Below are 72,089 nucleotides of genomic sequence, written 5' to 3' on the forward strand. Positions count from 1 at the left end.
ACAGTAAGTTAGCCGTCGCTAGCGTATATATATATTAGGGTGCCAATGAAAATGGGCATCTCGAATTTAAAAAGTTGCTCCATAAAAATGTTCACCACCTCGAAGAAACACCCTATGCAAAATATCAGCTAATAGACTTAAGGGAGATTGGCACAAAGCGGTCAAAGTTTGAGTTTTTTGAAAATCTAAAAAACACTCAAGGGGGGAGTATAGGAAATCGGGGGTTTCGAAAAAAAAATTTGATGCCAAATGTCTTAAAATGGCCTGAAACGTCGAGATCTAGTGTCATCCCGAAATTTTTTTTTTATCAAATAAAGGGGAATATGAATCTGTTCAATTCGGTAACGAAAAGGACTAAAATCAAATAAGAACAGTCCGGTAATGATCTAATGCACTGTCTATATATATATATATATATATATATATATATATATATATATATATATATATATATATATATATATATATATATATATATAAATGGATTTCTGTTTGTCTGTCTGATTTTCATGGAAACTACTGAACCGATCGACATGAAAATTGATATGTAGGGGTTCTTGGGGTCGATGAAAGTTCTTCTGATAGTTCGAGACCCTTCCCCCTCTCCAAAGGGAGGCTGCCATACAAATGAAACACAAGTTTCTACTTTACTCGAGAATTAATCAAGCAAACAAAACGAAATTTGGCATGTGGAGGTTTTAGGGCGCAATAAATGATTCTATGGTGGTTAGACACTCCACCCCCCTCGTTAAGGAGGGGCTACCATACAAATGAAACACAAAGTTCTGCATAACTCGAGAATTAATCATGCTAATCAAACCAAGTTTGGCATGTGGAGGTTTTAGGGAGCAATAAATGTTTTAATGTTTTTACGGTGGTTAGACACTCCTCTCCCCTCTCTATGGGAGGCTTCCATACAAATGAAGCATAAATGTCTGCATAATTCAAGAACTTATCAAGGAAACAGAACCGAATTTGGCATGTGGAGGTTCTAGGAGACAAGAAACGTTTCTTAAGTATACGACGCAAGACTGACGTGTCAATGCGAAAGCCTTGGTGGACTGCTGATTTTCATCATATTAGGAATGTGTTGCGAAAAGCAAAAAAACCACCGCTTTTTCTCAAACATTGTGTCTCTTTATTTGCTTTGTCCGTCTCTTTTCTTTTTAACACTTTCGACGCCCCGCCACCCAGATATGGGTGACACTTTCCTCGTCCAAATTGAATAGAATTTTTAGAAGGAATTTTATAGAATAGGCACCTAAATGTAACTATAGGATATGAAGAAAAATAATAAAATCATATCCATAATATTATACTGTTTATACTATACTTTTTATTAATTTATAGTACAGATGGTTTGTACTGCAGTTTTTTTGCAAAATCCCTATAATATGACTTTGGCATGTGTTATTAGCATTAGCATTAGCATTGAGCAAGTTGCACAATATCGTAGGTGGTACGAATTCAGAACTGTTAAGTCAAAAACTAGCCCACATCCGTTGCTGATGATTGGTAATATCTCTTAGATGAAGGCTTTCTCCAACAGTTAAGAATTGTCCTGGCCACGTCCTTGCAAATGCTGAGGAAAGGGGAGGAATGTTAGTTCGACATTTACTTAAGAGAGATGCAGAGAACTCTACTACCTCTCATAAATGCCTCGGGAATTTAGGAATGTGTTAGAAGGGAAGGTGAGCCATAGGATACACTCAGCCGGTGTTACTGGCGCAAGTTATTATTACTATTACTATTACTATTACTATTACTATAACTATTACTATAACTATTACTATTACTATAACTATTACTATTACTATTACTATTACCATTACTAAAACTATAACTATAACTATAACTATAACTATAACTATAACTATAACTATAACTATAACTATAACTATAACTATAACTATAACTATAACTATAACTATAACTATAACTATAACTATAACTATAACTATAACTATAACTATAACTATAACTATAACTATAACTATAACTATAACTATAACTATAACTATAACTATAACTATAACTATAACTATAACTATAACTATAACTATAACTATAACTATAACTATAACTATAACTATAACTATAACTATAACTATAACTATAACTATAACTATAACTATAACTATAACTATAACTATAACTATAACTATAACTATAACTATAACTATAACTATAACTTTCATTGCTTCGACAACTCGCAAGCAGATCGGTCGAACCTATATTTGATCCGATACAGGTGTTTTTTTTACATCCGTTTCTAGTGTGTATTTTTTCATCTGGTGCGCTGCGAGCGAAGTAAAGCTCATAAAAAGTGGTGCGCTATCGAGACAATCCGGCAGCAAGACACATCATCACACACGCTACACAGCGGCGGCAAGTAGAAGTTTATTTTCCTGCACGATTTACACCATTATTTAAACTTTGTGTTTACCAAATCGGCAAGCGTTGGCATTAGGGGTGTCCATTTTGATACATCACCGTTGAACTATTATTGGAACTTTTTTCATTTTCAAATTACACATAATAACAAAAATTGAAATAAATTAAATTTTCAACAATAACTAATATAGTAATATAATTTCTTTTACTAATTTATATTTTCCAAATTATTATATTCTGTTCATATCGAACAGTTGTCTACTTCTTCGTTTTTATTAATATGGCAGAGGGCGGGGAGGATCCCCCATCCACGCCAAAGAATATATCAGATAATGAACCTCCTCCTGAAGAGCAGGAGGATGAAACAGAAGATGAGGAGGAAAATTCTGTTTACGAGATAGAAAGCTCTGAAGATGAGGAAAAAGACGAGAAGCAGGATTTTCGTCTAAAAGAATACCCTGATGGCGCCAAAGGCCCATTTATCGTATACTTTAGACGAAAATCCAATCCTCTTAACGTCATTCGCATCTCAAAAGAGTTGACACAGAAATTTTCCGAAGTCACCGAGATTACTCGGATGGGGCCAGACAAATTACGAGTTGTCGTCTCCAGCAGAACCCAAGCGAATGAAATAACGCGCTCTGATCTCTTTGCGATCGAGTATCGCGTATACGTACCCTGTTGCAACGTTGAAATAGACGGTGTAATAAACGAAAACGGTTTGACTCGAAAAGAGATACTCGATGGTGTCGGTCGCTTCAAGAACTCTTCACTTAAAAGTGTGAAGATTCTTGCATGCGATCGACTGAAATCTGTGTCACTTAAAAATGACAAAAGAGTCCTCAATCGGACAAACTCCTTTCGTGTGACATTTGAGGGTTCCGCCCTTCCTAACTACGTTGCAATAGGTGCACTTCGTTTACCTGTTCGGTTGTTTGTACCCCGGGTAATGAAATGCAACAAATGTATGCAACTCGGTCACACGGCCGCCTATTGTTGCAACAAAAAACGTTGCGCAGATTGTGGAGAGAACCATGATGAGAATCCTTGCCCGAAAGAGCGCAAGTGTCTTCATTGCGGCGGGACTCCTCATGATCTTACTCAATGCCCGGTGTACATACAACGAGGGGAAAAAATCAAGCGTTCCTTAAAAGAACGTTCCAAGCGGACTTATGCAGAAATGCTTAAGAGTCCCGTTCCAACGACTCAGGACAATCCCTACTCCATTCTGCAGAACGACGAGCCTGTTGCTGACGCTCCCAATGCAGGAAGTTCCGGTACATCGCAGGGTGCCATCAGGAAAAGAAAAATTACTTCTTTTCCTTCACTCCCCAGAAAAAAAACCGAAACTTCCCAAGTTGGAATGAAAACTCGAATCGAACGTGCTGAGAATAGACCGAAGCAAGTACCTCCTGGTTTAAGCGGTTCTTCTACGCACCAGGGGTCCTCAGCACTTCCCAACACGTCTGCTCCTTTTTCGCGGTCGAGGCAACAGCCACAATCTGGCTTGCTTGCGCTCTCTGACCTGGTGGACAACATTTTAAATGCTTTAAATATAAACGACCCTCTTAAAAGCATAGTTTTATGTTTGCTTCCGATTGTGAGAACATTTTTGAAAGAAAAATGTGGTTTTTTGGCAGCGTTCATTTCCCTCGATGTCTGATTCAGTGCAAGAGGTCAAGGATTTGACCACTGTAATACAGTGGAATTGCAGAAGCATTATTCCTAAACTAGATCAGTTTAAATTTTTAGTTCACAGCTCTAACTGTGATGTATTTTCTCTCTGTGAAACATGACTTTCTTCAGCCGATGAGCTGAATTTCCACGATTTCAACATTATTCGCCTCGATCGAAATGACTCGTTTGGTGGCGTACTATTGGGGATTAAAAATTGTCACTCCTTCTATAGAGTCACTCTCCCATCGATGACAGGCATTGAAGTTGTTGCTTGCCAGACACAAATCAATGGCAAAGACCTCTGCATTGCTTCGATATATATCCCTCCCAGAACTACGGTAGGCCGCCATCAGTTCTTTGATACTATCGAGGCAATGCCGGAGCCGCGGGTAATCTTAGGTGATTTTAACTCCCATGGAACAGCATGGGGATCACTCTACGATGACAACCGTGCCACTTTGATTTATGATCTGTGCGACAACTTCAAATTGACAGTTTTGAATACTGGGGAAGCAACCAGAATAGCCAACCCTCCTGCACGGGCAAGCATGCTAGACATATCTCTATGCTCTTCTTCGTTATCCCTGGATTGCATGTGGAAGGTAATCCAAGATCCCCACGGTAGTGATCACCTACCAATAATTTTATCGATCGCTAATGAATCAAGCTCTCGTGAGTCAGTCAATATTTCGTATGACCTCACGAAGAATATTGACTGGAGAACATTTGCGGAAATAATATCTGAAGCAATTGTTTCAATGCATGAACTTCCTCCACTCGAAGAGTATAACTTTATATCGAGTTTGATTTACGAAAGCGCACTTTAAGCTCAAAAGAAACGTGTGCCGGCTACCACTTTCCGACGTCGTCCTCCATCACTTTGGTGGGACAAGGAGTGTTCAAAGGTCTACCTTGAAAAATCATCCGCTTTCAAAAAATTCAGGAAAACTGGATTAGTGGAATGGTTTCTAAAGTACCAAGCTCTAGAAGCCAAACTAAAAGGTTTGATTAAAGCAAAAAAGCGTGGATATTGGCGGAAGTTCGTCAATGGTTTGTCAAGGGAGACCGCTATGAGCACTCTTTGGAATACGGCTAGGAAAATGCGTGGCTGGAACCATACAAACGAAAGTGAGGAATACTCTGACCGTTGGATTTTTAACTTTGCAAGGAAGGTTTGCCCCGACACCGTTCCTGCACAAAACGTCGTACGCGACATTCCACTTCAAAGCGATTATGAGAATTTTTCGATGATGGAATTCTCAATTGCCCTTCTCTCATGTAACAATTCAGCTCCGGGGTCGGACAAGATTAAATTCAACTTGTTGAAGAATCTTCCCGACTTGGCAAAACAGCGTTTGCTGAACTTGTTCAACAAGTTTCTGGAGCTGAATATTGTCCCGCATGACTGGAGACAAGTGAGAGTGATAGCCATACGAAAACCCAACAAGCCGGCTTGCGATCACAACTCGTATAGGCCGATTGCAATGTTATCCTGTATTCGTAAATTGTTAGAGAAAATGATTCTACTTCGTTTGGACAAGTGGGTCGAAACAAACAATTTGCTGTCAAATACGCAGTTTGGCTTCCGCCGAGGTAGAGGGACAAATGATTGTCTCGCGCTGCTATCTTCTGAAATCCAAATCGCATTTGCTCGCAAAGAACAAATGGCTTCCGTTTTTCTCGATATCAAAGGGGCATTTGATTCAGTTTCCATGGAAATTCTCTCAGAGAAGCTTCATAATCGTGGACTTTCACCAATTCTGAATAATTTCCTGTACAATTTACTCTCAGAAAAGCACATGTTTTTCAATCATGGCAGCTTGAAATCTTCTCGATACAGTTTTATGGGCCTACCACAAGGCTCCTGCCTAAGCCCCCTCTTGTACAGTTTTTACGTCAATGATATAGATAATTGTCTAACTAGAGACTGCACGCTGAGACAACTTGCAGACGATGGAGTTATTTCCATCACGGGTACTAATCCCGCCGTTCTGCAAAAATCCTTGCAAGATACCCTGAACAATCTGTTCACGTGGGCTCTCAAGCTGGGTATCGAATTCTCTACGGAGAAAACTGAAATGGTCGTTTTTTCTAGGAAGCACGAACCCGCCCAATTCCAGCTTCACCTATCCGGCAAAACGATCCAACACTCTATGTTTTTCAAATACCTGGTTGTATATTTTGATTCTAAGTGTACCTGGGGGAGACACATTGCGTATTTGAAACAGAAATGCCAGCAAAGAATCAATTTTCTCCAAACAATAACCGGAACATGGTGGGGTGCCCATCCAGGAGACCTCATTCAGTTGTACAAAACAACGATATTGTCAGTGTTAGAATATGGCAGTTTTTGCTTCCGATCAGCTGCCAGGATTCATATTCTCAAGCTGGAGAGAATACAATATCGTTGCTTGCGTATAGCCATGGGGTGTTTGCATTCGACACATACGATGAGTCTCGAAGTTTTGGTAGGAGTACCCCCGCTTACTCTTCGGTTCACAGAATTATCCTACAGATTTCTCATCCGTTGCAAGATCATGAATCCATTGGTGATTGATAACTTCGAAAATCTACTCCAACTGACTCCTCAGTCAAGTTTTATGTCTATATACTATGAGTACCTTACCCACGACGTGCACCCTTCACCAGGCATCTCCAACCAAGTTTGCTTCCCATACTTCTGCAATTCCTCTGTCATTTTTGATCTGTCCATGCGACAAAAAATCCATGGAATCCCAGATCACCTACGCTCCGATTCTATTCCGCCGATATTTTCGGCAGAATATGGGAAAGTTGGATCTGATAAAATGTTCTTTACTGACGGTTCATTCATAAACGAGTCCACTGGCTTCGGCATCTTCAATGAAAATTCCAGTGCCTCTTTCAAACTCAAAGATCCTTGTTCCGTGTATGTCGCTGAACTGGGTGCGATATATTACGCATTAGGGATCATTGAAACATTGCCCATCGACAACTATTTTATTTTTTCAGACAATCTCAGCTCAATAGAGGCAATCTGCTCAATGAAGGTTGATAAACGCTCATCTTATTTCCTAACTAGAATAAGACAACTATTGAGTGTTTTGGTCGAAAAATTATTCAAGATTACCTTAGTATGGGTTCCCTCTCATTGCTCGATTCCGGGGAATGAGAAAGCGGACTCGCTAGCTAAGGTGGGCGCTTTAGAAGGCACACTTTTTGAAAGGCAAATTGCTTATAATGAATTTTTCCACATTCCTCGTCAGTATACGCTCGTAAGTTGGCAGCGCATGTGGAGTGAAGATGAGTTCGGTCGTTGGTTACACACAATTATCCCTAAGGTCTTGACGAGTGCATGGTTCAAGGGATTGAATGTAGGTCGTGATTTCATTCGCGTGATATCTCGGCTTATGTGCAATCACTACAACCTAAACGCGCATCTCTATCGCATTGGGCTCGCAGCAAACAATCTTTGTGATTGTGGCGATGGCTACCACGACATCGAGCATGTTGTCTGGTCGTGTATCCGGTTCCATGCTGCTCGCTCTCAGCTCTCTAGAGCACTGAGAGCACAAGGCAGACAATCGGATATCCCCGTCCGGGATATCTTAGGTAGCCGGGATCCTGATCTTCTGCTTCATCTATACCTGTTCCTCAGAAACGCCGATGTCAACGTTTAATGATGTTTCCTTCGTTGTGTCCCCGTTTCATATCCCTCCTATCCGATCGATAAACTTTTACTTAGTCGCGGCAATACATACACACACTCTTTACAGATGCACGGGCCGAAGGTTGTGCAGTCCACTGATTATTCAACAAGAGCCAAAGGTTGTACCGCTCATGACAACTCTACACGAGCTGATGATTGCGCCACCATTCTATCCTGGATTCCTCGAGTCGAGAAAGACGCACCACGCTAGATATGGGGTACAGACTAGGGGGGCGTTGCTAATTAATGGTCAGCTGCATCCCAATAGGAAGTATCCCGTGTCGGGCACACGTACAGAGCATCGAAGACTGCGACATACCAATTATGAGAACACTTGTAATACTAACCTCGAGTCAACCGCGAGTAATCGGTTACAGATTACTAATATAGTCTAAGCAAACATTGTCAAAATATTGAACTCCCGGCCCCGTTAGGCTGACGCCATATGAGCCTTAATAAAATATATATTTTGGATAAAAAAAAAAAAAAAAATAACTATAACTATAACTATAACTATAACTATAACTATAACTATAACTATAACTATAACTATAACTATAACTATAACTATAACTATAACTATAACTATAACTATAACTATAACTATAACTATAACTATAACTATAACTATAACTATAACTATAACTATAACTATAACTATAACTATAACTATAACTATAACTATAACTATAACTATAACTATAACTATAACTATAACTATAACTATAACTATAACTATAACTATAACTATAACTATAACTATAACTATAACTATAACTATAACTATAACTATAACTATAACTATAACTATAACTATAACTATAACTATAACTATAACTATAACTATAACTATAACTATAACTATAACTATAACTATAACTATAACTATAACTATAACTATAACTATAACTATAACTATAACTATAACTATAACTATAACTATAACTATAACTATAACTATAACTATAACTATAACTATAACTATAACTATAACTATAACTATAACTATAACTATAACTATAACTATAACTATAACTATAACTATAACTATAACTATAACTATAACTATAACTATTACTATCACTATTACTGTTACTATTACTATTACTATTACTATTACTATTACTATTACTATTACTATTGCTTTCCGGGATCGTTCTAACAATCGTTTCCGGCATAGCACCGACACCGAGATTGCTACATCGGTGAGTGGAAAAACACCATCACTATCTCGCATCATCAGCGAGCAAGGAGAAGTTAACTTCTGTAGCATCCGATCTGTTTATGAGTTCATGAGAGAGAGCAGCGTCAATAGATTGTCAAATTATAAACATGCAAGTTCAAGGAATGTTTACTATGATGTGAGAAGTGTACTTAAACAAATCGACATTCCAACTCTTTAGAAATGTATACAATTTAGTATGAAAAAAGCTGTATGTGTATATGGTAAAAGAAAACTTAGCTGGCATTGCTGCATGTTCAGCCCATCCGTGTCGGTGATTCCTTCAATTGTGATACACTCACTACGACATAATAATTCCGCACTCGATGTATTAGACGAAGGCAGACAAACCGTTCGTCATGATAAAATATGTCCGTGTCTGAGAGAGAGCACTATAATACAGAACCGAACATGCGACGAATTGAAAGTGCAACAAAAACGATCTCTTTACTACCACAAACGCGATATAAAAATGGCTTCCCAGAAAACTTCACTTCACCAAACCATCTCAAAAACATCTTCGAAGAATTGAAAAATCTAATGGTTTCGAAATCACATGCATCTTCCAAAATGGAAGGAAAAGTGACGAACCAGCCAGAAGCGTTGAAAGTCACTATAATACAGAAAAAAAAAAAGAAATCACATGCACTACTTTTGCCCATTCAAAATAAAATAATCAACACAGCACTAACGCGCACATATTTTTCAGTATGCTGCCTCCTGCTCAACACAATGAAAACACAAGAACTCGCAAACGAAATACGCCCGCACCCAATGGCCGCTCGATTAAAACCAATATGACTTTGGCATGTGTTATTGTCATTAATTCGTCTTCAATTGAAAACAAACATTGCTAGATCATGCAAAAGTTATCTACAAACTAAGTTTGATCTTCATTGATCAATTTATTCGCAAGTTGGGCCCTGCAAGAAACTCAAGAACGTCGCGTTGGGCGTCGAACGTGTTAATCGGTCGCTTGTTGAGAAGATATTCCCGAAGATTTGGAAAGCAGCTCAAATTTTTCCGATTCACAAATCGAGCAGCACTCGTCGCGTCGAAAACTACCGTGATATATCGATCTTTTGTTCACTTGAAAAAGTTTTCGAAACCATGGTTCAGGCTAACTGCATAGAGCAACACATTCGCTTATGTCAGAGCAACAACACGGATTTGTACAGAACAGGTCAACGACAACAAATCTAATGTGTTACACCCGCGTTCTTTTCGATGTAGTCGAGAACAGAAATCAGGTTGATCCCATTTACGTCGTCTATTCCAAGACATTCGATACTATTCCGCATGGCTACCTAATTGAAAAAATGAAGCACATGGGTTTTCCAGAATACATAACTGGATGACTACATTCATACCTCACCAACCGTGAAGCTGCAGTGTGTGTCAACTCAGTTTGTTCCGGAAATCCTAGCATCACGTTAGATCCATTCATTTTCATTCTTTTCGTGAATGATCTATGCTTTAGACTGAAGTCGCCGAAGAAAATGGTTGGCGACGACCTCGAATTATATTGAGTGATTTCATTACTTTGATTGTCTGGCTCTGCAAAGGGACATCGACGAACTCATGCTGTGGTACCGTGAAAATGGAATGGCGATGAATATCTCAATAAAAAATATAAAAAAATATAATAAAATATAAAATAAAAATGAAAATTTCATTACATTGATTGTCTGGCTCTGCAAAGGGACATCGACGAACTCATGCTGTGGTACCGTGAAAATGGAATGGCGATGAATATCTCAAAATACAAGGTGATCTCATTCTCATAACAGCTCGACACAATCATCCATTCGTACAGCATCGGCAACAATGTTTGGAGCGGGTCAGCTCTAATCGTGATCTGGGCATCACAATAGACTCGAAACTGCAATTTCAAGATCATAACTCAGTCACCGCAGCTAAAGCATTTGTGGTACCTGGATTCATTCGAAGGCAGACGTATCAACTCACGGGTCGTACACCCTCAAGACACTGTTCTGCACACTGGTTCACAGCATCCTTGAGTATACAGCTCCAATATGGGCACCGAACCAGACAGTACAAGCTGCCCAGCCAGAGCGAGTACAGAAGCAATTCCTTCAGTATGCCTTACGACAGCTTCCGTCGAGGGACCCTGTTATCTTGCCAGACTACGCTTCACGCTGCATGCTCATCGGCTTGGAGACCTTGTCAGCTCGTCGACTCCAACTCCAGCAAACTTTTGTATTCGACATTATTCAAGGAAATACTGACTGTTCTGAACTGCTTAAACAGATAAACTTCAATGTCCCTACGCGAACCCTACGAAGCTTTCCCGCCATCAATCTGCTATTCCACAGAACTGGTTACGGACAAAATGGCCCATACAACTCATGTCTGAGAGCATTCAACTCAATTCGTTATGTCCACGATTTTGGTATGTCTTAATATACTTTTAAGGCTTGAACTAGAGACATAGTTTAATATTCAGTCTGTACGATTTTAAATCGAGGACGAGAACAAATAAAAAAAAATCCAATCGGAAGAATCAAGTTTTAAGCTGTTCGATAAGATACGGAAACTAAAGCGGCCCTTACACGATCAGTAGCATCGACATTATCAGTAATGGCAATACTAGCAAGACACACTCCATTCGGCATCATCATTATTCTTCAACCCTACACGATCATTTTTATTGCTTCGAGGAATGCAGTAACTCTAGCCTTCATAGTCGTAAGAGAAACATACACATTTTCGAAATGAAAACTATCATTGAAAATCAATTTTATTGTATCAAATAAACATCCACATCAATAATTTGAAAGGTTTTCTGCAAACAATGAAAAAATCTAGAACGAAAATTGTTCCTAATAATGGTTTCTAATTATGATTTCAACAATTTGATCTGTTAATATAATGTCGAAAACCATTTTGAATTTTTTTCATTGATCTATTCACAATTTAAAACTGTATTTTTCAATAGAAATCTCAATAGCTTATGCTTGATTCATTTGTAGTAGCGAGAAGAACAACTCAGCACCTATGATGATGTCGACATTTTGACTGATGTTGAACTTGGGATCTGCTAGCGGTAGGTTGCGCAGAATCGTCCAACACGTAACGTCGATGTGATGACTGGGTAACGACATGGTCAACTTGGGTAGTACGAGGCAATCCAGGCTGAAGTGGTGATCTCCGAAGCGAGAGGCGAACGACAATGTAACTCCATAGTGGACGTTCACGATAGACTGGCCGATCCCACTGATCGGTGCGTTGATCCTGGTACGCTTCAAGCGGATCTTCTGGCAGAGTGATTCTTTTATGAAGCTGGATTGGGAGCCACTATCCAGCAGGGCTCTGGCGAAATGGTATTTGTCGAGTCTTTCACTATGATCGCTGCCGTCGACAGTAAAACGGTTTAACGACGACAACTTTCACTCACTTCAGCACTTTGATAGGAGTTCGAGGGAGGTGAATGTTCACTTTCAACGGAATCAACCGACGGAGTGTAAGGGATGTTACCGACCGAAAACAGTTGCGAGTTGTTTGGAAACGACTTCGCGAGTGGGGAGGCCACGAATTTAACTGACGACGGAGAAACGACAGCACTTGAGCTACTTTGCGATTGAAGACCGATTGCTTCAGCGGATTGTACAACCAACGCAGGCGTGGATGGGTTGGTTGCTTCAGCACATGGTGCCGACGACGGCGAAATTGGTGGTAAATACAGCAACGAATGATGCTTCCTGGATCAATACTTGCAAGATCCGCTGGAGCAATCTTTAGCGAGGTGTGTGCCTTTCAGGCAGTTGATGCAAAGCCCGAACTTCTTCACAAACTCGAATCTTTGGTGTGGTACTAGGTTTCGAAAAGACTCACACTGAAACAAGAGATACGCTTGTTTGCATTTGGGACATTTCCTGACATTTTCAGAAGTAACATGGGCTGCGGCGAGGCGCGACTTCGACTTCGGATCAAATTGTGATTGGGTGTTGACAGAGTAAGAGAGCGCAATTGTTTTTATTATATGCGATCTTTTGTGGATAAACTCGAGAAGGTCTTTATAAGTGGGACGCTCGCCATCATCTATGAGCGTTTCCCACTCCCTGCGTGAGCTAGGGTCCAAATAACTGCTCAGTCGCTCAACGAGAAACGAATTCCAATGGTCTTCCGCTCTTTCGAGTCTATCCAACAACTGAACATGGCGATCAAAACTGTCTGCTAGCACAGACAAACATACAGCAGATTCCTTTTTCAAGGAAGCAGTTGCCAGCAAGGCCGACATATGGTTCTTGATGAGCAAGCTCGGATTTTCAAAACGCTCCTTCAACAGGTTCCATGCAACGTCATATTCATGCGCCGAAATCTCAAGCGACGAGATTATGTGAGATGCTTCACCCGACAATGATGCTCGCAAATAGTGCATTTTCTGTACTGCAGTCAGTTGTTGATTAGAATGAATCAACGACACAAAAAGATCGCGAAAAGGAACCCAATCATCAAGTTCGCCGCCAAAATGCGGGATTTTAATTTCCGGAAGTCTAACGTGAGACACAGGTTGTATGCAAGCGGGTGGCCCTGCTTGAGGTGGTGGGCGAGGCACGGGGGGTTGAACCGAAAGTTTACTCTGCAGTGATGACTTGAGCCCAAGGTACATCACCTGAAATTCTCGCCTTTGCTCCGAAAAATGCTCCTCTGCATCCTCCATAACCTCAATTTCCTCCTGCGTAGTGAGAAATTCATGCCACAACTCATCCAAACACTGAAGTTGTGCTGTTAATTGGCCCTTGTGAGCGGGTTCATACATTTGGTCGAACTCCTTTACCAGGTTTGCCGATCCCATAATATTTGCTCGACGACGATGCAGTCGGTTTAATTTTGAACCCGAACTGCTCGCCTTCGTTTCTGGCATCTTGAGCACTTTCTAATTATACCAACACCAAAATAACGAAAACGATTACCTGTGTTCACGGCGCTTTTTCTAACCTCACCGACTTATCTCTCGCTTTGCTCGATGTCCAATGTATAAATACCGTCTCCGCAACAGTTCACGATGAAGCTGTTTTCCTCCTGTGCCGGGGCACGAACCGATGTAAGCGATGATGATCCCACAGCGGCTGCTGGAACTGCCGTAGAACTGCTGATGATGACGATCGAAGCTGCTTCCACGTGCTGGACGTGATGGTTAACTGGAACCGCGATGGCGTCGATCGAACCATGACATTCAACTGCAACTCATAAATCCCGGATTTCGGCACCACAATGTTTGTCACAAAACTAAACGTTGTAGCAATTCGCTCACGACGACTTGGAGGACACTTTCTCTTTCTATTTCCGCGGTACAATTATGTGGAATTTGAACCTTTCTTCTGGAAAATTACTTTTCGGGCAGAACGTAAAACCGATGCCTGCTAGTTTTATTCTTCTGATGATTACAATAGATTCAATGTCTTACAGGTTCTGTTGTTTTGTGCAAGGCGCTTATATCAATGTATAAGAGGTGAAGCAACATCATCACTTCAATAAGAAGGGGATTACGGTTTGTGGAGCGGGGGTTGTTTGTTTTGTTATTGCTAGGATACGCCATTTTTGCATTTTCCACAGCATTCAAGTAACAGAAAATAATAACTTTCATTCAAATTTAAGGAATTTTAAATTGCTTTAGGCCCACTAATCTGATAGAGAGTAAATTGGCTCACAAACATAGATTTTGACACAAGATGTCGCACAGTATCCTAGACACCTCGAATGATAGTGTCCCTGCTCTATTACAGTAATGATGGAACGAGATCAGAAAATCCGGATTTGCATCATTATTGCCCTTCATATCAATTTTGTCAACCTTACACGATCATTGTTATTGTCATTCTGATGAAATAATGTCAGTCCTACAGCTAACCAAAGGACTGTTAGTCACTGTTTCCCCTCCTAACAAAACATATGGCGAAAACAACACAAGAATCCTTCCGATCGACCCGGACGAAACCCTCGGTCACTCTGAGTGGCAATTCCATGCCATTCCATGGGAAATACGCAGGTCTTCAAAACATTGCCAATATTGTCCAATCTACGTGCCGTTTGAGAAGATTACGAAATTTTTTAACAGTTGCTACCTTCCTCCTGTCTGCTTCTGAGACAGACCTAGCCTAGCCATCAGTTTCAGATTGATCAGAATTTCGAATAATCCGCGTCATTTTTATTAGTATTTGTTTGAGATTTCCATGTCAATTAACCCTTTGCTGCCAGTGTTTCCGTAGATGGAACATTTCGAAATCATCGTAGAAGTCGGTATGCGCGCCCCGACTGTATTTTGAGTGACAAATTAGAGAATACGCGTTCAAACTTCAAAAGCCACTTATTGGATATTGGTTAACACTCCTATACTCGCGCATTGGTCTGTCAGATCGAGAAATCAATAATTCATTCATTTCTCAGAAAATATCAACACAACGACTTTGCGATTCTCTCTAGCTTCGTTATTCGTCGTTCGTCATCGTTTAGCGTATCGTATGTGTTGGTACAATAGGGACGTGTACCACTTTTTTAACATTTTCGGTCTGACACACCGACGCGAACTTTATATTCCATAACCTTTATAATCTGGTAATTATCTAGAAGGTCGTTATACATTCTTTTCTTTGATAAAAGACCCGAAAAATACGCAACAACTGCATGAAATGTGAAAAATATGTTTGTTTCGAGAATGCAGTTATGCTATGTTCTGATTCTTACTCCAATGAAACCACAATCGATTAATACGTTTTTATGTTGTTTCATAGCTCTTCATACTTCCATGAATTATATTACTTACTTTTAATTAATGTGAAAAATTCGAATTTCGTTATTTGTGTTAGAGTATTAAAAATAACTCTTTTTTAAGGATGCTGAATTAGATGACTATTTAAACATAACAAAGATGAAGGAAACAAATTTTTGGAGTTTTTTCCATTCAATCATATCCTCTTCTCCAAATAAATGCCTTTAAAGCCTGAAAAATACACAATGGCAACATTACAGAGAAGTGTGGAGGCGATCTGGCGTAGTGGTAACATCCATGCCTCTCACGCTAAAGGTCACGAGTTCAATTCTCACTCCCGACATTCTTCCAAAAATGGAAGTAAAAGTGACGAACCAGCCAAAATGAGTTGAAAATCACTATAATACAGATATAAAAAAAAAAAAAAATTACAGAGAAGTTCAATTTTAGGTCTGTGACACCGTGCGCGAGTATACGTGTTATGATTTTACACGCGAGTACAGGAGGGTTAAGCAGTATACTAAAAATAAAAAAGAAACTTCCGTTTGTTACCATTGATAAAATTGCACTTTTATTGTTTGTCGTTTGAGTATTTATTATTCATGTAGATCTGATTTCATTTCAACACAATATCGATTTCTATCGGACTACTTTAGCTGGCAGAGATCTGTTTCACAGTGTTCCATTTCTCACTCATGTCATCATACGTTTTTTGTATACAGGTAAACGTAGCAATTCATCTCCATTAAATCACTGCTCACTGCTCAATTGCTGTTTCGGGGACACCTGTACATCGTGAACTGCTGCAACCAATTGCTCTCCCGTTAGAACTGCCTTCAGAGATACTCGATTGTCCCCAAGCGCCGGCTCCGGAGCTGCCTCTGGTAGTACTGGACTCTTGACCGCAGGTACGGGCACTGCAACGGGTACTCCCTTCAGATTGAGCTCACTCGCGACTTTTAGTTCTTCTTGCGGGTTGGATCGCTTAACTTTCTGACTCTGGCTGCGAGCCAGACCAGACTCGGTTTCCTTGATGTTAAACACTGGATATTCGAAACTGTAGAAAAATCCTTTCGGATCATACTGGGGCTCTTCCTCATTGCTATTCGATTCTACATTTTCGCGTTTCTTGACGTTATGGTCGGCTTCAACAACCACTGCGTCATCCGACGAGGCCGATGCATCTTCCGGCGAGATGTGGCTGGTGTATGGCAGGCTTGGGTAACGCACAAGACTCTGGTGCTGGTTCGACAAAGCAGCTACAATTTCCTCCTCCTCTTCCTCGACACCATTGTGAACGGGCCTGTTGATGTCGCTGATCGGTTTTCCCGAACGAGCAAGGTTTGCAGCCTCCTTCCAGGCTTTTTCGTGGGCAAGTCGTGCCTCACGAACCTCAGGAGTATCGGTCACTGGTTCCAACTTAACCTCTGGTCGGTTGTCGATCTGGTGAAATCCCAAGCTGTCGGACCAGTATTGCACAATGACTTCCTGGCCGGTTGGATCGATGTACTGGTACGAGCCACGAATCTCTCCGTTGGTATTGCGAGCTTCCAAACGAGCCTGGTTGTAATCAGAATAACCGAACATAGCCCTTCCAAGACCATCCTAGAAAATAGAGTCGTTTCGTGAGTGTTATGTTCACAATTAGCAGCCGAAATTGAGAATCACCAACCTGTCCGTGGAACTGAGAAGCCTCGTACCCTTCCTCCACATAATCCTCCGGATGTTCAATCAGTCGTCCTTTGTGGAATAGTTTAGCACTCGAGGGGTCCTGAATGTTTCGGAAGTAGCCGAGCGGGAACTCACCCAGCTTCTTCGCATAGCGCAGGTCCAAGCTTTGCTCTGTGATGTATTTCTGGGCCTCTTCCGGGGACAGGTTTACCAGCTGGATCCGACCGGCTAACAGTAAAGTTGGCGCGGTGACCTATATGTGACGAAAGATAAAAGGCAAGGACAGCGCGTGAGATATTTTGCTAATACAATGAACAGGTTTTTTGAAATTGAAACTTGAAGTGGATGTTTTGTAATCAGAACGAATTTGTCACGCTCCGCTTTGGGAAGACGTCAATCAATCAAGAGAACATGGTTGGGGATCGAGTTTCGATAAACGAGTTGACCAAAATTCTAGCCAGCTGGAGATCGATTCATCAATCCACTCTGCTCTCTGTTTTGTTCCACAACTTCTCTGGATGCTTACCCGTTGCGAGCTGTGTTGTGTTGTGATCGAAATGACAAAGAAACTAATTTAAGTAGGATTATTCTGGTGAGAATGTTTAATTGACAAAAATGTTACGTCCACAGATGGTTTTTGAAATGGTTGAAGAAATCATGTTGATTGATTTCCAGTTTTGTTCGAGCTTAGACATTTGCGGAGTGTATAAGATACCCTTATTAAGTCAAAGTTGGTTTAAACTCTGATTCAGAAGGATGACACATTTTAATGATGCTAATGAATATCAATTCTGTTATTTATCACAGCGAATAATTCATCTTGTGTCTACATCTAAATCATTTATTATATGTTTCTTCATCATACAATGATTTAATGATGTCTCGCGAATCGAAAGCTCAGACGAATCTACTTTTTTGCAACTCTTTTCACTTCTACTTTGCGACGGTCTGTGCAAAATCTCTTAAGTGACAATTATCAGCTAACAAGCACGTTGTCAACCGTTATCAGCAGGATTTTTTTTACAGAAGGACAGCAGAGATTGCAGAAGATACAACAAGCTGCTTATATTTTCCTGCTTGTGTGAGCCTTATCGAAAGAAAAGTTCTGTCAATGGGTATTAGTTGTATCACATTAAATTACATTGCAATTATTATTCCAATACAGGACCTGATAATAGAGGAATTCATTGTGGAATCTCTTTTCTGTCTATTTCAGGCTGTAGTTTGGATCATTTTTTCATCTACCGAGGATGGAAATTATGGAACGAATGTCAGAATAGATTACACAGAAAAATAGAAATAAATTAAGAGTCATGTTTGATGGATTGAAAGATTGATTTCTTCTGTTCTCTATCATAGAATAAACCGGTTGTCGACATGTGTAAGTCTATGTAAAATTTCGTCTGCAAAAAATAAGGTTGTTATTGTTTACAAAAATGTTTTGGGTATTTTTCGATACGTCAGTGTTTTACCATTAAATTCCTTCCATTTTATCGAATCAGCGGTAAATTTTCTCATTTTGACTCCAAAAATATTGATGTTAAAAATTCTTATCACCGAACGGAAAGACGAACATTTTGTTTCTGTCAAAAGAAAAAACAATGTTTGAAAGCTGTTAAAAGAGTGTCTCCCGTGAACACAACAGCGTTGAATTCCAACATTACAAGAACAACACTCATACCGAACCTCAAAAATTATAATTTTTCATCACAGCTAGGACCACTTTCTATAGTTTTCAGTCAGCAGTAAAAATAAAAACTAATGCGACATCTCCTCGACCGAGAGAGGAGATTAATGGGAAGTCCATAACGGAAATCAGAAAATTGGCTTTCGAACTGGCGCAAAAAAAACGGACTGAAGCTTTCGTTCAATAAACCAACTCAGATGGCTTAGCGGTTTTTAAAACGTATTTCGAATCTGTTATTCCGAAAGCCAAAAGTTATTTCAGACATGAAAAAAAAGAAAAAAAAAATACAAGGCTCTTCTAGGTGATCTAGTCAATCCTTTTTGTTCAATCTTTTCAAGGCCTGTTTAAATACTTTTTTTTTCAAAAAGTCTTCAAAAAATTTAGAAGAAAATCGCTCGGTGAACGTAAAATAACCATGATTTGTACTGATTTATTTGTATATTGCAGTGTCGTAGCCAGAAATCGACTAGCGCCCCCTGGGAGAGGGGTAATGTTTTGAAAATTGAAAAAAAATAAACATCGCCTTTTTACAGTTCATTTACCAAAATATTATTCAAATGGTCAAGTCCAACTACAAGCAAAAGCTTATGCGTGAGCTTTTTTGATGCCACGGAAAGTTCGATGATATTGTTAAGCGAATCAACATTAGGCATGCTATGTTTTGGGTAGCCGAGGCTCGGATCGAGGTACCGGCTGATTCCATTGTCAAGTCATAGAAAATGCTATTATCTCGTAGTCGGTTGCCAAAGAACACATACTTTCGAATCTGAAGAAATTGATTGACCAGGAGAAAACTGTGCACGATGAGGATGTGGAGCTTGAGGCCCTGATCGACGATGGCATAGTCAACATTGTTTTGCATCCAAATACATATGAGCTTGAGCTTGAGCTTGGGTAGACTGTACAATTCGTAGTTGCTCTCCGTGATTGACCTGAACCAACCAAATTGCACAAAGAACACACAGAATGACGCTTGGGACTAGCAAATCATTCTCGTTGTGCAATTCTCGGTGATTCGAGCTCTAAATGGTCAATAACGACGCCGACCACATCCTTACAGTCACCAGGGGAAGGGAAGGAATGTTAGTATGATATTCGCCGCCCGGAAGCCAGAAGGGCAAAATCCTAGTGCGACTATCACTTATTCCCTGAGTGATGGAACGAACTGACAGAGCACTATATAGTAAACTGAAGTGCATCACAATAGATCAAACTAATGGTTGCAGTGGTTCAAGGTTCCTACAGAAGCAGTAAAAGACTAGGAGATCTTTTCCACTTTTGATCAATCGTCAATGTTATAGAGTGATTCAAATATTATAGAATAATGTGTATGAAGAGTTATCATCAACATAAATATGAAATTCAAAATGTAACTATTCAGATCAATCGTATGCCCTTCTTATCCCACTGTACGTCTTACCCACACTTTCCTTACACCAACGTCTGCTGATGCACAACGAAATTAACAGTTTTGTTCCTGCACAACAGTTTGGATTTAGGGACAGTCTCTGGATTGCACATCGGGTGCTACGGACGCAAAAACAAAACTATCAAAAGTCAAGCCATATCAAGCTCCGCTGTCATCTTAAATATCGAAAGGGCATTTGACAACGCATGGCATGATGAACTTCAGGATCTCCTACACTACAATGGTAGTGTATCATTTTCCAAAGAATACTTGAGCACACGTACAGGGTGCTTAAGAAAACAGTTGGCTATTTATTGGATGTGCAACTTGATTCGTTTCGTTACCACAAGGTGGCTCAAAGTGCTATAAATAGTGGACAGCGAGAGTAGATTTTTGCTGAATCGTGAAGTATCGGCATCTGTCAATCAAATGTTGTTCACAAGTATTTGAGTTTGGCACAAAAAGTTCAATTTTTACTGCATTGAAAATGTCGAGTTTAGTTGAAAATAAGCACCATTTGCGGGATGTTTTGATTTTCTGTTACCATTGGAAGAAAAAGTACAGCTGAAGCGCATCGAATGATTTTATAGGGAATGGTTTGGACGATTCACAAGTGATGATTTCAGTGATAAAGGCAAAAATCGTCCGGGTCAACCGAAAAAGTTTTGATGACGAAGGATTAGAGACATCACCAAGCAAACCATTTGTCATGACAATTGTCATGCGAAAATGCGAAAACAGAATAGAAACTGAGAGAGGTTGGCGTCGACATCATGCCTCATACCGTATGTTTCTATTCTGTTTCCGCATTTACGCATGACAATTGTCATGACAAATGGTTTGCTTGGACATTACTCGATCATGATTTGTGTCAAACACAAACAGAGCTTGCATAATCAGTGGGAATAATTTGATAAATTTTTTTTCAACGACTGTAAGCCGCAGGGTATATCCAAAAGTAAGGAAATTATACCCCATACAACCCCCATGTTGGAATCAAGATCTATTGAACGGCGATTTTGCATGTCCGAAATGTTACAAGGCACAAAAGAAAGTTACGAATCGTTACAGGGAACGAAAAATGGATGCAATAAGACAATCAAAAACGCAAACCATCGTTTTTAAACCCGTTCAATGAGGAACATTAGCTCCGAAGACAGATATCCCCGGTGCCGAAGTAACGCTCTTTATTTGGTGGGATCAAAAGAGTGTTGCTAAAATCTGGTCAAATGATCAATGGAGACTTCTTCAGGCAACAATAGATCCGTTTGAAGCGAGCTAATGCGTTCAGATTCTGCACGCAGACACGAGTCGGTAATATTTCATCTTGTTGCTGTTGGAATCAAAAACTATTTGGAATATAGTGGATAGGAAATTCTCGTTTACACGCTCTATCGATGCAGAACGCTTTGAGAGGAAAACACTTTACTTCATAACAGGGTGTCCAAAATTGGTCGGATTCATTTTTAGCTTAAAAAGATGAACAGTTCTTTCGCGACGGAATCCGTTAAATTCCAGAAACCAAAAATATGAAAATAAGTAGTAGCTATCGATGAAAAATCATTTGAAAATAAATTAATTATTATTATTTTTAATGCAGAAAAAACGAGAGTATTAAGTTGCACACCCAATTCGTTAGAAATCACTTTGTATATGGTAAAATTAGTCATTTGTAATTTCGCATTAGATTTTCAACGTGATTCCAAGATTTTTGCGTCTTACAACATCGTCATATCTCGCCTTTCGCTCCTTTTTACAGTGCGTGAGGAGCAGAGTCCGGTGTTTCAGTTTAAAATGCTGTTAAAAATTCTGTCGTCACAAACTGGAATTTGTTAAAGTTTTATTCAATCAAATTCAAAATTTTTTTAGATGGCACGTTCAATAATCATCTGTATGTTCTTTTCGCCAATGGTTCTCATCGAAACGCTTATTAAGTTGCTTCAAATCTTTTTTTTTTTAATTGCAAATTATCTTTTCCTGAACAGCATGGTAGAACAGCAGCGCATGGTATGAAACATATTTTCAACAAATGAGTACGATATTAATAGACATTAGACATATCAATTCACTCCAAGCTGATTCTTTACATGTAGAAACATTAATCGAATAGTCACAATTACTATTAAAACAGGTGAGAGGAATTAATTTTACGAAAAAGCATCATGTATGGCAACTATTTTTCTTAACCAGACAACCAGAGTTGCGGCTCAGTTTTCTCGGGCTTAATTAGTTCTCGAGTTATGCAGAAATTTGTGTTTCATTTGTATGGCAGCTCCCCTTAGAGAGGGGGTGGAGTGTCTAACCAGCATAAAAACATTTATTGCACTCTGAAACCTCCACATGGCAAATTTGGTTTCATTTGCTTGATTAGTTCTCGAATTATGCAGAAATGTATGCTTCATTTGTATGGCGGCCTCCCTCCTCCCCTCAGAGAGAGGGGAGTAGTGTCTATTCACAATAGAAACGTTTCGTGTCCCCTAAAACCTTCGCATGTCAAGTTTGGCTCCATTTGCCTGTTTTTATTTTCGAGTTATGCAGAAATTTGTCTCTCATTTGTATCACAGCTTCCCTTAGAGAGGATAGTGGAGTGTCTAACCACCATAAAAACATTTATTGCACTCTAAAACCTCCACATGGAAAATTTTGTTTCATTTGTTTAATTAATTCTCGAGTTATGCAGAAATTAGTGTTTTATTTGTATGGCAGCCCCCTTTAGAGAGGGAGGAGGAGTGTCGAACTACCATAGAAACGTTTATTGGTCCCTAAAACCTCTATATGCTAAATTTGATTCCATTTGTTTTAGTAGCTCTCGAGTTGTTCAGCAACCTCCCCCCCCCTCTTTAGAGAAGGGAAAGGAGGGTCAAACCACCATAAAACATTTATTGCTCCCTTAAAACCTCCATATGCCAAATTTGGTTTCATTTGCTTGATTAATTCTCGAGTAATGCAGAAATTTGTGTTTCATTTGTATGACAGCCCCTCTTAGAAAGGAGGAGAGGTCTCGAACTATCATAAGAACCTTCCGCGACCTCAAAAATCCCTACATACCAATTTTCATGTCGATCGGTTCAGTAGTCTCCAAGTCCATAAGAATCAGACAGACAGACAGACAGACAGAAATCCATTCATATATGTATATATATATATATATATATATATATACTAGCTAACCCGGCAAACTTCGTCCCGCCCATCTACTTGATTAATTCTCGAGTAATGCAGAAATTTGTGTTTTATTTGTATGGCAGCCATCCCTAAGAGAGGGGGGAGGGGTATCTAACTACCATAGAAACATTCATTGCACCCTAAAGTTTCCATATGCCTAATTTGGTTTAATTTGCTTGATTAATTCTCGGGTAATGCAAAAATTTGTGTTTCATTTGTACGGCAGCCCCCTCTAAGAGAGGGGGAAGGAGTATCTTAACACCATAGAAACATTTATTGCATCCTGAAACCTCCACATGCCAAATTTGGTTTCATTTGCTTGATTAATTCTCGAGTAATGCAGAAATTTGTGTTTCATTTGTATGGCATCCCCCCCTTTGAGTGGGGGAAGGACTGTCTAACCATCATAGAAACATTTATTGCACCCTAAAACTTTCACATGCTAACTTTGGTTTCGTTTGATTGATTAATTTCCGAGTAATGCAAAAAATTGTGTTTCATTTGTATGGCAGCCCCCTCTAAGAGAGGGAGAAGGAGTATCTTATCACCATAGAAATATTTATTGCATCCTAAAACCTCCACATGCCAAATTTGGTTTCATTTGCTTGATTAATTCTCGAGTAATGCAGAAATTTGTGTTTCATTTGTATGGCAGCTCCCCCTTTGAGTGGGGGAAGGACTGTCTAACCATCATAGAAACATTTATTGCACCCTAAAACCTTCACATGCCAACGTTGGTTTCGTTTGCTTGGTTAATTTCCGAGTAATGCAGAAATTTGTGTTTCATTTGTATGGCAGCCCCCCCTTAGAGAGGGGGGGAGGGGTCTCAAAATATCACGAAAACGTTCCCAGGTCCCAAAAACCCCTACATACCAATTTTCATGTCGATCGGTTCAGTAGTTTCCGTGTCTATAAGAATCAGACAGACAGACAGACATCACTCCATTTTTATATATATTTTATATATATATATATATATATATATATATATATATATATATATATATATATATATATATATATATATATATATATATATATATATATATATCTTGCGCTTAGTATCATATATATACTAAGCGCAAGTTCATGAGTCCAATCGCAGAACTGTTCATTGATTGATCTTCTAATCCACCCCGTTGAATTTACCTTTTACTATGAAACTCCTAGTACCAAAACTCATCATTATAATATCAGATTATTTTCAGACACAATTCTCGTTCAAGATTTTTCAACCACTTGCAAATATAATTTTTCTCCGTTATATGGAATAAATGTTTGATACAGAGAGTCAGAGAGACGGGAGGAGTGTCTATTCACCAGAGAAACGTATTGTGTCCCCTAAAACCTTCGCATGCCAAATTTGGCATTTTCTTGATTAGTTTTCGAGTTATGCAGAAATTTGTGTTTCATTTGTATGGCAGCCCCCCTAAGAGAGGGGAGGAGTATCTAACCACCATAGAATCATTTCTTGCACTTAAAACCTCCACATGCCAAATTTCGTTTCATTTACTTGATTAGTTCTAGAGTAATACAAAAATTTGTGTTCCATTTGCATGGCAGCCCAAATTAATGCAGTTTGTCAAAAAGTGTGCAATGCGATGCAATCCTTGGTCCCTCTAAAACAATTCACTTCGCGGCATATCAAATTAAAACTTGTTCATTCTCTAATTATCCCACTATTTGAGTGTGGAGATGTGTTTCGTAATAAATAAATAAACGAAATTCTAATTTTGATTTTCTTAATTCTGTTTCCAGGTTTGTGTAAAGACGAATTTGACCATATTTCAGAATTTTCTGAAAAATACCTAATAGTAAGAATAATAGTAGAATTCTTGAATTTAATAACTTGAACCATGTACCTTCAAATTCCGAAGAATAACCCAAAACACTTGGGAAGAATTTTTATTGCGTCCTTCGTCCTTCGAAGAACATCGAGCAGTAAGGCTATGGAAGAACGTGCAACGAGCTACTGAAAGAGCAACTGCGTTCCCTAGATTCAGAAGAGAGTGTAGAGTGTAATTGTGTAACTAACTTTATTATAAGTAAAAGTAGGTCAGGTCGGACTCGATTATATACAGACTCGGTTATGTGATTCGATTATATACAATTTTGAAATCGATTATATACAGTTTGGATTTTTTTTTATATTTCGAATAATGTAGCCTTTCAACGTTAAGGTGAAATTTAAGTGGCTATTACATGCACAGTGGGGTGAAAATTGTTATTTTTGAAGATTTTGCTTGAATTTTCCCCAGGAATCGTTTATATCGATATTGCAGCCAAATTAAGGAAGATAGAAGATGGGTGTCAAAGAACAAATTGTAGAGCAGTTAGAGAGCTTCAATTTAATTGATATAAACAATCTAGTTTAATATAATTGTTTAGGATAAAATTAATAAAAACACATCAAAAATAATTAACTTTTAAGTTTTTCACTTCCAAAATGTTATTAAAATCCACTATCCATGTTCCACTACTATATCCTATGCTAAATGTTCTCATCATTCAAATGGAAGCAACAGAATCGCCTTCCGTTGCGTACTTTTTAATGTAGAGCCAGTTTGAGGCAACAGAGTCCGAAACAAAAAAAAAAAGTTCTAGTAGTCATTGTTGGAATTTGAACATATGCGTTGAAGGATTTTTTGTCATCAAATATCATCGTCTATCACCTTCTGAGAGAATCTGGATAAAAAAAATCATGTGAAAAAGGTGTTTTCTGACTTTAAGGAGATGAATCAAAAATGAAACTCTTCTTTTTTATTCAAAAAACGAAAAATACATGTAAAAAAACGATAAAATAAAATTTTTCTTGACTCGATTATATACAGGATTGGACTATATACAATGAAAAGAAATCAGAAACTGTGTTTGATGAGCTGGGAAATGTACATGCAAATGGTTTCCATCACGTGCACCTGCGGCTAGAAGCAAGTGGAACCCCGTTTCACATTCATGCTATTTATAGACCTCCTTCGTTTGATTAATCAGTTTTCTTCAGAAATCTGGAGTCTTTGCTATCAGCTTCAAAAACCAATCAGTTTCATGTCATTGTTGGAGATATTAACGTCCCGACTAATCAAATTGTGAGTTGTATTACAAGTGAATATGTCAACATGTTGAAATGCTACAATTTTTCAGTTACAAACACTTATACAACACGACCAGCCAGCAACAATATTCTGGATCATGTAGTTTGTTCCGAAACAATGCTAAATAACATAGTGAATGAAACTATATTCAACGATTGTAGTAACCACAACTTTGTTCTATCCACCTTCAATGTGCACAAGGATGTCACATGTCGAACGCTTAGTAAAACCATCACCAATTACCGCAGGTTAATAGAAGCTTTTAAGGCACCGACAGTGTGTATGCCTCAAGGAACCGCTTTTGAACGTTTGGAATATGTGTTAGATTTATATAACCGATTAAAGGAGAAGTTTTCGAGGTCAGTTCAGGTGAGAGCAAGAATCAAAGGTCACTGTCCATGGATGTCCTTTGATCATTGGAACGGCTGAAAGATAATATGCTTCAGAAGCATAACAAAATTCCTCATGACGGAAATATAAGAAACATGTTACAACAAATAAAAAATCAGTGTAAAAGGCACTAGTATGATAACCTGTTCCGGAACGCCGATCAGAAAAGTATATGGAATAACCTGAACGATGTTTTCGGACTAAAAGATCGGGATTATTCAGTAAAGATCGACGTGAATGGACAGTTAACTTCACATGGTCCTGCCGTTGCCAATCGTTTCAATGAGTTTTTCAGTTCAATTGGACCCCAGCTTGCCTGTTCAATTTCTAGTAGACGGAATATCAATAAATTTGGAACGCTCAATCCCTTGCGAAACTCCATCTATTTGGCGCCAACTACAGATCACGAGGTTATTTTGAGAATAAGAGATCTTGATTCCAACAAAAGTTGCGGTTTAGATGGCATCCATGTAGCGTTCCTCAAAACACATCATGAAATGTTTTCTAAACTGTTACGGGACGTTTTCAATGAAAGCATTTCGACTGGTATCTTCCCCGATTGTCTGAAGATGCCTCGAGTAATTCCCGTGCATAAGTCTGGCAGCAAAACGGATATCAACAATTATAGACCAATATCAATTTTATCCGTTCTAAGTAAAATACTAGAGCAACTTCTGGTATCAAGATTTACCAGCTTTTTCAACCAGAATAATGTTCTGAATAGCCATCAGTATGGATTTCGAGCCGGATCCAGTATTCTAACTGCTATGTGTGAGCTAACTGATGACATCTACAAGTCAATGGATTCACGTTAAATTATGGGAGTTTTGTTTTTGGATCTTAAAAAAGCCTTCGACACTATAGACCATGAGCTGCTGCTGCAAAAGTTGGATTCGTATGACGTAAGAGGAACAGCTAACGATCTAGTTAAGAGTTACTCAACTGGCCGTACCCAATGTGTTGTGATCAGCAACACCATTAGTGCCCAGTGTCCGTTATCTGTTGGAGTGCCACAGGGAAGTAACCTTGGTCCCTTACTGTTTTTGGTTTACATCAATGACCTGGCAAGATTAAACTTATATGGCAAGCCTCGTTTGTACGCAGATAACACATCTCTGTCATACCAAGCATCAGATCCAGAGAATATTGTCCGGCATATGAACAAAGATATGCATGTCTTTCAAGATTATTTCAATGAAAATTTTGTGTCTTTGAACTTGAGTAAAACTAAATATATCGTGTTTCACTCGCCACGACTACGATTACCACCACATAAAGAGTTAGTTGTGAATGGAATGGTTTTGGAGCAAGTAGACGCCTTTAAATACCTTGGTGTAACTCTCGATGCCGCGCTTAGTTGGGAAAATCACATTGCTAAACTCCAAAGAAGCCAAAGTTCAGTTTGCGGAATGTTGTGGAAAGCTTCTCAATTCCTGTCGCACAAACAGCTCTGCACTTACGTATCATGCATTCGTCCATTCGTTGCAATATATGGTGTCAATTTGGGGAGCAGCGTCTAAGTCAAGGCTGAAAATTCTACAACGTATCCGAAACAGATACCTAAAAATTGTTCACAGTAAACCACGACTGTATTCTTCTGTCTGTTTATATTCTGAAGTTAGTCCATCCATCTTACCATTTCCTGCCCTTCAGTGTTTAACCCAAATGCAGAAGCTCCAAGTTGATCCATCTGCTCATCACAATCAATCGTTCACAACTCCGTCGCATGGCTACCTGCTGAGAAACCAAGGAGCTCTTTCGAATAGAGGCAATTGAGGCAATGAAAAAATCATTCATGTATTATGGGAAACATCGCTACAACCAACTGCCACTTAGTCTACGAGCTCAACGTAACATGACAGACTTCAAACATCAACTGAGAATGCGTATTAGAGAAAATATTCGTAACTACATCATCTGAGTGCCTAAGGTGTTGAAGCTCTGTGAACTCTACTGAGTATTTCTGCTTAACACCCCCCTCAAAAAGATTAATCTCACTGGGGGTGCAGTCGACCTATCCCAACTCCATGTATTTGCCACAGCAACTGTTCGAAAGAACCACCATAATTATAATTTCTGGGTGCATTAAATATATTGTTAAATGTTATGAATATATATATTATAATAAATGATAATTAATACCAAAGTAGAAAGCTTAAAAAAAATCGAATCTGCCCTGTAATACATACTTCGATACATTAATAGTTTATTTGTGTTATGATTGTTATAGAATAAAATAAATAAAATAAAAATAGTGAATAACAAAGAGGTCAGAAACTCATGCCATGCAGGACAATTGACATCAACTATGCACATGAAACATAATTTATCGTATTAAAAATCATGGAATGCAAGGTTCATATTTCTTGAAGGGTCAAATAATGTACATCGCTATATATACTCATATTTACTGCACAATCGAACATGCAAAAAACTGATCAATTGTTCCGCAGAATTATACCATTACTTAGGATGTCCGTGACTTCTCCAAAGGGTTACACTGCGTAAAATAATTCCCCTTGATAAACCTTGCGGAAGCGATAAATCCCAAATGGTATAAAACAATCAGCTGGCGTCTGGTGGTATCCTTCTCGGTTATCTACACGATTTGTACCATTGCCAGGGAACGAACGCATTCCCGCTGTCGCCTCGCACTGTGCATTATGAGGCTGAAATATTTCGACGGCGTTCACCAGTTTGGCAACCGACCGAGATAATCTGCTGACGCGAAACTAAATGTCACCATCCGTATTCTGAATTCCCATTAAATTCCTGTGTTTCTCAAAAGATCCCAAAAAGAATGAGGGGGAAAACTGCTCTCGATAAGCTACAGTTTTTGCCTAATATAATGAAATTCGCACTGGAACCAAATTGTCTGTTGTGGCAAAAAAAACAGCCCAACCCACGCACCGATCACTTACCGACATCAAACGGGCAAGAACAGTAAAAGCACAAGTTGAATTGAGACGCGAGGTGTTGACGGACGGTTGCCAGCAACGTGCAACCCGACGACACTAATAACAGAGCTAAGACATGAATTATCTCCCCCTGGTGCCGTCACCGACAAGAAGGGGTATGACAATAAAAAATTACACTAATTGATTGTTTTCTGAATTATACCCGTAAACCGACGCGTTGAGCGTTGAGATAAAACCTGTCCCGAGGTGTTCGGAGAGGCAAGAGTGGGTTGATTATTCCGTGAAGTCAGTCACACGAAACAGAATATTGAAATTGAATTGCCGGTTGGTTGATACCCCGTTCACTGTTCGGTCCTCTCACATTGACTAATTCATCCAAGGTATTCCGATGTTGGCAGCATCGCATTTGCTTACGGTATCACGGTTCGGTACCGTTGAGAGCAGTGATGTGCATAAGGATCATAAATCAACCACCAGTATACTGTTTTGCCATACGAGTGGTGTCGTGTAGATTGACGTATTCAGCACGTGCCGCCTAGTTGGCTCAATTGTCTAGCTCAGCTATTTTCGTATGCAGATAGGACAGAAGCAGTGAATGTCACCGGTGACATAGGTGACCAATATATTAATTAATTTATTCCCATGTTGATGATGAAAGATCGCCAGAAAATTGACATTGTTTCACTTCAATGCATGTTTCCTATCTGTTTTTTTGGAAGCATGAAATTCTCTAAAACGGAACTGAGTGACACCTGGCACCAAAATAACCCTAATAAGATTCTCACTTTTCATAAGACTCTGGCACAAGAGATCGATATGGGAGTTTCCCTAAATCATGATGCCAAGCGAAGGAAGGAGATTATGGGCCTGATTCTCGAATACACTTCACGGTGGAAACGAAATAAACGGCACGCCATTGAACTACGTTTTACGAGTTAGTGAAGTGTCGAAGATAATGATGGGTTTTCAGGCAGAATGAGCAATTTTCAAATAAAAAATCATTAATGAAAATTAACCTCTTCTTATCAAACTGGTATTCAATGTGAGCGGAAAACTTTGTTTTCTTCGTGTGATATAATAATCTCATACAAAAATTTGATCTGAAGATAATTTGATTTTATAATGATAAATTTAGTGGGAAACTAATCTCGCATCCAGATGTCGACACCGTACTGTTGTCATCGCGAATGCATTTCATACCGTTTCCACCGTGAAGTGTATTCGTAGTGTATTCGAGAATCAGGCTCTATGTGAATGATATCATTCCTGCATCGAGTGGGAAAGGCAAAAAACAAACTATCATAACTCATCACGGAACCGAAAAAAAGCAACGGTTTCCCATAAGCAGGTCCAGTCACGAATGCCTATCATTCATAGGGGATTAATGCTAGAAAATAAACCATCGCCGGCGATTCCAGAACAACAAGTTTGCGTCAGAATATTTCGTTTGAAGATCACAAGAATCGTCGCATGAACACAGAAAAAAGCTTCTTCAAATTCTGCTGATTGACATAGCTACGCGACCTTGAGCAACGTATCGATGGGCGCTGATTTTTTTCCGTATATCGTACATGACGAACGATAAATGTTGTTTATACGATAAATCAATAAAAGCGCCTGTGTCCATATCGTTAATAACTCGAACAATATTTTTGTTGATCAGTTCAAATTAAAGCTTCCGAAATTTAAACTAATGGAACCGGTATCGTGAAGCACACATCGCAAATTCAAGTGCAATTATGAGCGAACAAATAAGAGTTCTATGGTGGCAAAATATTATCAGGAAGCTACAAGACGTCATGTGTTTTTCAGTAATATTACTTTACTCAGGCAGCTCAGGAAGTTGGATGTCGAATTGATCGATTGTTGTGAAATCACTAGCTTTAGTGCAGTGGTGGAAATTTTTGGCCATTTTGTCTAATGTTTTTAAATTCAAAAGGTATGTTCGAATTTCAACAATGACAGGGTTTTTTTTAACTTCTTTCTTGTTTCGAATTCTGTTGGTTTAAACTGGCTTTATTCGAAAAGTACGCTACATAGAAGGATTATGTTGCTTCCATTTGAAAGATGAAAAAAATTAGCACAGAATATAGTTGAGGAACATCTTAATTAGTGGATTTAAATAATATTTTGGAAATGAAAAACTTAAAAGTTAGTGGTTTTTGAAGGGTTGTTACTAATACAGCGGTTGTCCGCTAACTGGGTGGAATAAACAGCCCAGTTAACGAATTCTGCTCTTCAAATGGGCTGACCTTTCAAACGTCAAAAAACACCGAAGGGAACGTCAATGATGCACTCAAAAAATATTAATTAAAAAATATGGAAGCGCAAAATACTACTGTACATCGAAAGAAATAATTAGTAAATATAATGAGCTTTTTGAAAAAATCAACCAATCTAGTCATTTTCTACCGTGCTAATTACTGATTTAGCCTACAAGGAGAAATTGTTAAACATATATGTCAAGCAGCACCATGATTCGAAAACCGAACATCGGCTACATTCATCCGGTGAAAATGCACGTGTTACAATTATATCAAAACTCTTACCTCCGTATTGCCTTATGGCAACAATTATATAATATTTAATGCGCTTTTCTTGCCACAGTCTTCAGATATGACACATTCAAATATACGTATGCTATCGAGTAAAATAGGCTAACCTCTGGTGGGGATGTCCATTGAATCTGACATTCACAGCAAATATTAAATCGCATAACTTGGCATATTAGAAGTCGCGTATAATGTGAGATCGAATCATAATCATATACAATGTCGATGAAAAAAATTAGGTGCATTTAAAATTGTATACAATGCGAAAACCACTATTTAATTTACCAGATTAAGTCTTAATTCGGTATAACAAACATCGGTTTTATGATATAAACTATCGTAAAATCGATCTACACGAAATCATTTATGCAGATATCAGTCTGATGCAGTTTTTAATTGGCATGACCATATTGATTAAATCAATGCAGTACTGCGTGAAAATTGTATTACCCTAGCAAACGTTAAATCGTATAACTTTTGCATATGCTAGGTCGCATATAAATTCGTATCAAATAAGAATCGTATAAAATATCAATCAAAGGATGCATCATGTATATCCGATATCGTATAAAATGCCAAAACACGATTTCCTATATGATTGATGGACTCGTATATCGGCATAACGATCATCTTAGTATCAGGATATGCAGTATAATATACGCACATTCTTTTCAGTTTATATAGCATTGTCGAGTCAAAACGCATATCAGTGTAAAAAGAATCGTATATCGTTATATACGGCTTTGTATGCGTATAAAATATGGCATATACGTATATCACTTTGGCTTTGCGTGTATATACCAGTTATATGCATCATATATCATAAAGTGTCTTCGATGTATGTGTATCGCGTCTAATTATGGCTATTCATATGATTTAATGTTTGCTGGGACATGCTGTGGGAAATCGTTGTACAGTAAATCACATTAGATCGTAATTGAGGTCATATTTAGGGATTTGACATATCAAGATTTATGATGTCGTACGTACAGTGTCGACTTCTGGTGGTGATATGGTGATTTAGGGAAGCAAATTAATCTCTACCAGATCAGCAGGCCTGAAAGCATCTTTAAATTAGTAAAACTTAAATGAAAATTTTTACTTCATGTTGATTACTTAAACCACGTAGCACTGAACCTTCATTGTCCACATTTCTATATATATTTCGGTACATTTCCACTAAAATACAATAGACGACCAGAAATGACGTATTCGATTGCATCTCTTTCGTTTCATATGTACGAGTTTTAACTGCTCTAAAATTGTATTTCGGAACGCCGTGCGATATAGCCACTGCTAAACAATCCAAGCAATCGGAGCTCGAATACTATCCGAGCATTTGTTGTAATCATCGTCACCACTCGTTTTAATCATTTATATCCCACTCCCACTATACATATCGGGTTGTTTCAAAAGTTTCTACCCTCAAAGGCCAATCGCTTCCCAAGTGTCTGGCACCATGCTGAATAGCATATTCATCACCATCTTAATGCTTTTCACACAGAAGAGACGCCTCATCATGCACGAGCTGGTATACCATTTGTACATCCTTTGTATAATATATATGCTAGAGCCAATATGAGCGAGCGAAACAGGAGACACATTTAAATAAAAACATATGAAAGCTTTTTGTATAGTTTGCCAGATACACGGCCCAGACAGAGAAAGATGTATTTTCGTTCATGTTCTTCTTTATCCTCTTCTTATCCTCTCAGAAAACACTTTCCAACTTCATTTTATGATGAGGTGTAATATTATCACGCCTCAATATAACAGCGCTGGCAGCTAAATGGATAGCGTGGTCGTGTGAAAAAGCTTTGCATTCCAGCCGGCATTGGTTCGATCTCCATTGACGTCGTATGGACTTTTTTTTCACAATCCCAAATTAAATGAGAAAAGAAAACAGAAAGAGATGTCTACTCGCTAGTGTGCTGGAGAGTCAAATGCGTAAATAATGAGATGTTTAAGGTGAAGGTGGAAGCTAGCCATTGTAGTAGTATAGGTAAACCCACGTGTAAAAATGGGGTAATAGTGTTTGTGAGAGAAGAGCAAAGCACATGTAAATAGATCAATTCACTTATCAGACTGTGTGGCGCTTCATTGACACGAGTCTTTGAATACATTTGAAAAAAATAACAATTCAATACTGAAGATAAATGTATGAACGATATGTTCCGATGAACGATTGCAAACATAAATATATATGGAAGGTGCATTTGAATATGAAGTAAAATTCTGATTATACGCGAGCGTAACATGAGCAAATTTATAACACATGCGAATTGGGGCTCTTTTGATATTAACAAGTTCTTCCGCAAAGTATCGATGTTGATAATTCCTCAATTTTTTTCCTTCGTTGGTCGTATTGTTTTCACATATTCACGTTGGAGAACCTTAACCCTTCTCTTCGTTGGCCGAGACATTTAGATTGAATGTAATACTTTTCCGTTTATTTTTTTTGCAAGCATAGGGAGCCGTGGCAGTGTTCCGAGCTCTGCAATACAATTATCTTACCCTATGTTAAAGTTGCTAAAACTTACATTATATACCCATTAAACGTAAAAATAATGATTGTATTGATATCAACACAATTTTATCCTATTGATTTTCATAACATGAACCGCTATAATTCAGGAATAACATTTTATTGAGTGGTTTTGATAGCTGTTTCGATGATGTTGTCTGGCATCAGTGTCGAAAAAATAACGATGCTTTCACCAATACAAACAAAACCATTGCCGAAGATTGAAAAATTAAAATTTAACTTTCAGAGCACTTGCTCGAGTTTTCCGACGTTTTTCACTATACAGTGCGACAGCAGGTGAAAATTTAATATCTTGTGAGTAATCGATTAGAGTTTGGTTGATATTACTTCATGGGAAGTGTGCGAAAACGATCATTTTCTTCACACTGTTTCGCAAAATTATTGATATTCGGTCGAGGGGTGAGGGAGGGAGATGAAAGAAATGAGCGCCATTGTGGCTAGCTTCCACCTCCACCTTAAAGAGCTTAAAAATGGTTTGTATGTATGCGTGTAGACATCTCTTTCGGTTTTCTTTTCTCATTTCATTTGGGTTTGTGTCAAAAAAATCCAAACGACGTCAATGGTGATCGAACCAAGGCCGGCTGAAATGCAAAGCTATTTTACACCACCAAGCTATCTACATGACGAATGATGCTTCAGCAGTTGTTCAGCAAATATGTGATAATATTGCACCTGATTATAAAATGAAGTCGGGGAGTGTTTTCTAAGGGTAAAAAAGGAGCACATGAAGGAGAACAATGACTGTCTCTCGTGTATGTGGCAAAGTATGCGGAAAGCTTATTTGTCTTTTGTTTCGCTCGCCCGGATTAATCTTATATTGCTGTACCATCTATTTATATAAAAATGGATTTCTGTCTGTCTGTCTGTCTGATTCTTATGGACTCGGAAACTACTGAACCGATCAACATGAAAATTGGTGTGTAGGGGTTTTTGGGCCCGGGGAAAGTTTTCGTGATAGTTTGAGACCCTTCAACCCTCACAAAAGGGTGTGTCACATCAAATTGCATCACGGAAAAAACGCTGTAGAAATTCGCCCAGTAGACCGATCCTTTTGAAAATTTTAGACAGTAAAATAAAAACTATTAAATAACTTTTGGCATTTTCTTTTTATTCATACTTCGAGCCCAAGCCCGTATGCTCGTACCTTCCTCTTTACCCCGTCCATAAGGTTCTGTACAACGTCAGGTTGTAGTTTTTTTTTGAACAGAAATCCATTTTCTCTTGAAGTCCGCCTCCGATTTGACAACTTTTGGGTTCTTCCGGAGGGCCTGCTTCATAATCGCCCAATATTTCTCTATTGGGCGAAGCTCCGGCGCGTTGGGCGGGTTCATTTCCTTTGGCACGAAGGTGACCCCGTTGGCTTCGTACCACTCCAACACGTCCTTTGAATAGTGGCACGAAGCGAGATCCGGCCAGAAGATGGTCGTGCCCTCGTGCTGCTTCAATAGTGGTAGTAAGCGCTTCTGTAGGCACTCCTTAAGGTAAACCTTCGTCGCGGTTAGGAGCCTTCTGAACCTTGTATGTACGCAGGCCCTCCCGCTGCTTGGTCCGCTGGACGAATGAACTTGACAAATTCAGCTTATTGGCGACATCCCGGACCGAACTTCTCGGATCACGTCTAAACTGCTTAACTACGCGCTTGTGATCTTTTTCACTGACGGAGCATCCATTTTAGCCATTCTTCACCTTCCGGTCGATGGTTAAGTTCTCGAAGTATCGTTTTAGTACTCTGCTGACCGTGGATTGGACGATTCCCAGCATCTTACCGATGTCCCGATGTGACAACTCCGGATTCTCGAAATTTGTGCGCAGGATTAATTCACGACGCTCTTTTTCGTTCGACGACATTTTTCCAAATTTACGAAAAATTGACAGTGAAGCATGGCCAACGTGATCTATACACTCTTATCTGACTTTAAAGCGAAAGCTGAAGATATAATTCCTAAAAATTAAATTTCTACAGCGTTTTTTCCGTGATGCAATTTGATGTGACACACCCTTTAAGGGGGGCTGCCATACAAATGAAACACAAATTTCTGCATTACTCGAGAATTATTCAAGCAAATGAAACCGAATTATACTCCACCCCCCCTCTCTAAGGGGGGGGGCTGCCATACAAATGAAACACAAATTTCTGCATTACTTGAGAATTAATCAAGCAAATGAAACCAAATTAGGCATATTGAGGTTTCAGGATGCAATAAATGTTTCTATGGTGGTTGGACTCTCCTATCTATACCTATTCTATCTATACCAAAAAAAAGGATCGCCAGATGTGTTGATAAGAGCAGAACTCAAAGAAGGCATTTTCCGATTTAGGGCTGTCTTTATTCTATCATATTTTCTGTACACAACATTGATTCCATGTAACGGAGAAACATGTTATTTACAAGTGGTTGAACAATCTTGAACGAGAATTGTGTCTGAAAATAATCTGATTTTATAATGATGAGTTTTGTTAGAAATACTAGGAAATTTATAGTAAAAAGTAAATTCAACGGAATGAATAGAAGATCATTCATTCAACAGTTCTGCGATTGGACCCATGAATTTGCTCATAGTAAGAAAACGTGAATGTTTGAAGGTATTGATAACAAAAAACAAATTTTGGGCGGGACGAAGTTTGCCGGGTCAGTTAGTGTATTATACAAATGCTTACCAGTATTTATGAGTCATGAAATTTTCTGTTATGTTATGTTTCATTTAATGTCATAAATCGGGATGACAAAACATGAGCTAAAAATCAATTTTGGGTGTAGATGTAAGAATTTTCAATATTAAATTCGAATCATGTATAAGGTTTTTTACAGATTGATTAAATTTCCATAAATATTCCTTTCCGACTTTCCAACAACTTTGTCGACCATCTTACTTTAATTAAAGTCTGACTCACGAAAACATTTAGACAATATTTTCGTGAGTCAGACTTCAACAAATTAAAACAGTATTTTTATAAAAAGATATAAGAAATGTATTCAATAAAGAAATAGAAAAAATATATAGAAGTGATATAAAATAATTAAATATCCAATAAATTTTTCCAACAAATATAGCTGATTTTTAGAAGGCTATCAATGATTATGAATAGTATAATAAGTTGCAATTGAGTAGTAATTAAAATAAAAATTGGTCATACGATGTTGAAAATTGGAATGTTGAGTAGCTACCATGGTATGTACAAAGTTCATAAAAATTAGATGAAAATCGGAGAGAATTTGTATACTCCTTTCTGGAGAAAATAATCATGAAACACGAATAAATTAGTCTGGCAGCACTCCCACATACATCCTTGAACTTGCCAGACATCAGATTCATCTGCATCACAACCAATAAACAGTAAACAATCAACGAACAAAACCTGCTTCGTTGCCGGCCGGTCGGCGACTAATGTATTCGGAAAGAAAGGTGATCCAACCCGTTACGAACCGCAACAGTCGCGGTAACAATCATTCGCATTCGCACTAACCTGAGAAGATCCCATCTATCCCCGATCGATAAAAAGCGACCAGATAATAATGATAATTTGCATAAATTCTTATAACAGCTTTTTTTTTTGGTTGAGTTTGGTTCCAGAATTTATTTGTTTTTGTACACAAACTGAGATCTGGGTGTTTCTAATACAGTGATGTTTTTTTTTCTCTCCCAAGGATGATGGAATTCTATTGCGTTGTTGAAGAAGGGATCTACGGGCGAGGGGAAAGAATAATCGTTCGAATCACAAGATGATATTATCTTAACGAAGTAGGTTAATAACCGATGGCTTGCTAGATTCTTCTAGAGAAACAGGTTATTGTCGAAAAAAACTGAAACTTCTAAACCATGAAATCATCCGCAGCTTCTTCATGAATATTAATGAAATACTAGAAGATTGCATGGAATATTGTATGACTGTTTCATTGCATGCGAATAATTCTTATCTTCTATTATCAACAGAAACGTTCGTCACTATTTCCGTATTCTATGCGCCAAGTAGAAGCGACATTATCCACGCTCCCTTGATGGTTATGACTCACATTTGTTTCACATTCAAAAGTATTCTCGAACTATTCTATTCCTGAAAAATAAAAATCATTATCAATACACGCCTCCAATTTGCATTTTATTACCCACGATGAACCCGACGTATCCCCTCGATCCCGCCGGCAATAACAGCAGCGTGATCCAATTTTGGACATGGCTACCGATCCCGCAAGGTGTATTTGTCCGAGAGAACCACGTTGTTGTGCTTGGACTGTGGTATCCCAATGCTGGTCACGTTCCAATCGAAATAGAAGTGAGTACCGGCGTTTGCGTTGTTTTTGCGTGAAAATGAAATCTTCAAATGTGGACCAGGGTGAAGCTGGGCGGCAGAAATTTTGCACATTTTCGTTATTTTATTTGGTGTTGTGTTCACAGCTACTAATAGGTTACCCGGGTTGTTACGTTTAAAAATTCTGAAAGCATATTCGAGTGGCGCTTCAGAGGCGTGAAAACCCATATTGCAGATTAGTCAAGATCGTAGAGATTTAGTGCGCAGCAGACGACAGAAGTGATTTGTATATTTTTGGGTTGATGTATTCAATATTGTTGCGTTCTAGTTTCCAGGCGTAATAGCGAACGGTAAATGTTGTATCTGTACGGCCATAACGTGAAGGTAGTCTGATTGGGCACGATGGGTGTGCTGAAGGAACAAAGGTTAGCATAGTATCGTCTTCTTTCTAAGAATATTTTGAGTGGCAGTAGATTGAAATTACCTGTGATTACAATTTGCACAAACTTTATACTGACGTAGAGCTTTGGCCATTTATTTTGCGTCAAGTAGTCAATTTTGTCAGTTAATATCAATGCCGTTGTACATTAGATGTTTTATCTCCTCATTTCCATTTTGTTTCTTTGTAATTTTTTTCCTTGTTCGAGAAAAAAAATCTCAAGGTGCCAAATCAGATGAACACGACGAAGGATTTGGTCACTTAATAATGAACTTACTGCATTTCAAGTTACAGCTCATTTACGCTGGTTCAATAAAATATTGCTCTCGTTCCACACTCAATAACGAAAATATCTCGCACGCTCTTTTCGCTTAATGTTCATGTCTTTCACTGAAGCGAAGTTTTCAATCGTAATTTTTCGAGCGAACTAAAACAATCATTCATTGAAGCAGTTCAAATTCAAGTTACGTTCTTGTATTCGAAACGAACATACTGAAGCAAACGGTAAGGTGAAAAGTTGTGCAGTAGGCAAAACCTGAGTAATCAGTGGCCAGTGCCGGTGGTGTAGTGATAAGCGTGACTGCTATGCCCTCCTATGCCTTTCTGTACAACACTTCTTTGAAAGACGGGCGGAGACGGTTTCGGTTGAAAGCGGTACATTAGATCAAAAATTATTATTTTTAAAGAAATTTATAATTTAATAATTAACGGCCGATTTGTATGCAAACATGTTTGTTTCTTTTCCCTCCACAGCACAAGCAGCGAGTAAAATGTAAAAAAAAACAAACCTACATTATTTGTTAAATTGTTTACCTGTTTTATTATCTTCACTGTTTGAGTTATAATTGGTTTTTCGACCCACCCTAAATTGGAAATGGATACCCTAATGAAAAAATAAAAAACCAACAATTTTCACGAAAATCTACCAAAACAACCAATTTTCCCGAAAATCTGAGAGCCACTATATCGGTCTGGCATGGAATGGTTGTATTACTCTGCGCATCTCGCCTAAATCGCTCGCCCGAAATGCAAATGCTACGAAAATTCATAAAAAAAGTTTGTTAGTAGTAAGTTTCAGTGCGCCTGTAAAGGGTTAATGGCTTGGATGGATTTTTAAGGCGCGTTCACATTATGCCGAATGATGCCGATCAGCCTGTACCAAGCGGCATATTCGGTTCGTTATGCAATGTGGACGCCCCATCGGGTGCACGAAGCCGAAGTCCCATCGGATGCACGAAGCCGTCACGAACACACGAAGCATAATGTCGTCAACGCTAATTTACTTCGTTTTGTTTCGGTTCGAATTTCTCGAACCGGACCCACTTGTTTCGGATTGGGCTCGGTTTGATTCGAGTCGGTTTTCGGCATGCCGGCAAGCCCGGGCGGTACGTCCACATTTAGTCAGCTTTACCGGGCGGCCGATTGGCGTAATGTGGACGCGTCTTTATAAGTAGTTCTAGAAGCAGGGATTCTTTCGTGCCTTTACTAGGACAATATATAAACTGATCATATGTCGCGATTTGTTTCTTCATGTCGATGCACGAATTGCACTGAGTATGAGCACGAGAGTAAATGCAAATTTATATAAATAAAAATTGAAGGCCAAATGTGTTGGCAAGGGAAAAAACCGAGTAAGGAATGGAAGGAAGGAAGGAAGAAATTTGAATCGTCTTTATTTTGTTGTATTCGCCTCTTCCCGTAGATTAGTACAGCGGAGAAAAAAATTGGAATTTTATTGGAAAACTCTGGAGAAAAGTCAGAAAGTTCAAAAAATTGTATTCCTGTATGTTCTACAATTGCATCGTGATAAGCGTTGTTAGTCCATTGGATGTTTGTGCTAACGATATTGAATTTTCAGGTGGAATGATGCGCTTTGCAAATTAAAATTTACTTTTTTGTATCAAATAAATTTTTAAAGTGAATCAAGTGAATCAAAAATCTTGAGCGAAAAGTGTGTCCAAGAATAAATTTATATTATAGTCACGAGTTATGGTAGAAGTACTAAAAAGTTTATAATATAAGGAAATAGTAAAGGGCCAATCAATCAATGAAGAATTCTGCGATTGAACCTACGAATGTTCGCTTAGGTAGAAAACTTGAATGTTCGAAAGAATTCACATGGAAAATTCAATTTTGGGTGGAACGAATTTCACCGGGTCAGCTAGTGACTAAGAGTAGAGAAAGTACGCTATTTTACAGATTAAAAGCTACGCTACAAAAAGAATAAACATACATAAAGCCAAACACCCTATGGCTTGAAGCGACTTAATACACACAAACTTATAATCAGTTTGCACAAAAATAAACTCTTCTGTTATCATAACTGTTCTCGAAGAGACGATTGATTGGTGAGGTGCAGTTGCATTCCAGCAGAAGAATCATTTTCTTTGTGAGCCGTCGAGCCACCAACGGCCGAACTTGATTTTTCCAAACGATTTTTCCCTGGCGAAAATACTTATGATGACGCCTGCATTGTCATGGCTCGGCTCGAGGTATTGATTGCAACATATTCTCTCGCGTTCACGGCTCAAGTAGAAACTAATATGACACCACATGAGCAGAATAAGCGATATTCGTTGTCTTGGGTATAGAAAGAGACTGAAAATTTTCCTCAGAGGAGATGCAAGATTTAAACGCTAGCGACATCAAGTGTGGAATTCAAGTCGCAAATATTCTCTTTTAGTTATCCCCTTTCGTTGTTTCCATTCTCGCGGTTGCATACGTTGCCCGTTATTGACAGTACGGTTTGGTAAGCACAAAAATGGACAGAACAAATGTATGGAAAATGCTTCCGATTTTCATCAATTCAAACCATTTACAGTCTATGGGATTGTAAAGTATAGCATATAAAACAAATCTTAGATATGTTCCAATTCGATTGGTATGCAAATCGTCACAATCCATTCGCATCAAAAATAGTTATTAACGTTAACATTATTTGATAAAAACGTGACCTGTTTTTCGATTTGGTGCCCTTAATGCAAGACCTAGTCTAACGTCAAAAATAATCATAAAGGCTTCATTTTTATTTTATTTTTTTTTAATTCAACGCTTCGCTCCACGTTAGTGAATGCCTTTACACATAATGTAGCCAATCTACGCGCACAAATACCAGCACCTTAATGAACAAGATTTCTAGTCTCTACGATTTTTTAAATCATCTTCAAACATACCCTAACAACATTCCTAGATATTCGAACGCTTCGTTGAATCTCAAACTATCGTAATGAATCGCCATAATGCTCATATCACATAGAGCGGTTCAGCTCGTTACGAGCAGTCAACAATATTCCTTAAGACTAAAAGCAAACTTTAAGAGATGATGATGATGATGTGTTGAACAAGACAGGCTTTAAATAAGAAGAATTTCTTTCGCCTCTGTGACTACAAATATAAAAAACAAATTGTTTTTGTGTGTGCCATCGCGAATTGTTTTTTATATGTTCTTACGGACCAGGTGGCTGAAAATAAACACACCAACGGTTCGGTCCGGTTCATGCTTCATGTGCATTAGTAGAGTCACGATATGTAGTTGGCTAGTGTTGTCGTATCTGTGAGTATGTATCACTACATAAAAAAAATCTACTAAAGAGTTCAACTTCAAATTTTGTTTCATTCTGACCCGATGTGATGAACAAGTACATTGAATGGGACAATCTCGTAGTACTACGTCAACAATGCGGTCGTGTCTTGAACCACCGTCCATATTTTTTTTTTATTTCACACATTGAGTGTAGTATCTTGTATGAGTGTCGTCTGAAAAATAGGGTTTCGCATAAATTTGTAGAATACTCGAATTTTCAAAAATATTTATTATAGACTATTTATTCGACCACATAAAAAAACATATTTTTTTTAAATGGTTTGCCTAAGTGTGGAATACATTGAATTTTCTGGTAAGTGGTCAATATTTGAATCAATATTTTGAAAATTACAAATTTTCAAAAGGTGATATATTCGGCAAAATACTGATTTTTTAGAACGCCTCATTTCATGGTGAATAAAATTTAAAAAAAAATGAAAAAGGAATGAAAAATGTCTAAAATAGTTAGATAAGGAACTCAGATACAAGATTTGTACTAAATTTTTTTCGGTAATTTTTTCTCCATAAAATTGCAGTATCTAAGTATTCGTAAACTTATTATCTAAACTTAAACTTATTTATCTATATCTATATAATTTTGTTTCAGAGAGGATTTAAACTTTGCAGTTCATCCGCATTCGCATTTGCATAGTTCTTTACAACTCAAAAGCAGACGTCTTAAAATAATAACATGCGTTTGATTTTTCTACACTACCTACATCATTTTTTTTATTTCTTTACTTGAAATGAAAGTCGTTAAAAAATGATTAATTTTTAATATTAATTTGTTATTTGAAGTGAGTTTCATTTATAATTTTTTACAGTACTTTTTTGTGTAACCCATTAATTTTCCTGCTACTTTTTTAAATATCACGTTTCAATAAAACAATATGTTACCAAAATCGCCACACTGCTAATGCGATCGTTTCCGAGTTCAGGCAACCGAGCGAACCCAAACCTAACTCTAACTGATAATCTAGCCCTAACGCTCATCCCAATGCCTGTTCAAGCGTATTTCCAATTCGAAAAAAATTCTTCACCGATCAGGAATTGAACCCAACACCATGTAAATATCAGCATTGAATTAAAAATAAAAGCCTTGGAATGATTCAATATTATTATCACTATATTTTAAAGAGCAAGGAAATAAATTAAAGTATATAAATACATGGCGGATTCGATTACATACAGTTTCCGATTTCTTTTTACTGTATATGATCGAATCATTTATATAATCGAGTCAAAAAAATATTTTTATATGCATATATTTTTCGTTTTTTGAATATAAAAGAAGAATTTAATTTTTTTCCCCAAAATATATATTTTATTAAGGCACATATGGCGTTAGCCTGACGGGGCCGGGAGTTCAATATTTTGACAATTTTTGTCTTATGTTAGTAATATGTAACCGATTAATCGCGGTTGGCTCGAATTTAATTTTTGATTCATCCCCTTTAAGTCAGAAAACATCTTTCTCACATTAAAAATCCGAAATCTTCCAGGAAGTGATAGAGGATCATATTTGATGAAAAAAAATCCTTCTACGCATATGTGGATTTCAACAATGACAGAGTTATTGAAAGTTTTCTCTGTTACGGGCTCTGTGTGACCTAAACTGACTCTAATTTAAAAATTACACTACGTAGGACAACTTTGTTGCTTCCATTTGAAAGATGAGAACATTCAATACAGTATACAGTTGTGAAACTTCCAAGTTAGTGAATTAAAGTAACATTTTGGAAGTGAAAATCAGAAAAGTTAGTGGTTTATAAAGAGTTATTCTTAATTTTATCCAAAAAATACATAATAAACGCAAATGATTACGATGTTTACTCCACCGTATTCATAATAGCCAAATAATTTTCCCTTTTTTACACGTTGATATACAACTTTCACTTTAAATAAGTTATATTTAAATTATAAAAAATGATTATTTTAACTGTATATGATCGAGTCCAAAATTATATATAATCGAGTCCGTATATAGTCGTGTCCGACCTGTATATAAATAAAAAAATCAAATAACTAAATGCTACCCTCATCACAGTTTTTTGGTTTCGGTTTTGTTTTTCGATAATATATAGACTTTACTGAAATCGTTAAAGTAAATCTATATACATATATATATAATGTTAGATCCTACAAAAGGATCACCCACAATACTTATCGAGCATCCCGATATTAACAACACAACAACAACAAGCGATCGCTCCACGCCACACGATGTGAACCAAAGTGTCATCGAACGAACAAGCGTTGACACACATTCTAACAAGCTGACCACGCATCAACACACCCGGAATGCACGCAAAAAGAAACAGCTTAACAGGCAGTTAGGAAACCATAATAATCAGACCTCTGTGAAAATAGGCAATAAAGTAAATTTTCAGTCGTCATCGACCCTCCAATTCGTTCAGTGGCTTACGTTATTATCCCGAAATTCATTTAACTTGTTAACTTATATATATATATATATATATATATATATATATATATATATATATATATATATATATATATATATATATATATATATATATATATATATATATATATATATATATATATACTAGCTAACCCGGAGAAATTTGTGTTTTATTTGTATGGCAGCCACCCCTTAGAGAGGGGGGAGGGGTATCTAATCACCATAGAAACATTCATTGCACCCTAAAGTTTCCATATGCCTAATTTGGTTTAATTTGCTTGATTAATTCTCGGGTAATGCAAAAATTTGTGTTTCATTTGTACGGCAGCCCCCTCTAAGAGAGGGGGAAGGAGTATCTTAACACCATAGAAACATTTATTGCATCCTAAAACCTCCACATGCCAAATTTGGTTTCATTTGCTTGATTAATTCTCGAGTAATGCAGAAATTTGTGTTTCATTTGTATGGCAGCCCCCCCTTTGAGTGGGGGAAGGACTGTCTAACCATCATAGAAACATTTATTGCACCCTAAAACTTTCACATGCCAACTCTTTGGTTTCGTTTGCTTGGTTAATTTCAGAGTAATGCAGAAATTTGTGTTTCATTTGTATGGCAGCCCCCCCTTAGAGAGGGGGGAGGGGTCTCAAAATATCACGAAAACCTTCCCCGGCCCCAAAAACCCCTACATACCAATTTTCATGTCGATCGGTTCAGTAGTTTCCGAGTCTATAAGAATCAGACAGACAGACAGACATCACTCCATTTCATATATATATATATATATATATATATATATATATATATATATATATATATATATATATATATATATATATATATATATATATATATATATATATATATAAATATATATAAGCAAATGGAACCAAATTAGGCATCTGGAGGTTTTAGGGTGCAAAAAATGTTTCTATGATAGTTAGACACTCCTCCCCCCTCTTTAAGGGGCTACCATACAAATGACACACAAATTTCAGCATAACTCCAGAATTAATCAAGGAAATGAAACCAAATTAGGCATGTGGAGGTTTCAGGGTGCAATAAATGTTTCTATGGTGGTTAGACACTCCTTCCCCCTCTGTAAGGGGGGGAGGGGGGCTTCTATACAAATGAAACACACATTTCTGTATTACTCAAGAATTAATCAAGCGAATGAAACCAATTTAGGCATATGGAGGTTTTAGGGTGTAATAAATGTTTCTATGGTGGCTAGACACTCCTCCCCCTCTCTAAGGGGGAACTGCCATACAAAAGAAAGACTAATTTCTGTATAACTCGAAAACTAAACAAGTAAAGGGAGCCAAATTAGGCATGCGAAGATTTTAGGGGACACTAAACGTTTCTCTGGTGAATAGACACACCTCCCCTCAGAAAGAGGGGACTGCCATACAAATGAAGCATACATTTCTGCATAATCCAAGAACTAATTAAGCAAACGGAACCAAATTTGCCATGTGGAGGTTCAAGGGGGCAAGAAACATTTCTAAGGTGGTTCAACACTCCTCCCATCTTTCTAAGAAGGGTAGGGCTCTGCCATAGAAATGAAACACAAATTTCTGCATAACTCGAGGATTAATCAAGAAAATGGAGCCAAATTTGGCATGTGAAGGTTTAGGGGGTACGAAACGTTTCTATGATGAATACACTCCCCCTTCCCCTCACTTGCACTTGGTAAAAAACGTGAATATTTGAAGGTATTGATAACAAAAAACAAATTTTGGGCGGGACGAAGTTTGCCGGGTTAGCTAGTTAATGATCAAGTTTCAATGCAATTGAAACTGCCAGAATCGATTAGTTTCCGGTGGACACTCAGAAAAAATCATTTTTATTAAAGTTCATTCAAAGAATTGTTGGTGGTTGTATTAAGGAGATGGGTATACAAGGGTACACCCAAACTAGCGTTGCCAGAAAGCATTTCATTTTCGGCAGAAACCGTGCCTTTTCGTGTCTTGAAGCGTCAGATGGGTAAATAAAATCATCTGTTCCCCAACGCTTTAGAATGTTTGTATGCATGAAAGCAGAAATCTCGTTCTTTTTTCTTTTTTCATCTTTTTTTGGATCGTACCCAAAAAAAAGTCCAAACGACGTCAACGGAGATCGAACTAAGGCCGGCTGGAATGCAAGGCTGTTTTACACGACTACGCTATCCACATAGCTAATGATGCTGTTGAGTAAATGCGTGATAATATTGCACCTGATTATAAAATGAAGTTGGAAAGTGTTTTCTTAGAGTGAAAAAGAGAGCTATATCAATATCGGTCTGGGCCGTGTATGTGGCAAAGTATGCGGAAAGCTTATTCGGCTTTTGTTTTGCTCGCTCGTTTCAATCTCATATTGCTGTACCTTATATATTATACAAATGCTTACCAGTATTTGGGAGTCATGACATTTTCTGTTATGTTTAGGCTCATTTAATGCAATAAATCGGGATGACAAAATATGAGCTAAAAATCAATTTTGGGTGTAGAAGCAAATGTGTAATCATTAATTAATCATTGATAACTAAATCCTCTCGTGTCACGTACAACACACGTGGATTACCAGTAAAGCTGCGTCTGTGTTGATTCATTTTCAGATGAAATTAAATCGAGCTTATCAACGCTATACCGTCATCACTGCCATGTACCAGAAAAATGATTAAGAGTTCAGGAAGAACCAAAAGCGGAAATAAATAAAAGCACAAATACTGCCTTCCATCTAATTCCCAAAAGCGTACGGTGATTGCTGCCAACAATTAATCCTATTGTCCATTGAATGGTTTCCACGAAAACATATTTGAAAATTCATAGGCAATACATCTCTACATCTCTACTACTATCTGAATCAAAACAAATGAATTTTAAATTTTAAATGCACTAAGAATTGTACGTCGTTTGCAAGTTGCATTCCATATCTTCAATTCACATGACCAATCTTTTCCAAGGTGCAACAATAATTTTCGTTCATAAATAACGTTCGGGAAACAAAGATATTTTCAATATAAACAGATAAATTAATTGATATGGTTATTTGGGTTTTGCTGCTGATATTGAATCACAAATGTTAATAAATTATAACAACCCACGATCCACTTAGAATAAATTAACCGCACACACATACCGCAAGAAGCAATAAAAATCGCAACATCCTGGATCTTCCCCCAAGTTCAGCACTCTTCGCGCCAGCCAAAAACCACTTTTAATTAAAATTCGATCACTATTCGTTGTCGTTCCGTATCGTTTCTCAGTCCTTTTTTCCCGAACACTTGTATTAATTTAGATTGAAAAAGTTCTCCCCGGTGCTGTTTTTTCTTAATTTGCACTTCTAGAATAATTTCCAACTTCTTTTTTTTTTTTCTGCACGTTGTTTGTTGCTTTCCACACCAAGGTCTAAGGTCTTCCCTGGAAGAAAGACAGAAACTCGCGCGCGGTTATCTGTTAGTGCGTTCGATATCCACAGCGTAGAATCCCGGAACGATTTTAGTGCGACCTCGCTAATCGGCTGTTCAAAAACAATAACTGGACGACCCACCTGAGTCCCGGCTTTTTATATAAACACTTCTTCGTTGTAGTGCTCTCGGTGGGTGCGTTCTTGGCTCAGGTGGATCATCTTGGTTGGTCGCGCTTGCTGTGGCTGCTGATAGCGCTGAAGATCGAATGTTACTTTCTACCACCACCGTGGCTGATGGTTGGCTCGGGCGTATGCTTCCTTCCTGCCCCTTTCGATGCGGCGCCATTCTATCCAGAACAAGCGTGTGTTGCTCCAATCGAATCTGCAGCGCGGGTTTCCTACCTGTGATAAGCCGGCATTGGTTGAGTGTAAATGTACGAAACGAACTCCAGTGCGCGGACAATGGCAGTTGCGACAGCGGGTGACCAGAATGATTGCTTCAGGTAAACTACTAACGTGAGAAATAATCGCAAAGAAATCATAATATTTTCTATTTAGAATGAATATTGTACGTAGCGAAAAGCATGTAAACCAAATAAATTTATATGTGCCGCAAATACATCGTTACTAGAAAAAGTCAGTTTCGATTCCTGTTATTTTATCGACATTTTCGATAATCAGTCCTAAATTCTTGGTTTTTAAAAGTGGAGGCGATCTGGCGTAGTGGTAACATTCATACCTCTTACGCTAAAGGTCACGAGTTCAATTATCACTCCCGATATTCTTCCAAAATGGAAGGTAAAACAGACGAACCAACCAAAAGTGTTGAATGTCACTATAATACAGAAATTTAAAAAAAAATGGTTTTGAAAGCGGTTTGATAGACTCATCAACACGTATTGCGTTGCAAAAAAAAGTACTATCAATGAATTTCACATTTTATGTCTATGATCCCGTACTGAACCAAATATTCATCATCAGCTTTTAGTGCAAATGTAGCACCCCATTATTATACGAGCCAACGAACTGTTTTCTAGTAACCTAGTAGACGAAGATTTCTCATCGAATATCTCGGATACCTCGCCCTACATGTTTTCGTATTCGCAACTGATCCATAACATTTACGCATTATAGCGGCAATTTCGTTCACCGTATCACCCAATTCAAAGTGATATAGAATAAACATTCTCATTTCGAGTCTGGCCTCACTCTAGACCATTGATCTACAGTTAGATCAGGATTTATTTTCATTTAGGTTGAATCTAATGGGTCTAAGACTTTTTAAAGTGCTACTAATGGCAGGGTAGACAACATTTGCATAATTGTAGCTGCAAATAGCTGATTGAGCATCTGACTTGTCTTCAATGGTTCGACTAAAACGCCTCACGCTCAGAGTTGCCAACCAAGTTTTTGAAAAACTGGAAAAATCTTAAAAAATCTGGAAAAAAAACTGGATGAACTGATGTTTTTTTTTATTTTTCTCAATTTTGTTTATATTAGCAATAGAAATTAGGATATACAGTGACAGTGTCAGTATGTAGCATTGAAACTTACGTACTCACACCATCGGAGCATAATTTTTTTTTGACGTGGGACTACGGTACGGTAATATGAAAACCTAAACACAGAACATGCAAGTAAATATGATAGATTTCGAATGCTTATAACTCGAACATTTCTCAATAGATCGGAAAATGTTTGCATCAGTTGATAGGAAATATTTCTACGCATCTATCACAAGGAATAAAATGTTATTTTTCATGAGACAAACAATTTTTTTTTTATAAATTCGTTTATTTTCATAGGCTCAATTACATAAGTTTAAAAGAGCCGAAATCTCGAATATATTTTTAAAACTATATATATGAACAATTTTCTTAAATCTATGGTTAGTAATGTGGGAAACCGATTACTCGCGGTGGACTCGAGATTAAAAGGGTGACATATTTTTCTCAGGAAAAGGATGGGGTATAAGGAAATTATTACAATGTTGATAATCACACACACTCAATTCTTAAATCTATTCGTACCTTTGTTGTGAATTTACATTTCATTCTCCTGTTTATAGCAAGCGGACCAATTACTCACAAAGGAAGAAATGGAGGGTATAAGGATATAACGATAATCACACACGAACATCGATATATTTAAGGAAAACATATATTTGGGACATGTAATCAAGGTCTAACCGAGCCAACACATCTCTCACCGGCACATTGGGCTGCCTTCCTCTAGCCCGAAGGGAGTTCTCTAAATTCGATCTGGCAACAAGATACACCTCACACGACCAAATAACGTGTTCGATGTCGTGGTAACCTCGGCCACAAACGCAGATATTGCTGCCGGCCAGATTGAAACGAAAGAGTAGCGCGTCTAACGAACAGTGATTGGACATGAGTCGGGAGAAGGTGCGAATAAGAGACAAACAATTGAACAAATGTGAAATATTAAGCGTTATCTAAACGCCCAACCTGCTACATTTTTATTGGTCCGATTTACGGTTTCCCTAACACAGACTACAAAATCAATGTACCTGGGGAATCCGCTTTGCGAATACATACAAGTGGGGGTGGGTGTAGTGACCCTTTTCACGCGTCTCATAAGAAATATTTTAATAAGAATTCTAATGGTTAAGATTTCTACTAGAGATAGGGAAAAAACAACCAAGGATTCTTCCAATAGGATAGGTGAAATTTTTCATACTAATGGAAAATTCCATATAAGCAGGAGGTAGCAGATAACATAATTTTAGTTTTGAGAGATGTACATCCTCAGCGAAGGATTAGGATAAGAGGGAAAAATAAAAAGGAGTCGATCGTCAGCCACGCAGGAGGACAGTCGTTTCTCCTGCAGAAAGGAAAAAGTTGTGTTGTTATTTTTAATGAAAAACTAAGTGCCTTAAACGCGCGGGGCGCTTGCATGGGGGGGGGGGTTATTTTTGTACCAATCGAAGTATGTTCCCTAACACAGCCATCACGAAAAGGTGCCTTACATTACACGGCGTTTGTTCAAATTATTCACTCACACAGCAAATTTGTTGAATTCAATTGAATTCGAACATTGTTTCATTCAATCAATAATTTAATCAATACAAACAAATGATTACTAAGCCAACGGTAGTCCCACGCATGGCCCGAAATCTTCGAAGGTGCAAAATGAAGACCGACTCTACTCCCATTAGCTTCGCTTCGACTAAAACTGCTTCGGCAGTCGCTGCCAACAAAAATGACTTGACTGGAAAATGAATTGACTAGCGTTGACTAGCCAGGATGACTGGTGAACTAGTCCAGTCAGTGGTTATTTTAACTGACTCGACTAATGAATACAAATCTGCCTCTTCATACAACTGACTTCAATCCACATTTCCATTTCCCCCTGATACTTATTTTGTACACGCGTACGCACGTCCATATAAAGAGGAACGAAAACCCATCGTGAACTGAAACCAATGAACAAAGACATTTATCAAGTATGCTGTAAAGGTCCTCGCATCAGCGCACACACACTGCACGCTATTTTATACGTGTGAGTAGTTTTCGTGTACGCTACCAAAAAATCCAGCTCAATTTGGCTGGGAAGAATGGAATGATACAGTCGAGTCGGTACAGGGAGATAGCGACTAAACGCCCGACTGACTGTTCAGTCGTTTTGGCGGAGAAACTGCGTAAAGAGCCAAAAGTCATTTACCGACTGAGGCTAATTTTTTGAAATTAAAAAAAAAATTATATGTGTATTTTTTTTATTTTTTCGTTATTTTTTTGAAAATAAAATAAAATTGTAAGCGACAATAAATTAGAAATATTTTTTCAAATATCTCGAGAATGTCTGCATTTAGAAGGAGATTGATGAAGAGCTTTTTTTATTTTAAATCACATCAGGTTTCATAATTTGTGGCTGAAAATGATTGATAACATACAAAAATTCGAAGTTTCGAAAATTCATAAACATTCGATGTTCCACAAAGTTCGTCAAACATAGTTTTACCATCTTGTACCCATTTTTCAAATTTTGGGTTTGACTTCTTTTTTATACGATTTTTTTAAGTTAAGAAATATGTATTTTGGATATTGCAAATTAAAGTTTTTTTTTGTAATTAAAAAAAAGGTATCGGTTTGTCTCATATTCCGAACACTTAAGCTTTGATGGCCATTAAACAGTATCTCATTACTCAAAATGGTACTCTTTCGCGAAATAAGATTAATTTTTGGATATAATTGAGTCTTCTTTTTCATTTGACTGCAATAAAATTGTTTTTCAAATACATATTCATGGCAAAAAAATTTAAAAAAAAGTTCAATCACATTTGTCTCAAATTCCGAACATCATTTTTGCCATTGACTCATATTCCGAACACTTTTGTCTCATATTCCGAACAGCGAAAATGCATTTATGACGTAGGATTACGTCTTTCGGGAACATATTTGGGGCACAAATTGAAAATCGAAAATCGAGCAAATCGTGAAAATTGTCCAATTCCAAACGCTTATTGCTCAGTCATTTTTTTATTAATTTATTTATTTTATTCAAATTCAATAAGTAACGTGAGACTTTTGTCTCTTTAATTTTTACACTGATTTATACTGATTTATATTTTATGATGGATTGATGACATTTTTGCGTCAATCAGTTTCGGCACTCCATAAAAATTTTATAAATTGAAGAAAATAATATATCTCATGAAACTAACTATCGAACAATTGAAAAATCTGACTTCAATCACTTCTGATTGGAAGAAATTGACGACACATGCGGTGGGTCCCTAACAGAGACATCAAAACCAAACTGCCTTGGGGAAATCGACATTGCAAATATATGAAAGTAGGGGAAGCTTTTGTTCCCACCGAAATGTGTTCCCTAACAGAGACATCAAAACCAAGCTCCCTGGGGAAAATCGGCATTGCAAATACATGAAAGTAGGGAGAGCTTTTGTTCCTACCGAAATGTATTCCCTAACGGAGACATCAAAATCAAGCTGCTTCGGGGAAATCAGCATTGCAGATACATGAAAGTAGGGGGAGCTTATGATATTTCAAATTAAAGCCAATTAGCTAGTCTTTTTTGGAAAAATGTTATACTCGCAAAAAATGTATTTTGATTTTGTAATTATTGATTTTATTTGCTTTTTATTGGTTATGTGCTTTCGGGGCCATGGGCGCTAAATTCTTAACATTTTTTTAAGAGCTAAGATTTTTTTACATAACATGTCCAAAAATCAGATATGTGATTTTTTTTGTTTTGACTTATGTTTTTCCAAAGTTGAGATATTTTGGTTGCGGTAGCTTATTGAATAAAAGATAGCAATATGGGAAATCTAGTTTTCCTGCAAGTCAAATATTTTAATATTTTTTTCAAAAAAGACCGGCTAATTGGCTTTAATTTAATGTGTCGATAATCTAAATCGGTCTAGTAGTTCAAAAGCTTTGATTTTTAAAAAAATGCAACACAAGGCCTTTAAACAGTGCCTCGTTATGCAAAATGGTACTCTTTCGCGAAATCGAGAAAAAATCTAATTTATTTTGGATAAAATAGAGCTTAATATACAATTGATTTATAAACAAATACTCATGAAAAGTTAAAAATTTATCATTGACTCGAATTCCGAACAACAAAAATGCAATAATATGTTCCTCGTATCTTTGGAAGTTAAGGTCCATACAAATGGGCTCTCTACATATGTCAGGTGACAGTTTAAGAGGATGGGGAGCGAAGCCTTGGTCACATATATGACACCAAGCGCCCTCTATAAGGCGACGTTCAGGTCCGAAGCCTTTGGGAACCGCTGACGACTTCATACGTCATTCCACACTAAACCTGACCAAGAAAATCAAATTTAATCACGTTGGTTTGCGTCTGCGACCTACATTTTGACGAAACAGAGCTTACAAACGTTTGTTACCAAATGGTCTTTTAATGTTGTGTGATCAAACATCCTCTGTTCGGAATTTGAATCGTGTGTCGAAACTTGATTCAAATTCCGAAACTACTTAAATGCTTATTTTAATCTCATTTGTTATAATATATTTGTTATAATCTCATTTGTTCATCCATTTATAGTAGATTCATACATTTTCTAGCACTTAACATGAACACAGCAGACAAAATAGATAAAACATCTACAAAAACTGAAAAAATTGCGATGCTTGTTTTTAACGGAATTTACTAACGCAAACATTTTATCACTGGTTTGGGAAGTCGCATTTTATTTTATTTTTTATTTTTCAATTATTGATAGCGTTAAAGTTCAGTAAATTTACAATTAAAAATGAACTATGCGGAATTTGAATCATGCGTAGAAACTTGTATCATGTTCCGAACACTACTTCAATACTAATTTTAATGAAGATTTCTGCATAAAATATCATTTTTTCATCCATTTATTGTAGATTCTTACCATTTCTAGCACATAACATAAAAACAGCAAACAAAATAGTTGAAGAAACTACAAAATTGAAAAAAATAACGATGCTTGTTTTTTACAGAATTTGCTAACGCTAACATTTTATCATTGGTTTTGATTGTCACTTTTTGCAAATGCTTAATATTATAAATTATAGGCTGTATCGATACCTGTAAGAGATGTTAAAATGAAGGATATAACCCAAAGAATGTCAAGGTTTTGATTATTCAATGATTTATAACATTGAAGTTCAGTAAATTTACATTTTAAAATGAAGTGTTCGGAATTTGAATCATGCGTGGAAACTTGATTCATATTCCGAACACTACTTCAATACTAATTTCTGCACAAAATATCATTTTTATCATCGATTTATTGTAGATTCTTGCATTCTCTAGCACTCCACATGAAAACAGCAAACAAAATAGTTGAAACAACTAGGAAAACTGAAAAATGAACAATGCTTGTTTTTTACGGAATTTGCTAAGGCAAACATTTTATCATTGGTTTTGATTGTCCCTTTTTTGCAAATGTTTACTATCATAAATTATAGGCTGTATCGATACCTGTAAATGATGTATACCCCAAAGAATGTCTGTGTTTTCATTATTCAATTTATAACATAAAAGTTTAGTAAATTTACATTTGAAAATGAAGTGTTCGGAATTTGAGACTGTTCGGAATATGAGACAGTACGGTGCTAATTTTTTTCTCAGTGTATATTTTTTTCACGTTTTAACATCAATGTAAGTCTTTCTAAGACATATTCCGGTACGACTCATAGTTTATGAGATATAAATTATCACATATTTCCCTTACTAAAATCGATACGCCCTTTTCAAAAGTTACACTTGAGTCAAAATATTCCTAAATGCTGTGGAAAACTCAAATTACCCCCAACCCAAACGGAATACAAAGTTTCGTTCGAATCAAAAATACAAGTTTTTAAAATCGGAATTTTTAATTCGATTTCATTCGGAATCGCACACAATATTATCCATACTCTTGGTGATTTGGGGGCACTTTTTTGTTTATTTGTTTATTTGTTTATTTGTTTAGATATAACATTCATCTGACAAAATCGTCTTAATGAACAAAAATTAGTATAATAGTCGAACAAAAACATAACATTAAAACATAACATTAAACACATCGGGATTCTCAATTCGGTTTCTGAAGCGTAGTGATGATTCTCCAAAGTCATAAAACTGCTCTACGGATGAAAAGGTTCTGATCATTTCCGTGACTGGCTCATGTTGACCATACGATGAACGATGTGCAAGCGGTTGCAGCAAAAACGAGGATCGTAGAATTCTACTGGGAGCGCGAAAGTTCATCTTCTCGAGCAAGTTAGGCGCATCGATTTCACCACAAAGAAGTTTGGCAACGAAGGTGGCTTGTTGAATACGCCTACGACGCTCAAGAGTATTCAAGTTCAGTAAGCGACATCTAGCTGTATATGACGGCAGGTTCCGCGGGTCACGCCAAGGCAGATTCCTAAGCGCTCTATGGATGAACCATTTTTGAATCCGTTCAATCCTGACGATCCACATGTGTTGGTACGGGCTCCATACTACAGATGCGGTTTCAAGAATCGGCCGAACAAGCGAGCAGAAGAGAGATTTCAGGCAGTAGGGATCAGTAAAGTCCCTAGAGATTCTCGAAATAAACCCAAGCTGGCGATTGGCCTTGGATATCAATGCAGATCGGTGTGCGTCGAAAGTGAGCTTAGGGTCGAGAGTTACGCCCAAGTCATTGACCTGACTGACTCTCTCCAAGATAATATCATCGATCGTGTAGTCGAATATAGTTGGTTGTCTTTTTCGATGGAAACTCATGATGACACATTTATTTATACTGATAGTTAGTTTGTTCAGGCGACACCAACTCACAAACTGGTCAAGCAGGCTCTGTAACCGTCGGCAATCCTCGAGGGTTTCGATGGCTAGATAGATTTTCAAGTCGTCTGCATATATCGACACACAGTCACATGCTAGAATAAGCGACACATCGTTATAGAAGATCGCGAACAGCAGTGGTCCAAGATTGCTGCCTTGCGGAACACCCGAAGAAACAGCAAACGGAGATGAAGTGTGAGACAGGAGCTTGACACGGAGCGTTCTTCCAGACAGGTATGATCTCAGCCAGTTGATGAATTCGTCGGAAGCACCAAGACGGGATAGTTTTCTCAGTAGGATGCGATGGTCAATTCGATCGAAAGCGGCTTTTATGTCGGTGTAGATAGCATCAACTTGAGCGCGTTCCTCTAGACGGTTGATACAAAACGACGAAAACTCGAGGAGATTGGTGCTAACCGAGCGTCCTGGCATAAAGCCATGTTGTACTGGTGAGATATAACGCTTTACTTTGAAAAAGACAGCATCGTTCACGATCAACTCAAAAAGCTTGGAGGCGGCAGATAAACTGGTTATGCCACGATAGTTAGCCACGTTACACTTATCACCTTTCTTAAACACGGGAAACATAAAGGAATGCTTCCACACATCTGGAAAAACCCCTTGACTCAGCGAAGCTGTGTAAATACGGGAGAGCGGTAAAGCCAAAGATGTAGCACAGCGGCAAAAAACTATAGCTGGAACGCCATCTGGGCCAGGAACTGTTGAACGTTTCAATTTTTTTACGCCCTTCTCAACCATCTGTGGGGTAACGACGAATGGTCCCAAGTCTATTAAACTCTCTGGAATGTTAGCTGCAGCTCTCTCGGCTTCTGATGGGGTGGCTGCCTCAGCGACAAACACCGATGCAAAGTGTTTTGAAAATAAATCGCACATTTCAGAAACGGAGGACGATTCCTGAGCGCCCGAGAACACCTTAGACGGGATATCTGCTGTTTTTCGCTTGGAATTGACAAACTTCCAGAAGCTCTTTGGATTTCTACGCAGGTTTGTCTGGAAACGAAGCACGTATGATTTGTAGAGGGCACGGTTAAGGCGTCGGTATACACTGCTAGCGAGTTGAAAGTTGTGTATGGTTTCAACAGTTCGTCGACGGCGTAATTTACGTTGGCAAGAATTTTTGTCGCGCCGTAGAATGCGAAGAAGTGGAGTGCTCCAAGCTGGAGACATTGGAGGTTTCCTTCGTGGGGTATTCGTCACGAGCCAGCTGCAAACGATTTCGCAAAAACGCGTCGCCATGTCGTTAACGTCCTGACCAAGAGCGTTCCAATTGTAGCTACTCAGAAACTCGTTAAATGCAGCGAAATTAATTTTTGCGTAATTCAATGCTTGTTCGCCTTCGTTCCGATCCTCAACGGCCAACACTGCTCCTCTTGTATCCGATAACGATAATACTAACGGAGGATGGTGCAAATCCACCGCTAGCAGTGGCGATACAGATTCGTTGATAGCGATGTTAATATCGGGAGCACAAAAAATCAGATCCAGTGTTCGGCCACGAAAATTACGAATGAAGTTGCGCTGCTGGAGACCGAGAAAGGTGATTCCATCCAATAGAACAGCACTCGCCGCAGAGGTCAAAGACGGATTCAGATCAACAACAGAGTTAGCATGTAATTCCCATGCAATATGAGGCTGATTGTAATCGCCACATACCAATACGGTGTCATCAGAAGACGCACGGTCACACAGCTCACGCACAGAAGCCAAATGTGAATCATAAACCCCCACGTTACGACTGCGGTCGGGAGGAATGTATACTGCGCAAAGTAATATCCTTTTCCCACGTATGGTAGTGGAGACACAAATCTGTTCCAAAGAGTTTCCATTCCTCGTTTGAACCGATACAGCAGAGAAGTGACGAGCTACTGCGATAAGGACACCACCAAATCTGGACTTGGAACTGTTGGAAGGACTACGGTCACAACGGAAAACGTTAAATTCAGCTCCGAATAGCTGTATGGAGTTGATGCTGTCGTCAAGTCCGGATTCAGTCAACATGATGACGTCGTAATTACAATCGCATACTGCTACATAGAGATCGTCAATTTTCGTCCTCAGGCCGCGTACATTCTGATAATACAGCCACATAACATTGGAAGTCGTGTCGTTGCCCCTAGAAATGAGAGGCAGATCAGGTTGCGAATGGTGCTCGATTGAATCGTACTCGCCTAGAGTGGCACGTTGGAAGACCCCTTCCCCAGACTCAACAACAGGACCGGGACGGCTAATCTGACGCTGGCTACAAGGCTCGACTGAGTTGGACGGGTTAGGGGCTTCCATGATGCCGTTAATCGTGCGTCCCAGTAATCGAAGCTCATCATCGAGCTGATCAGTCCATATAAATTGGCTGGAAATTTGAACGAAGTCAGGCAGATACGAGCGATCATAAAATGCATACTTGCCTGAAGAGTCAGGTTGGGAGACTCTCCCCCAACATCCGACCACAGGACCGGGATGACTTGAACGGCAAGGGTCAATCCGAGGTGGATGAAGTCCGGCGTGTGGCACGACTGGGTCGGAGTAGTTGAGAGCTCCCATGGTACATTGTTTATTGCATCCCGGTTGTACAAACTTTGATGATTGCTGCTGATGTGACTCGCTGGGTACATATTCTCCTCGTTCTCCTCGTCCAATCTGCTTTTCTACTTCAGACGGGGCGTTTTGGAGAACCCCGACTGAGTTTTCCGATCTTGATAGTCGATGAATTCACGAAAGTATACTCCATCAGGCCACGTGTCAGCACATAGAGCCACTTCCCGATATTTTTCGTCAATTCCAATTTTGAACGAGACGAAACGCATCGAATTCAGGTCAGCGTCCTTTTTTACCAGCTTTTTGACAACTATGGGTTCGTCGCACGGAATGCACTCGGTGACTAGCGAAAGTATGTCATCTTCAGAGGCTTTTGGATCGATTCGGGACATGTATACCCAGCAGTTTTCAGGCTCTGGGGCAACAACAGGGATGGTGGTTTATGTTTTTCTCCTACCGCACGACATTGTAGGTAGCTTTGGAGATTCTAGTTCCGCAGCATCAACGGATCTTTTAATAGTTGGTCGTTTAAGGCTCGGCCACGGTTTGGGAGTTGTAGGAGCAGTGGAGACTTTGGTTGCTAATAATTCCACTTGCTCCCGGTTCTTCACCAACTCTGATTGGATTCCTTCCAATGCAGTACGATGTGTTTCGCTCAGCTTGTGAAATGCATCATTCAGAGTGGCGAACGCATCACGAACATGCTTTGACTTCATGATCGCAGTGCAATTGTTGCAAAACCAAAACAGATTGGGTTGATCGTTGATGAAATCCATGTTCGCTCTAGTGAATGAAACGCAATCCAAGTGCGCAATTTTTTCGCAAAATCCCTAACATTTGATGAACTTCAACGTTTTCACCGGCTCAGAGCACTGAAGGCAGCTGGATTCCATTTTCATCCTTACCCAGCCAGAATTTGACCAAAACAATCAAATATATGCCATGAATAGGTGACTCTACGTTTGTAGTGTAAATACTTTAATATTGCGGCTTGCCACTTTTCGATGAATAGAGTTGTATTAATAAACATTCAAGAAAATTAATTCATAATCAAGTTAGGCTTCAAGCTGGAATCCCGTCAGGGCTGGGCGATGCCAAAATCAAAACTGCACAATGAAGTCCGAATAATTGAACAACTTGGGAGAAGATGCCCAGGCAGCAGAACGCCAAATATTTGAGATATTTGGCCATAAATGAACAGACAAATTTACGGACAACAACGGAAACAACCAGAGCCGATCAAAGATTGTTCATGCCAAATATTTATCTATTAATTCATCGCTAATCGGTTTATCATCATGGATGATATTCAACCGCGGAACGTCTCAAGCATGATATGTCTCTTACTCAGCAGGATTTCCAACTACCCAGAGTAAAGTGGTTTCTAGAATCGTTCAATCAATCGAACTGAGCATCATCTCCTCATGTTCTTTTCCAGGAATTGACTCATTAGCAATCGAAAGTTCAACCTAATTCTCGTCATGAATAGCCGAACTTCAATGCGTATATCACGCACAGCATTTTGTCAGTATTAGGAATCAATTTAAAAAAAACATGACGCTAGTTGTTGTTTTTTTCCAATGGCACATATCATGGCGCTGCAGCATTGCCACGTCGGAAATTATAAATATTCATGAGGAGAATCTTCAGAATATTCGCTACGCTTTAGAAAACAAATGAAACTATCCGATTCTTGATTCGCGCCGTTCACAAGAAGGTGATGTTTTTGCGCAGATTTTTTTTTTCTCGTTCCCGAGTATGACTGAACGAATCCAACATTGTCATATTTGCCTGCCGAGAGTGCTAATTACCATAGAGCAAACAAGGATGAGCATTACGATGAGAGCCGGAACGATTGCACATAGCTGATCATAAATCATGAGGATTTATTTTTTTCCCCCAAAACTTTGGTCTTCTGCCAACAGAAGGCAATCAGAAACCGTTAACGGTAAATAAAGAAAAACTACGATGCTTTAATGCCATTTCTTAGCTCGTACGAGAACATTTTGTCTGCATTTCGATTTCAGCGAATAATCGGCTGACAAGTTGCGAAAACATGACATAATCACCGCGCCGCGAATAGAGCTGTGGGTAACTGATGATTGACGATGTTTCCATCGCGTTTTTTTAGGGTTGATTCCCTCGATATCATTAATAAGAGCTTTATTGTTGAAAATCAACTTCTGTCGTATCCGGACTAGCCAGAAAAATGACGAGGGTTTTTTTGAAAATGATAAACTCAACCATTTCTCGATTAATCTCCTTATAGATATTGGTTTCAGTAGTAGATTTTTTTTCTTAATGATTCGTGTGTTCGATTGATCTAAAATGCAAAACTAAGATGTTCACTATAATCTTTATTTATGAGTTTGAGTGCCATCTTCGTTCACTGAATAAAATCCGTGATAAATGTCGCCGCATCGCACTCAATTTATCAATTTTTGTTCTCTGACAACGAAACATTGATTTCTAACCATTGGTCAGTTGGTCAGAGAAATCAATTAGACTGACGATTAGCATTACAGCTATCTATTATCAATTAACTTGCAGATTGGTTGATCTTCTCCCTCTCTGCGTGTGTTTTGTATAACCGCTAAACACAGGAAAGACCAGAGGCGATGAAGGTCCAGCCCTAATTCAGAGAAAAAAATATTTACAGTTCATTCCGGCTAAACTGAAATGATTGATGGCGATTCGCACGCACGACGATTCGTGGCAAGCAAGTAGGGTAGGTTGGGAGGGGGGCTATTCTCGTTCCCCTCGAGAAAACGAGCTTTTGTGTGGTTTTGTGCCTCAAAAGGTCATTCGGTCCGCCGGACCACAACAATCCGCTGACTATGCAAATCACAAGGAATGAGAGAAAAAACGGAGTTCGTGCAAACAAACTAAATTCCTGGACTTGATTCTGGAACGTCGGGAGAGAAATCGGGAAACTGGATGGGACCTAAAAATAGTCGCACATTCATTTCATGGTGTCAAGGTGCTGCGAGCCTTCGCTTCGAAGGGAAACAAGTAGAGCAAGTGATATTTCGAAATCTCGCTTCGTATCGTTCCTCTGCTGCTGTTGAGTTCCTTTCTTCCTGATGATAAAACGATGATCGGACAGAGCAGTGCGACAAACGTCCAACGCCGCTGGAACTTTTCCAGCAAGAACACCGCGAATGACACGATTCGCAGCATTCATTAATAGTAATCGAGTGTAGCAATTGAATAATATCGTTTTTAATGGAATATCATTAGTTCCATGCACTCCTGTACAATCTTGCGCATCTTGTCCAGTGCGTTTGCTATCGGTATCCTTGAGGGAAGGTAATGTATTCTTGTTGCTCCATAAAAAGGATGGGCGTACACGACCGATCCGATACGGTCATCCTCACATCCTCGGTGATAGCACTCGGTAGGTTGACTGATTGCCGACGACAAGAGGACGATACGATACTATCTATTCGCTGTGTTCTTATTATGAGGAGTAACATATCGCACAACGGTCGGATACCAAATAGGGAAAAACATGAATTATTCAACTGATTATTATTGCACCGACAAACAAAAAATGACACTGTAATTAGTAATTACGAAGATACAATGTGGGGGTTCCCATAGTGTTGACTCCCTCCAATTGTTATTCTTTATGTTAAACATAAGCATTCTCACAACGGCAACATAAAGACGAATATGGGCATAATCTAACAAACTGAGCTCTAGTACTTTTCATTATTACCTCAGCGTTGTGAAACTGTACCCAAACTAGCGTTGGCAGAAAATATATCATCCGTGGCAGAAAATATGCCTTTTATTGTGTTAAACCGTCAAATGTACAAAAGCACTTGTTTTTAAGAGTCTTAAAATCTTTGTATGAATGGAGTAGATTTCTCATTCTCTCAGACTGGATGTAGCTTGGAATTGTGCCCAACAAATCCCAAATGATTCCAAACAGGGATAGGAAGGCTGTTCTACACCACGCTATCCACACTACCACTGGAGCTGTCGAATACCCTAAATTAATTTTTGCACATGTTTTAGCGTCCCGATTTATTGCATTAAATGAGCTTAAAAATAACAGAAAATGTGCTACTCTCTCATACTGGGATAGCATTTGTATAATATCTATGCTATAGCAATATAAGAGCAATATCAATGAGCGAAACAAGAGATACATTACAAATAAGCATGCATTAAAGCTTTTCGCATGCTTTGCCACATACATGGTCAAGACTGAAAAGAATATAGATTCACGTTTATGCTCTCCTTTTTACTCTTAGAAAACGCTTTCCAATTTTATAGTGAGGTGTAATACACTGCGTTTCACAGTTATAGAATTAGGAAGTTGGTTGAGTTGAAGTATGTAGTGTAGAATACAATAACTATCTTCATTTATAAGACTGACCATTTCAACTTTATTGTTGTGTTCAGGCGCGAAACATTCAAAAAACTAAAATACCAGTGTACAGATTTATGCATTTTTTTCGTCCAAATTTGTTCAAATCATACTTGATATAGTAGGTACATGTATGAAATAAGCTTGGCCTATTCACCTAGAGTCTCGGTTTAATTTTTCTCATGCATACAAAAATGTAGTAAGAAACACACAACGTTCCGCATAATAAGGCTTCATTTAGTGGCATATTTTCCAACATATCAGATTGGATATACTAAATTTCACGTGAAATTCCTTAAATACCATGCGTACAGAACTACGGCCCAATGGCTATCGAGAGAGCAATTTTTGTTTTTATTCAATCAATAGTTATACTACCAAAAAAAGCAGGTGATCACCTTGCCCCCACTATCCCTATTGTTTTCGTCAAGGGCAAGAAAAAATCACTGCTACAAAGCCAAGGGTTAATGACTTGCCCTTTTCAGGCTCACCGAAACTTTCTTATGAAGAGATTTATGAAATTTATTTGAATTCATAAATAATATCCGAAATGATAAAGAACCAAATTGCGTAGTCCTACGTCATCTATGACCTATGACGGCCTACATGCAGTCGTGGCTTGGATTTAACTCCCATAATTTCTTTAGGTTATGTTCAAGACACGATCCCTTTTTTACGCGGGACTTTGAAATTATATTATTCAATTCGCTTATCACTTGAGATGTTATTTAAGAATCGGAATTAATTTCACTTTTTTTTTTTTTTTTTTTTTATCTTCGCTTATTTTTCGTCGGCCTATTTCCGCCACTTTAGTGCCAATCACCGACATCAGGGAGGCGACTCCACCTGTTCCTACCTATCAGACTCAACAACTCATGAGCCGGGCCAACTTCTTTTACTTCCGCTCCGAAGGAAGACGTAACCAGAGATTTTTCGCCTCAGAAAATCCCAACGACGCCAGCTGGGATTGAACCCAGGCCGATCGGATTGTGAGGCTGTTACGCTAACCATACAACCACTGGCGCCGTCTTAATTTCACTTGAAAGAGATCTTCTTATCTTTACACAATAATAATCATGTATTTATACCGAATACCGTTATCTATTAACCATATACTCTCCGTATTAATTCTTGAACAGGCTCAAAGGACATTAGAATTCGTTTAGAAAAAAAAATACAGCTGAGTTATAACTGTGATACAACAGCAAGATTGACGTAGGACTACCGTTGACTTTGTAATCATTTGTTTGAAGTTGCATATGAATCAACTCTCAATGCAGACATTTCATGCCAAACCGATATAATTGTTCCCAGATTTTCGTGAAAATTTATAATTTTGTTACTTAGCACAAAATACTAAATATAAGACCCATATATTTTTTTTGTTCCATTAGGGTGCCCATTTTCATTGTGATTCTAAAAATTAATTTTCATTTTTCCAAAAATCCATAACTTCCGAATTAATGGACCGATTTATATGATCGACATATCAATATGAAGCCAATGAGCTAGTCTTTGGAAAATAAAAAAAAAATCTCTCGCATTTTTTAATATGTTATGAAAAAAAACTCAGATTTCAAGAAAATATATTTATAAAATACAGCGCCCATGGCCCCGAGACCATGTAAACTATAAAAAACAAGTACAGCGCGGATTATATACAGGTTTTGATTTCTTTTCACTGTATATAATCGAGTCAAAATTTTTTTTTTCAATTTGTTTTTTTTTGCATGTACTTTTCGTTGCTTCGAAAATAAATTTGATTTTTGATTCACCCCCTTAAAGTCAGAAAACACCTTTCTCATACGAAAAAAAAATTATCCAGATTATCTCAGGAGGTGATAGATGATAATATTCTATGAAAAAACTACTACGCATATGTTCGAATTTCAACAATTACAGAATTATAGATCTTTTTTTGTTTCGGACTTTGTTGCTTCAAACTGGCTCTACATAAAAAAGTACGCTACGGAAGACGATTCTGAAGCTTTCATTTGAAAGATGAGAAAATTTAGTGCAGGAACAGTAGTGGAACAACTAAATTAGTGGATTTTAATAACATTTTGGAAATGAAAAACATAAAAGTTAATAATTTTTAATGTGTTATTATTATTTTATCCTAAAAATTTATATTAAACTAGAACGTTTCTATCAACTAAATTGAAGTTCTTTAACCGCTCTACAATTTGTTCTTTGACGTCTAACTTCTATCTTTCTTAGTTTGGATGTAATATCGATAAAACAATTCCTGGTGAAAATTCAAGCAAAATCTTCAAAAATCGCGATTTTTACCCTACTGTACATGTAACAGCCACTTAAACTTCACCTTAACGTTTAAAGGTTACATGTTTTCTTTGAAATATAAAAAAAATTCTTTCCAAACTGTATATAATCGAATCACATATAATCGAGTCTGTATATAATCGAGTCCGACCTGTACAATCAATAATTACGAAAACAAAATCCAATTTTTGTTTTTATGACAAAGTATTTTTTTTGGCAAAAAGGAAAAAAAATGCATATCTCGGACCACCTTAAATCAGAAATGGGTTCCCTTATGAAAAAAAAAATTAGACCTGTGATATTTTGCGATAAGTAACAAAACTACCAATTTTTACGAAAATCTGGGAACAACTATATCGGTTTGGCATGGAATGGCTGAATGAATGAATATTTTGAAAGAAAGAGCTTCTGTGGTGCATATTCTGCGGATGCATTCTGAATGAAAAATCTTCAGCGGCTCAACAAAATCCAGGTTCAGGAATCAATTCCTCTTCGAAAACATTCAGCACAAACGAACGCTTTCGCAGTGGACATACACTCGGTTACAGGCAGTTATATAGTCGTACTACAAGTACCATTTCACACATTTCATATTCCTATGTCAAATCAACAACAATGTGTGCGTGAGATACAAAAATACCGAAGCACTCTGCACCAGGCGACATGAAAATCGACGCTATGTCTCCAGCCGAACAAAATTACGATATCTATCATTCTTCTGTTATTTAGACCAACACCCATCACACAGATACATCAGCATTAGGAAAAAATACTATCTGCTTGCTAGCTGTGTGGAGACTGTGATTTGAAAACGCGTTTATTTCTACTCAATAAATCGAAAACGGGCGAAGCGTTAATTACAATGTTTGCTTTCTACACAATCGCAATTGTATTCTGATTTTACGCGCACCTGATTCGCAATGGTATATAAAAATTCTTCTTCTTCTTTTATATTATAGAAGCTTGAAACTTTGAAACTGACATTCATACATTGATGAAAAAATTATTTTCTTGAGATTCGATTACGTATAGAATTTTAAAATAAAAAAAATTCAAAGTTTGGAGTAAATTAGAGGAGAATTTAATCGCAATCGTATCAGAAGTACAAAATCCTACACGACTGTCTGAACGAACGATTCATAACTTTCGTTTTCATGCGTTTGTATGTACAAATATTGTAAGGAGTGATGATACTCACACATATCCATACGCATTTCCACACATACACGCACTCCACACCCACAAACTCATAAAGACGAAAGTTACGAATTTCGTAACTTTCATTCTGAGAGTCGCGTATGATTTTTATTCTGGTACCATTTGCGATTAAATGCTCCTCTAATTTACTCCAAAATTTGAAAAATCGGCCAGAAAAAACGGTCTAACATATCAATATGAAACGTTCACGGATGTTTAGGAAATACACTAGGCTAAAAATTTACCTACAAACATTAGAACTAACTGCGATATTTGCAGAACTACAGCGGATTTTGTAAAACACTATAAAAATCCTGTTTTTGGCACTTTTTTGAAATCGATGCAAAAAAATTAAATAGTTTTTTTTTCGTCAAAGTAATAAATTATTCTTGTAAAGAATTGGAGAATTTATTGGAGTTTTCAAAACTGCCTTTCGATTTGCGGTGCGATGGTTGTTTATTGAATTATTCATCATCAAAGACGAAGGGAGAGGGGGTCTCCGTAGCCACATTGGTTGCGCGTTCGCTTAGTAAGCGATCGATCGTGAGTTCAAAACTCAGGGCCCTCATTGACCATCTTTGTGTTGTTACAGAATAGCTACGTCCACGCAACAATCATCAGCGATGGAGATCGATCCACGGTCGAAATAAGATCGATTCATCCATACAACTGCTCTGCTCTGCCAGACACATCGGGCTACTGTTCTATAAATAACTCAACAATGATCAAAACAACTGTCTCCGCTGTCCGGTGGTCCAACTGGATAATGGAAGAACAGAAAGAATACCCTTACGCCTAAATGGCTACTGTGTGAATGTACCATATGTAATGGTATAGAAGGAATACTGGCGAATGGCGAATGGCGAATTATAGATATGATAACCATGTGACATGTACACGATTAAAATTCGGCTCTGTTACAGCTAAAATGCTAATGAGCCTTAAATAAATAAATGGGATAAAAAAAAAAGACGAAGGGATAATTTTGCATTCAAACTGAAATATCTCCGTGTGGGAAGGTCCTACTGGAACGTTCTTGGAACCAAATAAAAGCTGATTGATAAAGTTAATTGGATTTACTGTTGAGTTGGTTGGCAAAAAAATTGGGTTTGTTCAAAATATTCTTGAAAAAACAAAGGAAAATCGATTTTCAATTTCTTCCCGTTATTGTTGCTCACTACACCAACATTTACCAAGATAAAAATATGTACAAAAAATATTCAAATACTTGTAGCTTCAAAATGATGCGCCTTCCATCGATATGCGTTGATTTTTCACGAAGATACAACATGTCAAAAATCACTTGAAATATCCGACTTCGCGCTCTGTTCCTCTATTTTTTGTCGAGTGTATATGAACATTGAGAAACCCATTAGTTGTTCGTTATTGACAGCACGGGTAGGTAAGCACAGAGAAAAAATGTATGGGAAGAAAGGGAATGCTCCTAATTTTCGTTAATTTATCCATTTACGAAAATAGTTATTCACGTTAACATTATTTCACAAGAAAGTGATTTGTTTTGTGATTTGTCATTCTTACTGAAAAACGTACTCCTGCGCCGAAAAGTGGCAATGTTATAAGCGAAATAGAACGGACAAAAGACAGCATTGTTGATTCATTGGGGTTGCTGGAGTTTTTCATTCAGAAACTCGACAAGACGTAGAAAATTAAAGATCAGATGGGCGCGTGGGCTGAGAAGTTGGAGCAGCCCTACGATAATTATCATCATGTGGCACAATCGTTCTTTTTTACATCTCTTCCCATCATCGTAACCTGCTATCCTTTTTTCACAGTAATATTAGGAATAATTGCATTTTCTGTTGTTGCGCCCTGATTTCCTGCTCTATTCAAATACAATTTTATCTATCTTTCCTGGCCTATAGGTTTTCTAGAGGCCGCACCATCATTCTATGCGTTAAAAATATTCTGTTACTTATGATTAACATTATCGGACACATGTCACGGCACCTTTTTTTGCAGTAATCCCGCCTGTCAGAGTTCGCCGACTCTCGACAGTGGTCTCGCCTTCCACTCTCCCACTCTTCGTCCTCTGAGCTTATTTATCAGTTGTTGTTCTTGCTTCCGTTGCTGCTATCATTTCAAGATGACTCCTGGTTTCTTCTCTCGCGGTATTCTTTTCTTGCTCGCGATTCACACGGACATGGTTTTCCACTGCACATTATCCTACATATAGATGTGCTAGAGATTTGAAAATTGAGTTGTATAGAGCTTCTAAATACACCAAGGCAGGACAGATTTGAATTCATTGGTTTTATTTTGTCATTGCTTTTTTGTTTGTTTTTTTTTTCAAATTAGTCCCACTGATAGTAACACTATAGTTTCGCACAGTTGTGTAATCAGAATATCTGATCGAAGTTAGAACTTTTCTTTTTACTCCATGTAACACCAAATGTTCTCGTTAACATATGTGTTCTCTGTTACATGTTCACTTTCAGTTCATCAGTGTTCTTCTGAACGTTTTTAAAATGTTTATAATGTTTATACACTTGCACGCTTGCTCGATAGCACAGTGGTGCACTCACTTTGACAGCCTTCTTCTGAGAATTTTTTATTCGATTATACACTAATGCACTGTCTTTTAATTCACACCACCGGCGACGACAACTGATTACTTATTTACCCTGGCAGGTCTTCGTGCCGCTGCTCAAAGTTGCTATGTAACAAAATGTTTTCTGTTAACATGTTCACAGAGTTCTGTCACGGTCGCCATGTAATGTTACACGTCATGTAACATCTCACGTTTTCCGCCACACGCGCGCGAGAGACAAGGAGCTGTGTGTGGTTTTGTTTCTCCTCTTTGTGAGCGTCTATCGTGCTAAGTGTGTTTTGGTTTGTTTAGCATGAAAGTCACGGAACAGAGTTTTCTTCGAGAGCAAGTTCTTCGGATCATCGGATAATCCGAAAACGTGAGTGGCGTAGCACCATATGGATGAAGTATTATATTCAGGCCGGATTCTAGCGTCGTTCTAAAATTTCGCAAAGATTAATTCAAAACCAACATTTTGCTCTCGTTACGCTCTCTGCAGGGTCCATACCGGATACCGTCTTCTTACCAACCGTCAATGTGAACGTCCTGAACAGTAGAGATCGTGTTTGCACCGTTCGCTGCTTGTTGAAATATGCTTCCCAGCGTAGTTTGGTGTCACAAACTGTAGCTTCCACGTATCTGTCTAGCATATCCTGTCACCGTCAGCTGAATTTGAAATGCTACATAGTCGGTTGAGTACCAGTCTACGACGACAATATACTCCAGAGTGTCGCTTTTCTTCGTGGAGAACACTATGCTGGTACTGATATCCAATACTGTTAAACCCCCACAATCGATGGTAGACACCCATCTCTTACCAGGCAGCGAATTCTTAATCATTTCCGGTAACTGGAAACATCGACATCATTTTGAGTGCAGCACACTCCCTCCGAGTGCTCCGTTAGGATCGTGTTTCGCTAGGATATGACTTGGATCTGCCACGAAATACCGAAATCGGTTGGGTCGATTCCGAGAAATGGGAACTAAGCAACCGCGGCCAATGTTATTCGCAAAGACGTCAGTTCAGCAACCTTCATGAGTAAATTGTTTAATCGTTTGTGGCTGCTAGGCTGCCGTTCTACGCATAGTTGTCCCATGTTACTTTTTGACGATTTTCACTTTTCTTCATAAAACGTAGTTTTTATGTATAATCTTACGGAAAAAACACAAAAAACATATAGTTTGTTCCCAGCTTTTAAAAAACAACATCAAGCTCAACTATCCCATGTTGATATACTATTCATAACTGTCCCACCATTTTTTTTGTAGATCCATATCAAATAAATCGGTTCAAGTACAAGAATTTCATGTCACACTTTCAGTAGGGCTTAGTACATTAATTTCTGGTTTGGAAAAACGAACTAATTCTCAAACAGATAAGAAAAAGTTTACCAGAACACGTGTGCACCTTGTTAGCGAATGCCTAATAACAATGAGATTATTATTCTGCGAAGGTGTTGCAGATCACTCATTTCTTCATAAAACGATGTTTCTATGCATAATCTTTCGGAATAACACAAAAAAATTATTGTATATCAAAAAACAACATCAAGTTCAATTGTCCCATGTTGATATTTTAGGCATAACAGTCCCACCATGAATGTTTAAAC

The 72,089-nt window shown here is 38.1% G+C and overlaps 1 protein-coding gene across 1 annotated transcript; it reads right to left on the reverse strand.

Moving 5' to 3' along the window:
* Nucleotides 1-16,258: 16,258 nt before the first annotated feature.
* Nucleotides 16,259-49,374, reverse strand: LOC129767614 (uncharacterized). Its single transcript, XM_055768664.1, has 3 exons — nucleotides 48,956-49,374; nucleotides 17,387-17,638; nucleotides 16,259-17,319 (listed from the first exon to the last, which is right to left on the reverse strand). The coding sequence occupies exons 1-3, from the start codon at nucleotides 48,980-48,982 to the stop codon at nucleotides 16,465-16,467; spliced, it is 1,134 nt and encodes a 377-aa protein (XP_055624639.1). The 5' UTR covers nucleotides 48,983-49,374; the 3' UTR covers nucleotides 16,259-16,464.
* Between the last annotated feature and the right edge of the window lie 22,715 nt (nucleotides 49,375-72,089).

Source organism: Toxorhynchites rutilus, chromosome 2, assembly GCF_029784135.1.
Source record: "Toxorhynchites rutilus septentrionalis strain SRP chromosome 2, ASM2978413v1, whole genome shotgun sequence".
NCBI classification, from domain to species: Eukaryota; Metazoa; Arthropoda; class Insecta; order Diptera; family Culicidae; genus Toxorhynchites; species Toxorhynchites rutilus.

Excerpts from the sequence above, each read along its gene's own strand:
- LOC129767614 (XM_055768664.1), bottom strand. The coding sequence starts at position 48,982 with ATGTTGCGATTTTTATTGCTTCTTGCG. Across the intron at positions 17,639-48,955 it reads GATTTTTATTGCTTCTTGCG|GTCACCGCGCCAACTTTACT; the intron begins GTATGTGTGTGC and ends CGTCACATATAG. Across the intron at positions 17,320-17,386 it reads CTTCTCAGTTCCACGGACAG|GATGGTCTTGGAAGGGCTAT; the intron begins GTTGGTGATTCT and ends TCTATTTTCTAG.